This window comes from Cynocephalus volans, chromosome 10 (assembly GCF_027409185.1).
Source record: "Cynocephalus volans isolate mCynVol1 chromosome 10, mCynVol1.pri, whole genome shotgun sequence".
NCBI lineage: Eukaryota > Metazoa > Chordata > Mammalia > Dermoptera > Cynocephalidae > Cynocephalus > Cynocephalus volans.
The window spans coordinates 791,393-862,178 of NC_084469.1; the positions used below are offsets into that span (position 1 = coordinate 791,393).

Consider the following 70,786-nt stretch of genomic DNA (forward strand, 5'->3'; position numbering starts at 1 on the left):
ATCCAAACTCTTGACCCTGGTGTTATAACACCGCACCCTAACCAACTGAGCTAAACTGCTAGCCCTCCAATTGTTGATGTAACAAAGAAAAGCTGAGCTATAGATCACTGAGCATAAATCTTTGTCCTTGTCTGTAATTAACCACTTTAAGTGGAATTACTGGGTCAAAAGGCATTAACTTTTTTTTATAACAGCTTATTTAGATACAGTTTGCATAACATAAAATTCACCTTTCTAAATTGTCTAATTCAAAAACAAAAACAAACAAAAATAAATAAATAGTCTAATTCAACAGTTTTTAGTACATTCACAGAGTTGTGCAACTATCAACATTATATAATTTTACAACATTTTTATTACCCTAAAAGAAACCAATACCCATTAGCAATTACTCCCCATTTCCTCCAGCCCTAGAAAAGGTATTCACTTTTTAAGTAGCTTAATATATGTTGGCAAATTACCTTCCAGAAAGGATGTCCCATTTATGTTCCTATCAGCTATATGCCTATTTTTCCGTATTTACCCCAGAATTAAGTATTATCATTTTTAAAAACTTAATAAGCAGAAATTAGTAACCCATTGCCATTTATATTTGAATTTTTTTATTACTAGTGATTGAAATTTTATATATTCATTGTTTCTGTTTTTTTTTCCTTTTGTAAACTGTCCATATGGTTTGTCAGGGGCTAAAATCTAATTACAAGTCTAAATAAAATATCCCTTGGAATAGAAAACTGGTGTTCACAAAGATAATGAGAAATCCCAGAGGTAACATAATCTTTTGGAGATTAACTATAATGTGGATACTCATTATTAGTACAGGTAAATTAGAGCTTGCTATAATTATAAATAAAGGAATGACCACATTTCTATTTTCAATCAAAGAAGATACTACTTCTAGGTTCCTTTGTTATTACAGAGTAGGCTTGTCTCAGTGGCACTTCAGAACAAAGCATCCCATCCTATAGGGACAAAAAGCCCATTATTGTATAGTACTTGTGACAGTCTGTTTAATGAGCCAGTTACTGGCAAATTAGAAGGAAAAAATTAACCCAACCTGTATAATGTAATGATAGTTGTTGCTTGCACAAAAGCAGAAATGAAACCAGCTAACTGCTAATGGAGAGAAACCACCCAACTTTACAATTAGGACAGATGGAATACTGAAGGCAAAGAGAGGCAAAGTAAGTGAAGGCATCCTTGGAAGTCTTTCTGGCTACGAAAATCAACAAGAAAAACCCTTCAAAGACTATCATTAGAAACACTGCTCAATAAATTTCATTTGAAATTTGATGTGTAGATTTTTTTTCACAGAACAAGTGTCTCTACTTACATAGGTCCTCCCTTTTGTTTCTTGTTCCTCACTATTGTTTTTTGCTCAAATTCTAACCTTTTAAGTCAGAATTGCTGTCTATCCTGAATCATTTCTCAGGTCTTTTTATTTTGGGGGGGTGGGGGAGGGAGGGAACACTTTTTTTGTGTGTGTGAAAAAAAAGATTCCACAATAACCCCCAAAAGTATAATACGGTTGACTCAGACTAGTGACTGTTAAAGCAGATCCCAACAGAGACCTCAAAAGGAAATCAGCTCGTGGACTACTCTTAAATCAATATCCCTAATTCAAAGACCACCCACCTAGAATCTCAGAAGCATAAACACTGGAAAGGAGCTCAGCAGTCATCTAGCCCTCTGTGAACCATGTACTCTTCGTAGAAGGAGGAGTGGAGGAGAGAGCTGGGAGGGAGTTCACACACATTTCCAGGGCTCATTTACCCTCCCCTTATCTCCTATAGTATGAATCAAACCAAAAAGTTACTCGAACTTGCTCTTTTCTGATCCTGTCAGGATATACTCTTGTTGCCTCTCATTTACAGATAGTATTGAGGCTAATGAAAATACAGGCTATTGGAAGGGAAGGCTTGACATTCCTATTATTATCCTAGAGATAATAACAGATCAGTGACCAGAAGAAATCTAAGCTGGAAGATCTCTGATATGGCTACCAGAATTTCTCTGGAACCTGAAAAAAAAAAAAAGTGAAAGCCCTGAAATACTACAGTGACAAGGTACCTACATTTATCTCTCTCTTACGTTTTTTGTTTGTTTGTTTTTTAAGATGTAAGAGGGCACATTCACAGGTACAGAAAAACTGTGACGGAGAATACAGAACACTGAATTCTGATGATTTTTTTGTACCCCTATTCAATCTTCTAATACCTCAAAATGCATAAAACACTTCAGTTAATAATGTGCCATTATTCAAAACAAGTAATGAAAGAAAAATTAAGTATTTCAGATTTGATTTTTCTGACCTGAACTAATGATCTTCCTCCCTTTCCTAAACATTTAAAATATCTGAGAACTAAACAGTCGCTCTTCAACATTCCTAAGTGAAATGTCAACACTCATACTCAATTTATGACAGTACTGGAATGTGAAGCCTAATTTTCACTTTAAACCTCAAACTACCTTCCAAGGAAGCTCATTTCCCCCAAACAATTCTATGAACTCCACTGCCAGAATACTCTATTCTCTGGGGTATTAACACTGTCTGTACCCTTCATAGGTATCAGTCCTCTCCATAAATGGCACATTCAACTGTTCTTTCAGTCTTATGAGTCACACCCTCATTTTCTTATATCTCTCCCCCACCTCCTTGGTGTGATGGGAATGTAAAAAGAGTAACTGTGTTCTGGATACACAGCAGGCAAGCTACCAGGAAATGCCAGAGATAACCAATCACGACAATGCCTTAAGAGACCCAGAGTACAAAAGGGGGTTCTGAGTGAGAGTCTTAAACAGCATATTAATAAGCTTAAGTGAACACTGTTGGAGACCAGCAAATTAAAACTAACTGTAACATTTCAAGATGTGTCCCAGTCACAGCAGCTCCTTATGTGTAGACCACGACCCCACATTCTGCTTCAAACATCTCTCTCAGGCAAGGGGCATGTGAAAGGTCCCTCCTCAAAAATAACAACATACGTGCTAGCAAATCATTTGCATTAATAAATGTTTGGTTTAATATTCATTTAAGCCCTGATAACGTTTTTTTTTCCATCAGCCAGTCATCCTTTGATACAAACTGGCTTAATGAGGACCAACCTTCTTACTAGGGGTACAAATCTGACTGTGGGAAATGAAGTTTTGACTGGATAAACGCTCCTGAGTGAGGTTAAGGGTTTCTGACAGAGAGCAATGAGAGAGAAGTTGAAACCTGGGGGTCACAGAAGAAGCACTATCAAAAATGAGTGAAGAATGTAGTAGGAAAGTTTATCATCAAGTTTGCTAAAGACTTTGGAAGCAACAAAGGCCAGAGACTGCTCTGACACCTTTAACCCAGCTGTCCGTCAAACTTGGAGAGGATTAACTTAATAACTGAACACTATCTTCCGGTCAATGAACTTGGAACATTTGTTCTTCTCCAGCAAAATGAAAATCTTTCAGACAAAGGATAATGTGTGTTTTGATTTTAAAACCAAGAATTTTAATAGAAAAGCTATTTTTGGCAAAGACACATTAAAAAAAAACAAAAAAACCCACATACTTTGTTGTTTCAGGTTTATCCAGAATAGTCTCATTTCATTCAGCTGTAGAAGCCCCCTACAAGTCAATTTCCTTGGAACTTCCCCTGTTATGAATAAATCCAAACTAACTAAGCTTGGTAGATCCTCTGAAGACCTACGTGCACTTTAGATGATGACAACTGACAGGAGCAGCAGTTCCATTTTCACAGAGCATGACACATACAGATACTTAAAGCGTATTTATAGTGCCACTTTTCCAGTTCAGGAGCACACACTATTAGACATCGTCAATATCCTTGCCTATAAACTGTGGCTATGGATGCCTAATTCTTTGGAACAGGGAGGAGTGGCAATGGAGGCTTTGAAAAGGGTGAAATCTCACAATCTATTTCATAACTGTTCTTTAAAAGCTTATAATTTTTCAAGTTGCTGCTTTGGTGGCTCACACTGACACTCAAGACTTCACAAACTTCCTTGACTGATCGAGAGGTTACTTAACATGCTAATTCATGCTAATCGCTCAAGCTTGTTTTCTTATCACACCTATGGATACCTTTTCAACATCTCACGCCTCCACTCCAACAGTAACTACTAAAATCTCCGAAGGGAGTCTTCAAACCACACTTGGGCAGGCAAGAAAAGGAAGGTAATTGCCTTAAAGGGACACAGCTTTCCCTGGCTAAAAAGAGGGGCTCTCGCTCACTGAGAGCGGCTCAAGATGTTACCAGAAGCTCCTGCCCACAGATGTGCGGGACGTGGGTGCGGGCGCAGGTGAAGCAGGGAAGACAGCTGGAAGGCCCTGGGAAGAACTGGGGTGCCAAAGCCTGGAGGCAGGATGGAGGAAGGAGGTGAGGCAAAATTAGGCAGGTACAGGAAGGAGCCACTGCAGCTAAGAAAACAGAGCAGGCGAGAGGTAGAGCCCTAGAGAAACCTGACGAATCCACGCCTCGGACGGTTGCCACGGGTCCAGTTCTCTCACCAGAAAGCCGCGTTCAGCCCCAGGCACCACACGGCGCTCCTGGCTGGCCGCTCCCACACCAGGGCTGCCTGCACCCGACTCAGCAGAGGCTCGTAAGGCCCCAGCACCTCCACCAGGGCCCGCTGCGCCGCTTCAACCTGCTGGGCCCGCTCCCAGGAGCCTGACATGGCTCGGCGGCCCCTGAAAGTCGACCCTAAAGCAGGGCCTGGGGCCGCGGCCACCCTCTCAGCCTCCGCCATCTCCCCCCAGCAGCCACGACATCCGGGGCCGCCGCCAGTCACAATAACACCAACTGCGCAGATGCGTGGTCCGGCGGAGGAGGCCTCCTCTCCCACAGTGCGCTTGCGCACAGGCTCAAGCACGTGTCCACCCAGAGAAGGGGAAGGACGCGGCGCCAAAGAATGTACCCCGCGCCGAGCGAGGAGCCCGGGCTGGAGCCGCGCACGCGCAATCTGTATGACTGAAGCCAAATAAATAAGGAACTGCCATTGCCAGAACCCAGTTCTCATTGGAGAGGAGAAAGCTCGTGGGTGGAGCGGATTATTTGGCGCCTGCGTCTTACAGCGAGCGGGCAGGCTTGTGACGGCGTTGCTGGCGGGAGCAGCTTCAACGCCCGAGCCTGAGGAGCGATGCCGAGGGAAATCATCACCCTACAGTTGGGCCAGTGCGGCAATCAGAGTGAGCGAACCTCCGGCCCCTCCACTTAGCCGGGTTCCTTAGATTCAATGGGCTCTCGCTGTGAGATCCTGGACTCCATCTGTCCTTCCCAGAATTGTAGTTCTCCGAAAGGCGGGACATCCGTGACCCAGTGTCCAGTTGCCCAACCCGAGGGGTCCTTCCTTACCCAGTCGCTGGCATACAGGAGCGAGTCCTGGGGCTTCACTTCTTTTTCCTGGACCCAGGCGCTCCGCCCCCCAGTTCCTAATTGGAACCTGCCGAGGTCCAGATATCTTCTTTCTCCCCCGCCCGCCTCCTCCCCCCAGTTGGGTTCGAGTTCTGGAAACAACTGTGCGCCGAACATGGTATCAGCCCCGAGGGCATCGTGGAGGAATTCGCCACCGAGGGCACTGACCGCAAGGACGTCTTTTTCTACCAGGTGCCCCCAGCGACTTGTCCAGGGCCGGCCGTGGCCCGGGGGTCCCTGAAGGGAAGGGCAGCGGCCTGGTACTGGGAAATCCGCTGGGCAAAAGGGCCAGGCGGCTGGCTTGAGGAGGGAGGGCCGGCAGGAGCCAGTGTTGGGAGGACTGAGGACTGGGCAGGTCCTAGCCGATTGGGCCCCTTCCCGGACTCCCCTTGACAGGCGGACGATGAGCACTACATCCCCCGGGCCGTGTTGCTGGACCTGGAGCCCCGGGTGATCCACTCCATCCTCAACTCCCCCTATGCCAAGCTGTACAACCCAGAGAACATCTACCTGTCCGAGCATGGAGGAGGAGCTGGCAACAACTGGGCCAGTGGATTCTCCCAGGTCATTTGCTATTCCCTGGCAGGGCCCACAAGTCCCTGTGTGGCCGCAGGCCCTGTGACTTCTCAGAGAGATGAAACCAGATCAGGATGTATGAGAGCTGGAAGGAGAGAGACATGGCTGCAGGGAGTTAACTACATAATATTAAGAACCTGCACTAGCTGGTGCTGTGTGCCAGGCTATTCTAAGTGCTTTACATGTGTTAACTTATTTAAACCTCAGAGGTACTACAGGTTCACAGCCTCTTATCTGCCTTTCCAGAATCCAAAAAGCTCTGAAGCCAAAAGAGCAGCAAAACCAAATCTCAATGGAGACAGACTATTTTAGAGTTTCTGTCCATTTTATTGTTATTACTCATACCTTTCATTACAGAAATATTAATGTATTTGATTAATGCACCTCAGATCTCCTCTGGGGTTTTATTTAATATACATATATGTACCATATTATCTTTCTAAAATCTGAAATATTTTGAATTACAAAACATAACTGGCTCCAAGGATTTTAGATAAGGGTCTGTGGACCTCTATTATTACCTTCATTGTACAGAAGCGGAAACAGGCATAGAGAAATCAAGTAACGTGCCCAGAGGCACTCAGCTAAATGGGCTGCAGCTAATGTATGAACCCAGGTAGTCTGGGTATAGAGTGCTTGCTTTTAACCACTGTGCTGTACTGCCTCTCAATGTAGATTAAAAGCAGGGCAGGGGCCGGCCCATGGCTCACTCGGGAGAGAGTGGTGCTGACGACACCAAGGCCAAGGGTTCGGATCCCTGTATAGGGATGGCCGGTTAGCTCACTGGGAGAGTGTGGTGCTGACAACACCAAGTCAAGGGTTAAAATCCCCTTACCGGTCATCTTTTAAAAATAAAAGGCAGGGCACCTATGCTACAAAAAAGTACTTTCAGGTGCTATAAGGAGAATCAAGGGTGGCTATTCTGAGGTCAGGACCCTCATCACATGGTCCTATCCCACTCTGCCACCCCCCATGTCTGTCTGTACAGGGAGAGAAGATCCACGAAGACATTTTTGACATCATAGATCGGGAGGCAGATGGTAGTGACAGTCTAGAGGTAAGTGTCCCAGGAATGCTGGTGGGAGCTGACATAGGGAAGTCTTGGCAACACCCGTTAGAAGCTATCTATTCAGCACAAGACCCACCCATGTACCCTTTGCACTGTACAGAAGCTACTGGGCCTTGCTGGAGACAAGGCAGAGTCTCCTAAGCTGTACATGTAAAAGGACCGCAGGGGAAGGAAGGGCTCAGTAAGATAGGAGTCCAAGAAATTGCGGGGTGAAGGGCCAGCCTGTGGCTCACTTGGTAGAGTGTGGCGCTGATAACACCAAGGCTGCGGGTTCCGATCCCTAATAGGGATGGTTGGTTAGCTCACTTGGGAGAGCATGGTGTTGACAACACCAAGTCAAGGGTTAAGATCCCCTTACCAGTCATCTTTTAAAAAAAAAGAAATTGTGGGGGGGTGAGTCCAGTTTGAAATTCTGCTACTAGATACCTGGACACTGTTGCCCATTCTCCATGCAGGGCTTTGTGCTGTGTCACTCCATCGCTGGGGGGACAGGCTCTGGCCTGGGCTCCTATCTCTTAGAACGGCTGAATGACAGGTAAGTCTGTGTTTGGGGGACTAGGAGGAGACATGTCCTCCAACTTGGTTTCCCAAGTGACTGGGAGGCCCTGCAGATAAACATCCCTATGTGCTGGAGTAGGAAAGAGCCCTTCTAGTCTCTCCTATAGTGAAGAAAGTGAAGTTACAACAACTGAGAACCCAATCACACTCCTAGTGGTGGGAATTGGAGCCTAGGATCTGGGCCAGGTACGAAGGTCCAGGGAGTGTGGCCAGATTAGGAGCTGGAACTCTAGATCCTAAGATGTCTCTCTGCCCTTCTCCCTTGGGGGTTACAGAGTTCCAAAAGTCAAGTTTCCCTTCTCTACTGATCCTGTGACCCACCCAATTTCCCCTTCCAGATTTAGCTGCTTTCCAGACAGGTGTTGGGGAACCTCATGTTCACCAAGCTCCAGTCTGTTGCCCTGATCTTTTTCTCCCAACCCCCACCAGGTACCCCAAGAAGCTGGTGCAGACGTACTCAGTGTTTCCCAACCAGGATGAGATGAGCGACGTGGTGGTACAACCTTACAACTCACTCCTCACGCTCAAGAGGCTGACCCAGAACGCAGACTGTGTGGTGAGTCCTGGATGCTACCTTTCCCCACTCCCAGTGTCCCTGTCGACTTATTCATCTTCATGCATTTAAAAAGCCCATTCTGAGCCCTCCTTTGCCAGAGGCCTGTGCAAGTCCCTTTTAGATGGGACTCTCTGGCCATGAGGCTCAAAGGAAATTAAGCTTCAGAGCCTAAGTTCAGGCGGGTTTCCTATTTTCACTGTTCCCATAAATCTGCCACCCTCTTTTGTCCCCCCAGGTGGTGCTGGACAACACAGCCCTGAACCGGATCGCCACAGACCGCCTGCACATCCAGAACCCGTCCTTCTCCCAGATCAACCAGCTGGTGAGCACCCACTACCCACTCCTGGACTCCTTTGGACTGGACACCCTCCTTGCTGGAGGGCCATCTGGGGAAGGGAGGCTCATCCAGGCCAAAGCCTATGAAGTGACACCCCGGCCCCCAGGTGTCCACCATCATGTCGGCCAGCACGACCACCCTGCGCTACCCTGGATACATGAACAACGACCTCATCGGCCTCATTGCCTCGCTCATTCCCACACCCCGGCTCCACTTCCTCATGACCGGCTACACCCCCCTCACCACGGACCAGTCAGTAAGAGCAACCCTCAGTGGCCCAGGCCAGGCTGGCCCTGGACCTGGCAGGCCCCAACCTAGTCTCTCTCTTCCCCCCACTACCCCAGGAGCTGCCCTCTGCAGCTCCCAGAGGCTCTGCGCTCAGGCACAGATCTACAGCTTTCTTGCTGACATGCTCTCTGTCTTCCCATCTTCCTGTCTTCCCTCTGCCTTTGGCTCCTGCAGGGCTTGGGTTGTATGGAGTTGGGTTTTGCTACTGCACAAGGGCACGAGTTTGCTGAGCGGAGGAGGGCGAAGACCGTAATCCTGTGGCAGAGACTCAGTACAGACCTGAATCTAAAGACATTCCCCACAGAGACCCTCCTACCCCGAGTCTGACGGGAACATGTGTTGACCGCTGTTCTCTGTCCATGAATCAATGGACTGTGCCCTGAGTGCTGGCCTGGTCCCTGTGACCCACTGTCCCATCAGGTGGCTAGCGTAAGGAAGACCACGGTCCTAGATGTCATGAGGCGGCTGCTACAGCCCAAGAACGTGATGGTGTCCGCAGGCCGGGACCGCCAGACCAACCACTGCTACATTGCCATCCTCAACATCATCCAGGGAGAGGTGGACCCCACCCAGGTGGGTGAGGCCCCTCAATTCTACCCCCTGAACCTGCAGGGCTAGAGGAGAGGCTACCATCACCATTCCTGTGCCCACCCCAGGTCCACAAGAGCCTGCAGAGGATCCGGGAACGGAAGTTGGCCAATTTCATCCCCTGGGGCCCAGCCAGCATCCAGGTGGCCCTGTCCAGGAAGTCTCCCTACCTGCCCTCAGCCCACCGTGTTAGCGGTCTGATGATGGCCAACCACACCAGCATCTCCTCGGTGAGTCTCGTATTTTGCACCTCTTTTCCCCTAATTGGTTTCCTGATTGTGACTCACCTCTCTCCATCCCAGTTGCCCCTGCTTCCAGCTTTTTTGCTGTAGTACAGCCCAGCCTTGATTTCCTGGCTCTCTGGGCCACATTGTTTCTCAAAATTCTTTGTCACCCTTGCTTTCTGTTTACCCCAAGCTCTTTGAAAGGACCTGTCGTCAGTACGACAAGCTGAGGAAGCGGGAGGCATTCCTGGAGCAGTTCCGCAAGGAGGACATGTTCAAGGACAACTTTAATGAGATGGACACGTCCAGGGAGATTGTGCAGCAACTCATTGATGAGTACCATGCAGCCACACGGCCAGACTACATCTCCTGGGGCACCCAGGAGCAGTGGGTCCCCCAGGACAAGGACCCTCATCTGCCTTATTGGTTGGGCCAGGCCCCATCTGACTGACCACCCCCTCACAGCACAGATCAGGGACCTCACACGTCTCTTTCTCATACACACACGTACACACATTCTCTGTTGGCCTGGGGACATGTTTACTTCTCCTCTTATGAGACTATCTTTAATAAAGCAGTGGACATAAATGAAGTCACTGGTCTCTTTGAAGGCTTTAGAAACCGGGCAAGGGGATGCCTGTTCTTTTACCATCACTCTGATGGAGTCCCTCCCCATTTCTAGCATCTTCAACTCTGAGCAAACGGTCTCCCCCAGATTTTCCTTCTGCCTAATTTTGGAGAACACAGGTGGGGTTTGACCTACCTGAAATTCCTTTCCAGGGTGAATAGGCCCACAGATATTACCTTGTTCTCTGTCTGGCCCCCTTTGGATCCCAGTTGCCTCTCACAAGTCACTATATTAGGTGAACATTCCACCCGTTTCATGTTCCCACATCAGAGAGTCCTGTTGATTACAAAACCTGTGGGCCTGAGGCCACCACCCCTACCACTAGGCCCTGGGCAAGCAATGGAATCAGACCAGCTACCTTTAAGCTTCTTGCAAACAGGGTGGTGCTGGAAAGACAGTCCAGGAGATCCACTAGTTTCAGGCAGCTGGAGTCTAGGAACATCAAGTCAAGAGGACAAATTTATTCTTTTATTTTATTGTTTCCATTTAATGTATGTTTGTTTGTTTGTTTATTTATTTATGATTCTTTGAAAAGAATAACAAAGTTTGCAAACCTTTATCTAGACTGACCAAGAAAAAAAGAGAGAAGACAGAAATTACTGAGATCAGAAATAAAAGCAAGGGGCTGGCCCGTGGCTCACTCGGGAGAGTGCGGTGCTGATAACACCAAGGCCATGGGTTCGGATCCGATATGTAGGGATGGCCGGTTCGCTCACGGGCTGAGCGTGGTGCTGACAACACCAAGTCAAGGGTTAAGATCCCCTTACCGGTCATCTTAAAAAAAAAAAAAAAAAGTAAATGCTATGTAAATAGTTGTTATACTGTATTGATTAGGGGATAAAGACAAGAAAAAAGTCTGTATACTTTCGGTACAGACAAAAGTTTTTTTCAAATATTTTTGATCTGTGGTTGGTTGCCTCTCCAGATGTGGAACCCACAAATATGGAGGGCCGACTATATAGAAAGAGATAAAGATCGAGATATATAGAGAGATGGAAAGAAGACTGAAAACAAGTATAATAAAATATTAATAGGAGTTACATTTGGCCAGTGGTATTATATGTATGTTTTTCTATATTTTCCAAATGGTCTGTGATGGATATATTTTACTTTGATAACCAGAAAAAATAAATTTTAAGCGTAAATGAGTAGAAGTGTAAACAGGAAGAGCAACCAGAGGTAAAGAGCCCACACATGGATAATGCCAATAAAATAGATATGAAAAACAGATGCCAATAACAGAACAGAAGAAGAAACCTATGGTGTTATTCCACCAAGATCAAGGGTTCGGATCCCCGTGCCAGCCAGCCACCAAAAAAACAGAAGAAGAAGCAACCTAATTGCTTGGGGGTGGATACATCTTATTTCTCACGGATTCTTACCCTCTATCTGAAAACTATGGGAGACATGCGAGTTTAGGATTATTTCAAAATCAAGTGGATATATTTGATTCAAGTTTAGAATTCCATAAGAATAGCAAGCAAGGAAAGAAGCTCACTATTTTTCATATTATGGACAAGAAAAAAGTTAACATCCTAAATTAACTTTTTATAATATATTGCATTAGTATACAATTAACATACAATATATATACAGCCCTGCACTGCTTAACGAAAGATCAATTCTGAGAGATGTGTCATTAGGCAATTTTGTCACTGTATGGACATCATGGAGTGTATTTACACAAACCTAGAAGGTATAGCCTAATTCACACCTAGGCTATGTGGAATAACCTACTGCTCCCAGGCTACACACCTATGCAGCATGTTACTGTATCAAATACTGTAGGCAATTGTAACACAATGGTAAGTATTTGTGTATCTAAACATACCTAAACATGAACAAGGTAATGCTTTGTACTACTGTGAAGGTTCCGATGTCACTAGGCGATAGGAATGTTTCAGCTCCATGATAATCTATGGCACTATCATTGAGTATGTGGTCTATTGTGGGCCAAAACGTCATTGTGAGGCACATGACTGTATTTATAATGTTTATAATATTTACAATTAATATACAATATCTCTATATTAATATACAATATAAACGGATATGAAAAATTTTAACAAAACTATTAAAGTGATGGATAGTTAAATACTTAAAAAGCTAGAGAGGGATTGCTGAAAGTATATAATTTTTGCATGTCATCATGTTTTATTCTTGTGGTTTTTCAAATTAAATAAAATGTCTCAAAGTTGTTCAATTTTAAGTGCTATATGTATACAAAACAATATTGAAAATACAAATCCATATTGAAAATATTGCTGAGCATTGCCTGTACATCAAGCACTGTTCTAAGCACTCTGCATATACCAGTAGAGCTCATTTAATTTCCACAACCACCGTACGGACAGGCGCTGCTATATCCCAGTTTTTACAAACAGGAAACTGACACTGAGAGGAAAGTGAGACTCAGGGTCACACAGAGAGTCAGTGGTCGAGGTAGGTTTCTCAGCTTTCCTAGAAAGAGAAAACTTAGGAGGAGTCACGATAACTGCCAAATATTGATGGGCTGTCAATTGCAAGAGGTGGGGGGACGAATTCTGTGACACTCTAGGTACAGATATCGAACCCTGGACCTTGGTATTATCAGCACCACGCTCTAACCAACTGAGCTAACCTGCCGGTCTATCAATTTGCAAACTGTTTCAAGATGTTCTTGATTCATAAAGCCCGTCCTTGGGATCCCAACCCAATGCTAACAACTCCCGATGGTTGTTAGCAGAAATGAAGATACTTCTTAACAGACAGGCAGTCAGAAGATTGAAAACCCAAGTTTAATTCTTCCCTACTTGTTCTCCATACACACAAAAGATTGCATAGGATTTAGGAACAAAAGCTGGTCAACCAGCCAGGTTCTATTGTCACCTGTCTACCTAGCTCAGGCGGCAGGCTCATCATGACCAAGCCAGGCAACCACTCCTCCCTGACAGTGACACAGGTCCCTCCCCTTGCTAACTCCCACCTACGGGTCTAGCCCAGACCTTATACACCTTCCCCTATGGCCATCCAGGCCAGCCAGGTGACTTTGTCAACTTGAAACAGTGGATGAAAAGGACTTCCACTAGGTCTGCTAGGCCACACCTTCTCTGTTGCCTGCTTTTCCTTTCTTGACTGTCTGTCTGTCTGTCTGTCTGTCTGTCTGTCTCTCTCTCTCTCACACACACACACACACACACGCACGTGCGCGCGCATGCACCAGCTGTCAGCAGAAGAGCCAGCATCAGCATTTTGAGGCTTCTCTGGAGAAGATTTTCTGGAGCACATCTTTAGGGAAGACTCTGCTGAGCTCAGTGACAATTGCCACCCAGCCACTGACCAGATTACATTTCCTGGGTCACTTTGACCTTCTCAAAGGCCATAGTGACCAATGAGCTGACACCCTACTCTAACCCTCTCTACCTCAACAAAACAAAAACAGGCTTGTGCCAAAATCAAAGCTAAGTAGGGCCGGCCCATGGCTCACTTGAGAGAGTGTGGTACTGATAACCCCAAGGCCACAGGTTCGGATCCCTATGTGGGGATGGCTGGTTAGCTCAATTGGGAGAGTGTGGTGCTGACAATACCAAGTCAAGGGTTAAGATCCCCTTACTGGTCATCTTTAAGAAAACAAACAAACAAACAAACAAAAAACAACAAATAAACCAAAATCAAGGCTAAGTGCTCATCACATGCACCAGGCTTCTCCAACCTATGTCAAAAATGAGTGTGTATTTCTCACAAAGACTCACCATGAACACAATCAAGGACATATGGACTCTGGATATAGGGAAAGATCTCCCTGCCTTTCCACAGAAGAGGGATTTCTTCCACTCTAGCCTTTCCCAACCATGGGAGAGCCAACCAAGGTGGCTTCCTCTCACCACAAATATGAACCAACCATTCCTACAGGTAGAGCATTAGCAAGAAAAACAAAACTCTAGGGTACCAAAAAACTAAAACTCTTCCAGACCTGCTGCTTTTTTTTTTTTGGCAGCTGGCCAGTACGGGGATCTGAACCTGTGACGTTATAAGGCTGCACTCTAACCAACTGAGCTAACTAGCTAGCCCCAAAACTCTTAAGAAAGACCTCAGAGCCAATTTTTGATGCTGTGGACTGTCATCTGAGTTTCTAATTCTGTGAGTAACCTGTCACCAATGTTTTATTCCAACATTCAGCGCAATTTTGGCCTCTGATTATGTTTTCAAGCAATGCAATGTAATTAAAAGTTATCATAACCTACCTCTCAGAATGTTGTTACTAACTAGATCTGTGATCTTGGGCAGGTCATTTCCAGTCCCTGAGCCTCAGTTTCCTCATTCATTCACTCAACAAATATTTATTGAGAAGCTAGTAAGTTCCAGGTACTGTGCTAAGTGCTGCAGACAACAGAGATATGCAAGATATGATCCAGTTGAAGAATTTCTCACTGTATTGTTTATGTGTTAATGTAAATAACTCATCAGGTCACTGTGTGATTAGGGCTCTAATGAAAGTCAGACAAGGTACTGGGAGGAGAGCACCTGTGTCTGGGACATTAGGGTCTGAAAAATAAAGGACTCGACTTCTAGACAAGTCTGTTACTCTAAGATTGTAACGCATTCCAGAAGGACACAGAGGCCATTTGACATTCTGCTTCAGAGAAATGTACATAACGCAGGTCCTCCACAGGTGCAGTTAAGAAGGAGTTCACCATTGGCGGCTCACCATTTGTCACCAACACCACTCTTTCAAATTGAATAGAAGCCAGATTCTCATTATCAGACTTTATATTATCCAATTCTAACATTTGATAATATCAAGGCTCTTCCAATTCGAAGGGCAGAAACACATTACAGCATATTCTTATGCCATACATATAGTTAACCAACTGATGTAGCAGACACATCACTTAGGAAGGAAAAAGACCAAACCCAGACACACCTAAAATGAATCCATCGTAAGATTTTCTTTCAAATAAAACCAGAAATAAAACCTTATTGATTGTATTGCCAGGAACTCAATAGTCACCCTAAGATGCTATTAAACCACAGTCTGCTCATTGTGGCTTACAATTAACTCAAGCACCAGCTAACACTATCTAAGTCTTTAAGTACTGAAAGAAACAGGGTCATGAATTCCTAAAAGGTCAATATCAATCTTTGCAAGTTGTTATTTTATTTTTCTGCTTATCTGTATTTTCTATATTTACTACAATAAATATATTTTGATGCTGTAATGTTTAAAACCTGGTAGGGGTTATTATTTTACAAAGAATAAACTGTGTCCTCCTCTATTAAAATATTTATTAGTTTTTTCTTATCTTCCCAAGGTAGTGTGAGGAATCTGATACTGCCACATCCAGACTGGTTGGGAAGTCAATACCATGCATAACTCACTGCTTAGATTTCTATCTTATCTTGAAGTATAAGTCCAGGTAGAATACTAGGTTTCGCCATTCCATTTTCAATTCTTCATCATATATATCTGTATATACGTTTAGTCATCATCAAAAATTTTAGTGTTAAAAAGACATCTCAGGACTAGCTGGTCAGCTCACTTGGGAGAGCCTAGTGCTGATAACACCAAGGTCAAGGGTTCAGATCCCTGTACTGGCCAGCTGCCAATAAAAAAAAAGACCTCTCAATGGTTGCACAATCGAAATGTATTTAATGCCACTTAACTGTACACTTTAAAATGGTTAAAATGATAACTTTTGTGTTATGTACATATACAAATTTTTAAAAATAGTTTTTTAAAATTTTCAACCAAGAAATGCAATGTACTTATTATGTATGTGGACCTTGAATCTCATAACCTTGCTAAACCCACTTATTAGTTCTGTAGCTATTTTTCTTTTTTCCTTCTTTTTTTTTTTTTTTTTGGTATATTCTTTGGGATTTTCCATGTACAATCATGTCTCCTGTAAATTAAACAGTTTTATTTCTTCCTTTCAAAAAATTTTTTAAAAAAGATATCTCCACATTAACAAAGCAAAGGTTACCAGAGTATAAATCTTTTCTCTGTACTATCAAATGCTTCTACATAGGCTATGGAGGAGGGACCATGTCACACAGATAGGATTATTTAGATTATCTAGATTAGGGAAGACAGGATTAAAGTCACTTTGATTCCAACACGTGAGAACAGTTTGAGAACAACTTTGCTTCAACATGTGATTAACAGAAAAACACCCTGAGCCATGTGCCATTCCTGAGCCATGGAGGAACTATGGCAGAGGGACGTCAGGAAGTGCACACAGGTTTGTTTCCAGGGTTCCTTGGTTTATTTAATATGAGCACAGGGTGATTCAGCTAGGGAGGATTGCTCCAACCTGTTTGGTCTTGGTCCATCCGGAAAACTCACTAGCTGACTTGCTTCTATCACTCATTTACAAATGGACTTGAAGCAAGCAAGGGAAGAAATTCTGACAGTTCTCACTACGGAATCCTCAGAAAAGTCATAGGCCCATCCAGACAGCTTCCACAAAGAGATTGTCTGAGACCTGCTGAGTCCTTAGGGCAATAGCCAAAGTTTTAGGCTGAACAGGTAAGGAGACAGAGGGGCAGGCAGGCTATGGTTAACAAAACAAGACATCCAGAACAAAGAGAAACCATTAAAAAGTGCCAAAAGGACTTAAAATGTCCTAGATGTGCTAAAAAGCCTGGATCATCCCATTTTGTTTCTTACTTCTTCTTTTTCTTTTTTTTTTTTTTTTAACAGCTGGCCAGTACAGGAATCTGAACTCTTGATGGATTTTCCCATTTTCAATTAAACTGCTAAATAACTATTCTAGAACTTTAGGGTGTTAATGCTTAAGCCTCAAAAAGAAGAAAAGGGAGTTTCAAGATGGCGGCGGGTGCGGCGGCTGGCGCGGAGTAGCTGAGGTGTTAAAGGCGGCCACTGGGCTTCAGCCAGCCGGGAAACTTGTGGACCTTCCTCTCACCATCTCTTAAGGGAGGACTGCTGCTGCTGGCCGGTCGTGGGGGCTCAACGCCACTTTGCCCCCGGCAGGAGAGGCTGCCTCATTTACAGGCAACAGCTTTGAAGTGTGGAGCAGGAAAAGAACTGATTCTTAGCTGCAAAAGCGAGTCTTGAAACAGGGAACACGGCGCCAGGGCTGCTGTGGATGCAGCCAGGATCCCGGAGGCTGGGGCCGCACTGAAGGCGGCCAGCTGCCCTATTCAGGATTCGAGGTTTCAGACCAGCATTAAAGAAGATTCCTGGGAGCGCCCGAGCCGCGCCGCGACTGAACAGCCCGAGGCGGCAGCGCCGAGAACACGGAAGACGACAAACCAGAGACAGAGAGCAAACACCCTACCTGGCACAGCACTGTGAGTGATCCCTGGCACAGCTCTGTTCGAGGGGTGGATGCCCACGCGGCTCCCGCCTGCACCACCAGGCCACTCACCGTCCCGGTGCTAACTCCATTTTCCCAGGTGCGGGCAGCTCCGCCCGGCTCGGCCATCACTGAGCCCATTTGCTTGACCTGGCGCTGGGCTTCCCGGAGCCTGCGGGCCAGCCTCCTCTCCCAGTCCCTCCGCGGTTCTCTGGCGGGGCTGGGGGCGTGGGGCATCCCGACCAGTGTCGGGAGTGCAAGGAAGTACGGGCGGGCCGACTGTCACTCCACCACACCCTGGACTCCGGCCCCGGTAAACTTCCTGTTACTGGGAGGCAGATACCATCTCTGCGACCACCAGTTTGGAAAAATGCCTAACGAATTTCTGGTTGGGAATAGTGTGGTAGGAGAGTTCCCAGGTCCACTTGAACCTGCCGGAGAGCAGGCTGCAGGCGGGCACTAGACTCGGTTTATACCGGGGGGATACAAAGGTGAACAAGACCTGAGAAAGATCTACACAGTGCTACAAAGGCACCCAGAGAGACCGGTCGTCTGTGCCTAGCAGAAACCTGGTGGACTTCCTGGGCAAGGTGGTGCTGAGCAGGGTCTTGAAGGCCCAGCTGATAGACGAGGGGTGCAGAAGACACACCCCAGCCCAGGACAGTGTGCATAGAGGGGGGAGACGTGCGGCCAGGGAGGCGGAGACTCGACAGAAACCACACACCCGGTGGGGTCGCCACTGCACGATCTAACAGCCTGGGCCAGAGCACACGGAACGGGGAGAAGTCCTGCACAGGAAGTGAAAGCTCAACAGAGATCACACACCCTGTGGTACGTGATCCACCAGCCCAGCAGAGTCCAAGCTGACCAGAAAGGTGGATACCCGGAGAAGCCCAAGACCCGAGGCAACCACACACACAAGACACTAGAGGCCAACTGAGCAGTCACGGCGGGAGCCATACCAAATTGGCAACCACAGCAACATCCTAGTTAGTCATTAGTCTCAAACCGGTGGACTGTGAAACCCCCTGCCACAATGAATAAACACCAAAAAAAAGACACCAGAAATACAAAAAATCAAGAAAGTACACCACCAAAAGTTAATAAATCTCATACTCTAGATCCTATAGAACAAGAAGCCCTTGAAATAACTGACAAGGAATTTCGAGTGATAATTCTAAGGAAACTGAATGAGATACAAGAAAACTCAGCTAGACATCATGATGAAATGAGGAAACGTATACAGGATCTGAAAGAGGAAATATACAAGGAAATCAATGTCCTGAAAGAAAATGTAGCAGAACTTGCTGAACTGAAGAAGTTATTCAGCGAAATAAAAAACACAACGGAGAGTTTAACCAGCAGGCTTGTCGAAGTTGAAGAGAGAACCTCTGAACTTGAAGATGGGCTGTTTGAAATAACACAAGCAGACAAAAAGAAAGAAAAAAGAATCAAGGACATGGAAGAAAATCTGAGAGAGATATCAGACAACCTCAAGCGCTCAAATATCCGAGTCATGGGTATTCCAGAAGGGGAGGAAAATGGAGATTCCATTGAAAACATATTCAACAAAATAGTGGCAGAAAACTTCCCAGGTATAGGAAAAATCACAGATCTTCAGATCCAGGAAGCTCAACGATCTCCAAACCTATTCAACCCAAAAAGGCCTTCTCCAAGACATGTCATAGTCAAATTGGCACAACTCAGAGACAAAGAGAGAATCTTAAAAGCTGCAAGAGAGAGCGTCAAATCACCTATAAGGGAGCCCCAATCAGGTTAACATCAGACTTTTCATCACAAACCCTAAAAGCTAGAAAGGAATGGGATGATATTTTCAAAATACTAAAAGACAAAGATTGCCAGCCAAGAATACTCCACCCTGCAAGGCTATCCTTCGGAAATGAGGGGCAAATAGTATATTTCTCAGACAAACAAAAACTGCGGGAGTTCACTACCACACGACCACCCTTACAAGAAATCCTCAAGGGAGTACTGGGTTTGGTTCCTGAAAAATAACTACCACTGCCATAAAAACCCAAGAAAAATCTAAACCCGCTAGTACAATAAAAATGGCATTCATGAAGAGAAAACAAGCTAACAAAAACACTATCTACAACCTAAGGAACCAACAAACACAGAAACCAAACAGTAAATCAGAAAGCAAGGAACAAAAGACACCTAAGACAACCAAACAACCAATAAAATGCTAGGAATAAATCAACACCTTTCAATAACAACTCTTAATGTTAAAGGCTTAAATTCCCCAATTAAAAGACCCAGACTGGCTGACTGGATCAAAAAGCAGGACCCAACTATATGCTGCCTACAAGAGACCCACCTCACCCATAAAGATTCACACAGACTAAGAGTGAAAGGATGGAAAAAGATTTACCATGCAAACAGAAAAGAAAAACGAGCTGGAGTAGCTATTCTTATATCTGACAAAATAGACTTTAAACTAAAAACCATAAAAAGAGACAATGAGGGACACTACTTAATGATAAAAGGACTGATCCATCAAGAAGACATAACAATCATAAATATGTACGCACCCAATGTTGGAGCAGCCAGATTTATAAAACAAACTCTATTAGACCTAAAGAAGGAAATAGACACTAATACCATAATATCAGGGGACCACTCCACTGTCAATATTAGACAGATCATCTAGGCAAAGAATCAGTAGAGAAACACAAGATCTAAACAAGACTCTAGACCAATTGGAATTGGCAGATATCTACAGAACATTCCACCCAACAACCTCAGAATATTCATTCTTCTCATTAGCACATGGATCATTCTCCAGGATAGATCACATATTAGGTCACAAATCAAGTCTCAATAAATTCAAAAAAATTGGATTTATCCTATGTATCTTCTCAGACCACAATGGATTAAAACTAGAAATTAATAACAAACAAAGCTCTGGAAACTATACAATCACATGGAAATTAAACAGCATTCTACTTAATGACATATGGGTCCAAGAAGAAATCAAGCAGGAAATCAAAAAGTTTATTGAAACTAATGAAAACAATGATACATCATACCAAAACCTGTGGGATACTGCAAAAGCAGTATTGAGGGGAAAATTTATTGCATTAAATGCTCACTTCAGAAGAATAGAAAGATGGCAAGTGAACAACCTAACACTTCACCTTAAAGAACTAGAAAAACAAGAACAATCCAAACCTAAAGTTAGCAGACGGAAAGAAATCATTAAGATCAGAGCAGAACTGAATGAAATTGAAAACCAAAAAACAATTCAAAAGATCAACGAATCAAAAAGTTGGTTTTTTGAAAAGATAAATAAAATAGACAAACCATTAGCATGGCTAACAAAAAAAAGAAGAGAGAAGACTCAAATAACAAAAATTAGAAATGAAAAAGGCGATATTACAACTGATTCATCTGAAATACAAGGAATCATTCGAGACTACTATAAACAACTATACGCCAACAAATTTGAAAATCTGGAGGAAATGGATAAATTTCTGGACACACACAAGCTCCCAAAACTGAACCGTGAAGACGTAGAAAATTTGAACAGACCAATAACAATAAAGGAGATTGAAGCTGTTATCAGAAGGCTCCCAACAAAGAAAAGCCCAGGACCAGATGGATTCACAGCAGAATTTTACCAAACATTCAAAGAGGAATTGACACCGATTCTTTACAAACTATTCCAAAAGATTGAAACGGACGCAAATCTCCCAAACTCATTCTATGAAGCACACATCATCCTGATACCAAAACCAGGTAAAGATATAACCAAAAAAGAAAACTACAGGCCGATATCCTTGATGAATATAGATGCAAAAATCCTCACTAAAATACTAGCAAACAGAATACAGCAACACATACGAAAAATTATTCATCACGATCAAGTGGGATTCATCCCAGGGATGCAAGGTTGGTTCAACATACGCAAATCAATAAATGTGATACACCATATTAATAAACTCAAACACAAGGACCATATGATCATCTCTATAGATGCTGAAAAAGCATTTGATAAAGTTCAGCACTCATTCATGACAAAGACCCTCTATAAGTTAGGTATAGAGGGAAAGTATCTCAACATAATTAAAGCCATATATGCCAAACCCACTGCCAATATCATCCTGAATGGGGAAAAGCTGAAAGCTTTTCCTTTAAGAACAGGAACTAGACAAGGATGCCCACTCTCACCACTCCTATTCAACATAGTGTTGGAAGTACTAGCCAGAGCAATCAGAGAAGAGAAGGAAATAAAGGGCATCCGGATTGGAAAAGATGAAGTCAAACTGTCCCTGTTTGCAGATGACATGATCCTATATATCGAACAGCCTAAAACCTCTACAAAAAAACTGTTGGAATTGATAAATGATTTCAGCACAGTAGCAGGATACAAAATCAACACACAAAAATCAGTACCATTTCTTTTCTCCAATAGTGAACATGCAGAAGGAGAAATCAAGAAAGCCTGCCCATTTACAATAGCCACCAAAAAAATAAAATACTTAGGAATTGAGTTAACCAAGGATGTGAAAAATCTCTATAATGAGAACTACAAACCACTGCTGAGAGAAATTGGAGAGGATACAAGAAGATGGAAAGATATTCCATGCTCTTGGATTGGAAGAATCAACATAGTGAAAATGTCCATACTACCCAAAGTGATATACAAATTCAACACAATCCCCATCAAAATTCCAAAGACATTTTTCTCAGAAATGGGAAAAACTATTCAGACATTTATATGGAACAATAAAAGACCACGAATAGCCAAAGCAATGCTCAGCAAAAAAAAAAAAAAAGCTGGAGGCATAACACTACCTGACTTTAAGCTATACTACAAAGCTATAATAACCAAAACAGTATGGTACTGGCATAAAAACAGACACACTGACCAATGGAATAGAATAGAGAATCCAGAAATCAACCCACACACTTACTGCCATCTGATCTTTGACAAAGGCACCAAGCCTATTCACTGGGGAAGGGACTGCCTCTTCAGCAAGTGGTGCTGGGATAACTGGATATCGATATGCAGGAGAATGAAACTAGATCCATACCTCTCACCGTATACTAAAATCAACTCAAAATGGATTAAGGATTTAAATATACACCCTGAGACAATAAAACTTCTTAAAGAAAACATAGGAGAAACACTTCAGGAAATAGGACTGGGCACAGACTTCATGAATATGACCCCAAAAGCACGGGCAACCAAAGGAAAAATAAACAAATGGGATTATATCAAACCAAAAAGCTTCTGCACAGCAAAAGAAACAATTAAAAGAGTTAAAAGACAACCAACAGAGTGGGAGAAAATATTTGCAAAATATACATCTGACAAAGGATTAATATCCAGAATATATAAGGAACTCAAACAACTGTACAAGAAGAAAACAAGCAACCCAATTAAAAAATGGGCAAAAGAGCTAAGTAGGCATTTCTCTAAGGAAGATATCCAAATGGCCAACAGACATATGAAAAAATGCTCAACATCACTCAGCATCCGGGAAATGCAAATCAAAACCACATTGAGATACCATCTAACCCCAGTTAGGATGGCTAAAATCCAAAAGACTATGAACGATAAATGCTGGCGAGGCTGCGGAGAAAAAGGAACTCTCATACATTGTTGGTGGGACTGCAAAATGGTGCAGCCTCTATGGAAAATGGTATGGAGGTTCCTTAAACAATTACAAATAGATCTACCATACGACCCAGCCATCCCACTGTTGGGAATATACCCAGAGGAATGGAAATCATCAAGTCGAAGGTATACCTGTTCCCCAATGTTCATCGCAGCACTCTTTACAATAGCCAAGAGTTGGAACCAGCCCAAATGCCCATCATCAGATGAGTGGATACGGAAAATGTGGTACATCTACACAATGGAATACTACTCAGCTATAAAAACGAATGAAATACTGCCATTTGCAACAACATGGATGGACCTCGAGAGAATTATATTAAGTGAAACAAGTCAGGCACAGAAAGAGAAATACCACATGTTCTCACTTATTGGAGGGAGCTAAACATTAATATATAAATTCACACACACACATACACACACACACACAAATCGGGGGGGGGAGGGAAGAAGATATAACAACCACAATTATTTGAAGTTGATACAACAAGCAAACAGAAAGGACATTGTTGGGGGGGAGGGGGGGAGGGAGAAGGGAGGGAGGTTTTGGTGATGGGGAGCATTAATCAGCTACAATGTATATCAACAAAATAAAATTAAAAAAAAAAAAAGAAAAAGAAAACACAGAATGATAGCTGTATGACACTGGGCTAGGGAAAGGTTTAACAAGGTACAAAACGTGCAAAACATAAAGGAAAAGACGGTAAACTTTACATTAAAATTAAAATCTTCTCTATGACAAAAGACATCATATACAGAGTGTAAAGACAAGCCATAGACTGAGAGGAAATTTGCAACCCATATAACAAAGAATAAATCTGTAGAGTATCTTCAAATGTCTAAGAGAACCCAATAGAAAAATGGGCAATGGGATCTGGCTGGTTAGCTAACTCGGGAGAGCATGGTGCTGATAACACTAAAGTCAAAGGTTCGGATCCCTATACACAACAACAACAACAAAATATATATACATATATATATATATATATATATATATATAAATAAATATATGGGCAAATAGTTTTTACAAGCAATTCACAGAGAAAGAATCCCAAAAAAGGTCAGTAACAAAAGAAAAGTCAATCAATTTCAGTTGTGATCATAACTGGAAATTTCAACTGCAAAGCCCCATTCAGCATCCACAGAAATGTTAAAAATGAACATCTGGGGGGCCAGCCTGTGGCTCACTTGGGAGAGTGTGGTGCTGATAACACCAAGCCAAGGGTTAAGATCTCCTTACTGGTCATCTTTTTAAAAACAAAAAGCAAAACCCCAGAAAGTAACAAGTGTTGGTGGAGATGAAATCAGAACAACAAATTCAGAATAAAGAGTGTGTGTGTGTGTGTGTGTGTGTGTGTGTGTGTGTGTGTGACTAGTTGGTACAGGGATCGAAGCCTGGAACGTAGTGTTATCAGCACCACACTCTAACCAACTGAGTTAACCAGCTAGCCCAAGTTTAGAGTTCTTAATTGGCTTTTACTGTATTTGTTATTCTAGAACTGGGCAACACCTCGTTCTATAAAGTAGAATGAGTGTTCCAATGAGCTGAGCACAGGAGGTTGAATTTATAGACAGAAAAGGGATGGAAGAAGTAGAAACAGAAGACAAAAGACAGATTGGTTGTTTCAAAGTTACTTTTCTTGAAAAGGCTAAAGCAGAGGGAATTTCCTTACCTTGATGGCTAAAACTGGTATATTTAGAGATCTGGCTACTAACTCTCCTGATTCCTGAGAAAGTCAGATAAACAATTTGGTTTTGGCTTGGTGATATGGAACATTAGCAGGAGTGACTCCATTTTAGTTTGGTCTGTTGGGCCTAGTGCAGGAGCTCAGTCCAAACCTATAAATTTTATGGAACAGAACCCTTGTCCATTGCTGGTGGGAATGTAAAATGGTGCAGCTGCTGTGTTAAACAGTATGGAGATTCCTCAGAAAATTAGAGGGCTGGCCAGTTAGCTCAGTTGGTTAGAGCATGGTGTTATAATACCAAGGTCAAGGGTTCAGATCACCAAACCTGTCAGCTGGAAAAAAAAAAACCAAACAACCCGGGCTGGCCAGTTAGCTCACTTGGTTAGAGTGTGGTGCTAATAATCCCAACCTCAAGGGTTTAAGGATTTGCATCCCCACACCAGCCTGCCAGGGAAAAAAACCAAACCAAAACAAAACAGAATTACCATGTCTACTACTTCTGGGTATCTATCCAAAAGAATTGAAAGCAGGGACTCAAACAGATAATTGCACACCCATGTTCAAAGCAGCATCATCCACAATAGCCAGAAGGTGGAAGCAACCCGTGTCCATTAAGGGATGAATTGATAAACAAAATGGAGGAATCCTGAAGACAGTATGCTAAGTGAAAGAAGCCAGACACAAAAGGACAAATACTTTATGATGATGCTGCCTATGTAAGGGATCTAGAGCAGTCAGATTCATAGAGACAGAAAATAGAATGCTCATTGCCAGGGGCTGGGGGAGGAGGGAATGGGAAGTCACTGTTTAATGGGCACAGAGTTTCACTTTGGAAAGGTGAAACAGTTCTGGAGATGGATGGTGGAGATGGTACAGAACAATGCCACCGCATGTAAAATCATGCAACTGTATACTTACAACAAATGGTTAAAGCCGTAAATTTTATGTATACTCATATTGTAACGCAATAAACAAAAATAGAAATTTAAAAGAATAAAGTTGGCTTAAATCCAGGCCCTCAACCTAGCAGAGCCGCTCAGGTGACCCCGTTCACCTGGTCCAGCTCATCGACCTCGCCCCCGCCCCTCCCTCCCCAGCCCCGCCCCGCCCCTCCCCCCTCCCCAGCCCCGCCCCTCCCCGCCCCCACAGGTTGCGACCCTGCGGCCACCGCCGTCTCACCACGCAGGCACGGAGCGGTGGCCAGGATGGGGCGTGGCCTCATTCTGCGCCTGTGCTGAATTCCAGCCGCCACTGCTGTGGGATAAAATGATTCCCAGGTTGGGCTCCCTGGCCTGTTGGCCTAGTGGAGGCCGACACAGCACACGTGCAAACCGAGCACGCGCGTCAAAAGACGGAGAGAGCGCGCGCTCCCCACGTCCTGCGCGCCCGGCTGCCAGGCCTCCGTCTCAGTCGTGACTCCCGCAGGGCCGGGGCTGGCGTGCCCACGTCTGAAGAGCAATGCCCCGGGAGATCATCACGCTGCAGCTGGGCCAGTGCGGCAACCAGAGTGAGCAAGCGAGCCCTGAGCCCCTCCGGTCTCTGGGTCTGCCTCTTCCCGGTCCTACCCAAGAGCTCGGCATCCACTAGTCCCTCTTTCCCTTCCATGAGTCTCCTGCCCTACTGCGTATGATGACCCAGACCGAGAGCTGTGCCTCAGCCCTGGGCTGTGATGGCTCAGAGACCCAGGTGTCTTGGGTCCACCCTTGAGTGTGACAGCCTCTGAGCCTACAGCTGGGCTCCTCAGGCCTTAGGACTCAAGTAGACTCAGGTGTCTCCCCCTCTCTCCCAGTTGGGTTCGAGTTCTGGAAACAACTGTGCGCCGAACATGGTATCAGCCCCGAGGGCATCGTGGAGGAATTCGCCACCGAGGGCACTGACCGCAAGGACGTCTTTTACTACCAGGTGCCCCCAGCGACTTGTCCAGGGCCGGCCGTGGCCCGGGGTCCCTGAAGGGAAGGGCAGCGGCCTGGTATTGGGAAATCCGCTGGGCAAAAGGGCCAGGCGGCTCGCTTGAGGAGGGAGGGCCGGCAGGAGCCAGTGTTGGGAGGACTGAGGACTGGGCAGGTCCTAGCCGATTGGGCCCCTTCCCGGACTCCCCTTGACAGGCGGACGATGAGCACTACATCCCCCGGGCGGTGTTGCTGGACCTGGAGCCCCGGGTGATCCACTCCATCCTCAACTCCCCCTATGCCAAGCTGTACAACCCAGAGAACATCTACCTGTCCGAGCATGGAGGAGGAGCTGGCAACAACTGGGCCAGTGGATTCTCTCAGGTGTCCAGGGAACCATTCCAGAGACCCTTGGGTACTCCTGCCCCAGGCTCAAGCAATCTGTGAATTTGACCAGATCAGATTGAAAATAAATGAGTCAAAGAGATACCCTGACCAGAGGGACAGCCAGGGAGAGGTTTATGCAAGTTTCGAGCAAATCATTTGCAAAGTAGTATTTTGGAGTTGAGGGCTACATCTGAGGCTCTGCTTCAGGGTGGCAACCATGTCCCAGGGTAGAGCTCTTGGCGCTGAGAAGAGACACTCTACAGAACCTTTGACCTGACCCTCCCTTCCCATGTCACTATACAGGGTGAGAAAATCCATGAAGACATCTTTGACATTATAGACCGAGAAGCAGATGGAAGTGACAGTCTAGAGGTGAGGTTCTCCCTATAGGGGTGGGAGAGACTGAAGAGTGCTGGGGAAAAAGCAGGAGGTGGCCTGAACAGGTGATGTGATGGGGAACTGGTTGCCAAGGAAACCAACCCTGTGCTGTAAGAGTTGGAATTCACAGCTCCACCCCCACCTCTGAGGAGGTGGAGGGGTTAAATTGACCTCCAATGGCCAATGACTTAATCAATCATGCCTAAGTAATGTAGCCTCCATAAAACCCCAAAGGGGCTGAGTTCAGGGGGCTTCCAGGAAAGTGAACATCTACATGCCAGGAGGGTGGCCACCCCACCTCCATGGGGATGGAAGCTCCTGCACTGGGACCCATACAGACCTCACAGTATGTATTTCTTCACCTGGTGTTTATTTATATGCTTTAAAATGTCCTTTATAATTCACCAATAAACATCAGTGTTTTCCTGAGTTCTGTGAGTCATTCTAGCAATTTTTTTTTTTTTAAAGATGACCGGTAAGGGGATCTTAACCCTTGGCTTGGTGTTGTCAGCACCACACTCAGCCAGTGAGCCAACCGGCCCTCCCTATATAGGATCCGAACACGTGGCCTTGGGGCTATCAGCACTGCACTCTCCCGAGTGAGCCACGGGCCGGCCCTTCATTCTAGCAAATTAATTGGACCCTAGGAGGGTGTAATGGGAACTCCATAGCTTTTTGGTTCTGGAGAATATCTCTTTTCAGCACAAGGAACTCTACCCTGGGACACTGTTGCCACTCTAGAGCAGAACCCCATAGCTTTTTGTTTTATAGCCATTTGTCAGAGGCACATGCCACTTGCAGTTGCCATCGGAAGTGGAGGGCAGTCTTTTGGGACTGAGCCTTCAACCTGTGGGATCTGACGCTATCTTCAGGTACAGATGCTTTTTGACTTACAGTGGGGTTTCATCCTGGAAAAACCCATTATAATTTAAAAATATCCCAAGTCAAAACACATTGGGTTGTGTCCCAATAAACCCACCATGAAATTGAAAACTTGTGAGTCAAACCATCGTGCGTTGGGGACACTCTAGAGATAGTGCCAGAATTGAACTGAATCAGAGGACATCCAGCTGGTGTCTGTTGCAGAATTGGTTGCTTGCTTGTTGTGTGGAGAAAACCCCCCCCACACATCTAGTGTCAGAAGCGAGTTGTGAGAGTACTGTTAGAGAAACTGAGTTAGTTTCTTCCTGTATACACACAGGGCTTTGTGCTGTGTCACTCCATTGCTGGGGGAACAGGTTCTGGCCTGGGCTCCTACCTCCTGGAGAGACTGAATGACAGGTAAGCCTGTGTTTGGGAAGATGGCATTAACCCTGGTTCCCTGGGTAATGTCTTTCCTTTTAGTCACTTTTTCCTCTTGAGCTGGAAAGTCTGCCACTACCCCCTTTTGGGTCTTACGGACAGACCTACCCAAGGAACATCTTGGAAGAAATAACTTGGGGAACAGGGGATTTACTTAGGGAAGGGAAGGGATCTACAGATTTTCATGCTTGAGGCTTATCTTTTTTGGTTCTGAAGACTCAGTTCTGTCCTCACCACTTTTGCATAAGAGATTGGTGGCACTTGGAAAAGATTGGTCCCTGTTTTCCCTAGAAAATGGGCAGATGCGCATTGATGTACCTCGATGTACAGAGATGGGCGGTGATGGGGGCCCTTCCAATTCGCTGTGTGCCCTCCCCTTTTCCCCCTTTCTCACCCTCAGGTACCCCAAGAAGCTGGTGCACACGTACTCGGTGTTTCCCTACCAGGAAGACACGAGCGACGTGATGGTCCAGCCCTACAACTCACTCCTCATGCTCAAGAGGCTGACCCAGAACGCAGACTGTGTGGTGAGCAAAGGAAGAAGGAGGTGGGGGCTTTGGTCTGCCTCCCCTAGCCAGTGAGTCACATACACCCTGCCCTTCCCAAGCACCTGTCCACACAGAACAGAGGACCACAAAGTCATACCCTTCAATCCCTGTACAGCCAACTGCAAATTTAACACGGCCAAGGAAGGATAAGGGCTCTAGAGTTTCTTGCGCCCCAGCCCTGCTCCTTCCCCATCCCAACAGCAGCAAGTGGTGCGACTGCTGCTTTCCCCTGAGTACTCAAAAGAGCTGTCTAGGGAGGCAATCCAGACTGCCTGCAATCTACCCTTCCCCGAGCACGATCACTAACACAAATAGAAATTGGTGAAGGGAAAGGATATTAAGCTCTCCTAAGAAAGTTGGTTTTCCAAAGATGATGGCAATAAAAATACTGTTTCTCCAAGATGTGGACTATTTTGGTAGCCTATTATAACCCTCACCTTTCATTCTCATAAACTATACTTCAACTCAATTCAATGAACTTTTATTGAATGCCTTTATATGCCCAGGCCTTGTGGTAAGCAGCCCAGTTACAGAAAAGAATAAGACATGAACCTAACTCTCAAGTGTATTTCTGTGTGCGTGTGTGTGGGAGGGGTGTTTACAATTTAACATGACAAGGTAATAATGACAAAGAGGAGGACATCTAAACTGGGATTTGAAAGATAAACAGTAAGAAAACAGGGCCAAAGGGTGTGGGGAAGAGAGAGGACATTCAGATAGGGAGAAGAGCAAGCTAGCAAGTTATATTTAAGGGATTTTAAGCAGTTTGATAGAAATGAAATATAAAGAACAGAGGAAGGGGATCAGTATGGAAAGAGAAGCAGGAGTCAGATCATAAAGGGCTTTTTATGATAAAGGGTATTGGGATTTTATCCTGCAGATGAAGGTAAGCCAGTGAAGAGTTTTAATCAGGGTGTACTTTCTGGGTCATGATAGCTAAAATTGTGAGCATCTTCCTGAACAAGATTAATCCTGGTTCATAAATCAATTTTAGGCCCAGATGTATCCTTTTCTTGAACAAGCTGCTGCAAGAACTTCAGAGGAAGAAGAGTTTTTCTGTGTGGTATAAAATAACATTTCTTGAGAAAATAGTTTCTTCCAAAGAGATAAAAACTTAATGGAAAGATCACCTCAAAAAACCAGAGTTGCTTCTTCCAAGGTAACTAGACAATTACTTAGGGGTCTGACTATCAAATACCAAAAAATATTGATAAGTCCTCCTTTCCTGCCAGCCCTCAATACAAAATTCCTAAAGAGATAATATCAATCTCAGATTGATGTGTGTTAGATATGAGATCACATCAGATGTGCCATTTTATATAAGTAACTCGGAAGTCCACCAGTAAAAAAAACCTCTGCAACTATATGCAATGATAAAACAATCAAAGATAAAGTACTTTTGAGATTAATATAGGTAAGGGATAGGAGAAAATAAGGGAGGATTCCTCTGGGTTAGTTTAGTCCTGTAATGTCTATTCAAGGAAGCCAAAAAATTCATAAGCAGATGTAACAGTGTAGAAGTTTGATAAGACGACACATAAAACCTTGCCCAGCCACTATAATCAACCTGAGAACTTTCCAATTTAGTAAAACAACCACAAATACAGTCAATTTGGGGACTGCCATAGCCCATTACTTCTTCTATCCATTGTTGGCTCACAGTCTATTTTTTCTTAATGATATTTATTTTTTATTTCAAAGGCAAGCATGTTTATTGGAGAAAGTTTAGAAAATATAATAGCTAAAGAAGAAAGTAAAATAAAACTAGTACATTACTATCTGTCAAATAGCTTTGACAAAATAAAATTTTGTGAACCTGAATCTGACCAAGCCTTGATCCAACTACCAATTTACAGGAATACAGAGAACACGGGGACATGCTAAGCCACAGGGATGCAGTCAGCAAAATCCAGTCTGTAGGACACTTTACATGACAAAAGGGTTTCTTCAACAAAACACAGCAGAATCCCAATACATGGACTTTACTTGAATCCTAACCCAAACTTTTTTATAAAAACAAAGTATCATTTATAATATTTATAAGAGTGCACGTTTGAACACTGAGTAGAATCATTAATTTTTTCAAGTAATAATGGTAGTGTTTTTTTTAAGTCTATTTTTCAGAAACACATGCAGAAATACCTACAGATTAAATGATATGACACACAGGATTTGCCTCAAAACAAGAGGTAGAAAAGAACTGGGATACAGAAGACACAAAATCAGACATGGATAGATAAAATTTGAAGCTGACTGCATGGTGGGACAAAATATTATTCTGTCTACTTATGTATATGTTTTAAATTTTCTGTAATAAAGTTTAAAAAATGATTCATCATCCATACACATGCTGTAAAATGTGAACAGAGATTATTTCCTTCATTTAAAAAAATATTCACATAGGGCCAGCCCGTGGCTCACTTGGGAGAGTGTGGCTGATAACACCAAGGCCACAGGTTCGGATCCCTATATGGGGATGGCTGGTTAGCTCACTTGGGAGAGCGTGGTACTGACACCACCAAATCAAGGGTTAAGATCCGCTTACCGGTCATCTTTAAAAAAAATAAATAATTCACATATAAAAACACTGTGGAAGTATATGGCATACCTGGTTTAAAAACCTTTTTTCACTTGGTAATACATAGACATGTTTTCCCATACAACCAGAAAAGCATTAAAAGGTTTAAAATAACTGCAGTATACATATATACCACTAGTCTTTTAAACCTTTCCCTAATTAAACTGTTTCCTTCTTTTTTTCTTGGTTGCTGGTCAGTACAGGGATCCAAACTCTTGACCCTGGTGTTATAACACCGCACCCTAACCAACTGAGCTAAACTGCTAGCCCTCCAATTGTTGATGTAACAAAGAAAAGCTGAGCTATAGATCACTGAGCATAAATCTTTGTCCTTGTCTGTAATTAACCACTTTAAGTGGAATTACTGGGTCAAAAGGCATTAACTTTTTTTTATAACAGCTTATTTAGATACAGTTTGCATAACATAAAATTCACCTTTCTAAATTGTCTAATTCAAAAACAAAAACAAACAAAAATAAATAAATAGTCTAATTCAACAGTTTTTAGTACATTCACAGAGTTGTGCAACTATCAACATTATATAATTTTACAACATTTTTATTACCCTAAAAGAAACCAATACCCATTAGCAATTACTCCCCATTTCCTCCAGCCCTAGAAAAGGTATTCACTTTTTAAGTAGCTTAATATATGTTGGCAAATTACCTTCCAGAAAGGATGTCCCATTTATGTTCCTATCAGCTATATGCCTATTTTTCCGTATTTACCCCAGAATTAAGTATTATCATTTTTAAAAACTTAATAAGCAGAAATTAGTAACCCATTGCCATTTATATTTGAATTTTTTTATTACTAGTGATTGAAATTTTATATATTCATTGTTTCTGTTTTTTTTTCCTTTTGTAAACTGTCCATATGGTTTGTCAGGGGCTAAAATCTAATTACAAGTCTAAATAAAATATCCCTTGGAATAGAAAACTGGTGTTCACAAAGATAATGAGAAATCCCAGAGGTAACATAATCTTTTGGAGATTAACTATAATGTGGATACTCATTATTAGTACAGGTAAATTAGAGCTTGCTATAATTATAAATAAAGGAATGACCACATTTCTATTTTCAATCAAAGAAGATACTACTTCTAGGTTCCTTTGTTATTACAGAGTAGGCTTGTCTCAGTGGCACTTCAGAACAAAGCATCCCATCCTATAGGGACAAAAAGCCCATTATTGTATAGTACTTGTGACAGTCTGTTTAATGAGCCAGTTACTGGCAAATTAGAAGGAAAAAATTAACCCAACCTGTATAATGTAATGATAGTTGTTGCTTGCACAAAAGCAGAAATGAAACCAGCTAACTGCTAATGGAGAGAAACCACCCAACTTTACAATTAGGACAGATGGAATACTGAAGGCAAAGAGAGGCAAAGTAAGTGAAGGCATCCTTGGAAGTCTTTCTGGCTACGAAAATCAACAAGAAAAACCCTTCAAAGACTATCATTAGAAACACTGCTCAATAAATTTCATTTGAAATTTGATGTGTAGATTTTTTTTCACAGAACAAGTGTCTCTACTTACATAGGTCCTCCCTTTTGTTTCTTGTTCCTCACTATTGTTTTTTGCTCAAATTCTAACCTTTTAAGTCAGAATTGCTGTCTATCCTGAATCATTTCTCAGGTCTTTTTATTTTGGGGGGGTGGGGGAGGGAGGGAACACTTTTTTTGTGTGTGTGAAAAAAAAGATTCCACAATAACCCCCAAAAGTATAATACGGTTGACTCAGACTAGTGACTGTTAAAGCAGATCCCAACAGAGACCTCAAAAGGAAATCAGCTCGTGGACTACTCTTAAATCAATATCCCTAATTCAAAGACCACCCACCTAGAATCTCAGAAGCATAAACACTGGAAAGGAGCTCAGCAGTCATCTAGCCCTCTGTGAACCATGTACTCTTCGTAGAAGGAGGAGTGGAGGAGAGAGCTGGGAGGGAGTTCACACACATTTCCAGGGCTCATTTACCCTCCCCTTATCTCCTATAGTATGAATCAAACCAAAAAGTTACTCGAACTTGCTCTTTTCTGATCCTGTCAGGATATACTCTTGTTGCCTCTCATTTACAGATAGTATTGAGGCTAATGAAAATACAGGCTATTGGAAGGGAAGGCTTGACATTCCTATTATTATCCTAGAGATAATAACAGATCAGTGACCAGAAGAAATCTAAGCTGGAAGATCTCTGATATGGCTACCAGAATTTCTCTGGAACCTGAAAAAAAAAAAAAGTGAAAGCCCTGAAATACTACAGTGACAAGGTACCTACATTTATCTCTCTCTTACGTTTTTTGTTTGTTTGTTTTTTAAGATGTAAGAGGGCACATTCACAGGTACAGAAAAACTGTGACGGAGAATACAGAACACTGAATTCTGATGATTTTTTTGTACCCCTATTCAATCTTCTAATACCTCAAAATGCATAAAACACTTCAGTTAATAATGTGCCATTATTCAAAACAAGTAATGAAAGAAAAATTAAGTATTTCAGATTTGATTTTTCTGACCTGAACTAATGATCTTCCTCCCTTTCCTAAACATTTAAAATATCTGAGAACTAAACAGTCACTCTTCAACATTCCTAAGTGAAATGTCAACACTCATACTCAATTTATGACAGTACTGGAATGTGAAGCCTAATTTTCACTTTAAACCTCAAACTACCTTCCAAGGAAGCTCATTTCCCCCAAACAATTCTATGAACTCCACTGCCAGAATACTCTATTCTCTGGGGTATTAACACTGTCTGTACCCTTCATAGGTATCAGTCCTCTCCATAAATGGCACATTCAACTGTTCTTTCAGTCTTATGAGTCACACCCTCATTTTCTTATATCTCTCCCCCACCTCCTTGGTGTGATGGGAATGTAAAAAGAGTAACTGTGTTCTGGATACACAGCAGGCAAGCTACCAGGAAATGCCAGAGATAACCAATCACGACAATGCCTTAAGAGACCCAGAGTACAAAAGGGGGTTCTGAGTGAGAGTCTTAAACAGCATATTAATAAGCTTAAGTGAACACTGTTGGAGACCAGCAAATTAAAACTAACTGTAACATTTCAAGATGTGTCCCAGTCACAGCAGCTCCTTATGTGTAGACCACGACCCCACATTCTGCTTCAAACATCTCTCTCAGGCAAGGGGCATGTGAAAGGTCCCTCCTCAAAAATAACAACATACGTGCTAGCAAATCATTTGCATTAATAAATGTTTGGTTTAATATTCATTTAAGCCCTGATAACGTTTTTTTTTCCATCAGCCAGTCATCCTTTGATACAAACTGGCTTAATGAGGACCAACCTTCTTACTAGGGGTACAAATCTGACTGTGGGAAATGAAGTTTTGACTGGATAAACGCTCCTGAGTGAGGTTAAGGGTTTCTGACAGAGAGCAATGAGAGAGAAGTTGAAACCTGGGGGTCACAGAAGAAGCACTATCAAAAATGAGTGAAGAATGTAGTAGGAAAGTTTATCATCAAGTTTGCTAAAGACTTTGGAAGCAACAAAGGCCAGAGACTGCTCTGACACCTTTAACCCAGCTGTCCGTCAAACTTGGAGAGGATTAACTTAATAACTGAACACTATCTTCCGGTCAATGAACTTGGAACATTTGTTCTTCTCCAGCAAAATGAAAATCTTTCAGACAAAGGATAATGTGTGTTTTGATTTTAAAACCAAGAATTTTAATAGAAAAGCTATTTTTGGCAAAGACACATTAAAAAAAAACAAAAAAACCCACATACTTTGTTGTTTCAGGTTTATCCAGAATAGTCTCATTTCATTCAGCTGTAGAAGCCCCCTACAAGTCAATTTCCTTGGAACTTCCCCTGTTATGAATAAATCCAAACTAACTAAGCTTGGTAGATCCTCTGAAGACCTACGTGCACTTTAGATGATGACAACTGACAGGAGCAGCAGTTCCATTTTCACAGAGCATGACACATACAGATACTTAAAGCGTATTTATAGTGCCACTTTTCCAGTTCAGGAGCACACACTATTAGACATCGTCAATATCCTTGCCTATAAACTGTGGCTATGGATGCCTAATTCTTTGGAACAGGGAGGAGTGGCAATGGAGGCTTTGAAAAGGGTGAAATCTCACAATCTATTTCATAACTGTTCTTTAAAAGCTTATAATTTTTCAAGTTGCTGCTTTGGTGGCTCACACTGACACTCAAGACTTCACAAACTTCCTTGACTGATCGAGAGGTTACTTAACATGCTAATTCATGCTAATCGCTCAAGCTTGTTTTCTTATCACACCTATGGATACCTTTTCAACATCTCACGCCTCCACTCCAACAGTAACTACTAAAATCTCCGAAGGGAGTCTTCAAACCACACTTGGGCAGGCAAGAAAAGGAAGGTAATTGCCTTAAAGGGACACAGCTTTCCCTGGCTAAAAAGAGGGGCTCTCGCTCACTGAGAGCGGCTCAAGATGTTACCAGAAGCTCCTGCCCACAGATGTGCGGGACGTGGGTGCGGGCGCAGGTGAAGCAGGGAAGACAGCTGGAAGGCCCTGGGAAGAACTGGGGTGCCAAAGCCTGGAGGCAGGATGGAGGAAGGAGGTGAGGCAAAATTAGGCAGGTACAGGAAGGAGCCACTGCAGCTAAGAAAACAGAGCAGGCGAGAGGTAGAGCCCTAGAGAAACCTGACGAATCCACGCCTCGGACGGTTGCCACGGGTCCAGTTCTCTCACCAGAAAGCCGCGTTCAGCCCCAGGCACCACACGGCGCTCCTGGCTGGCCGCTCCCACACCAGGGCTGCCTGCACCCGACTCAGCAGAGGCTCGTAAGGCCCCAGCACCTCCACCAGGGCCCGCTGCGCCGCTTCAACCTGCTGGGCCCGCTCCCAGGAGCCTGACATGGCTCGGCGGCCCCTGAAAGTCGACCCTAAAGCAGGGCCTGGGGCCGCGGCCACCCTCTCAGCCTCCGCCATCTCCCCCCAGCAGCCACGACATCCGGGGCCGCCGCCAGTCACAATAACACCAACTGCGCAGATGCGTGGTCCGGCGGAGGAGGCCTCCTCTCCCACAGTGCGCTTGCGCACAGGCTCAAGCACGTGTCCACCCAGAGAAGGGGAAGGACGCGGCGCCAAAGAATGTACCCCGCGCCGAGCGAGGAGCCCGGGCTGGAGCCGCGCACGCGCAATCTGTATGACTGAAGCCAAATAAATAAGGAACTGCCATTGCCAGAACCCAGTTCTCATTGGAGAGGAGAAAGCTCGTGGGTGGAGCGGATTATTTGGCGCCTGCGTCTTACAGCGAGCGGGCAGGCTTGTGACGGCGTTGCTGGCGGGAGCAGCTTCAACGCCCGAGCCTGAGGAGCGATGCCGAGGGAAATCATCACCCTACAGTTGGGCCAGTGCGGCAATCAGAGTGAGCGAACCTCCGGCCCCTCCACTTAGCCGGGTTCCTTAGATTCAATGGGCTCTCGCTGTGAGATCCTGGACTCCATCTGTCCTTCCCAGAATTGTAGTTCTCCGAAAGGCGGGACATCCGTGACCCAGTGTCCAGTTGCCCAACCCGAGGGGTCCTTCCTTACCCAGTCGCTGGCATACAGGAGCGAGTCCTGGGGCTTCACTTCTTTTTCCTGGACCCAGGCGCTCCGCCCCCCAGTTCCTAATTGGAACCTGCCGAGGTCCAGATATCTTCTTTCTCCCCCGCCCGCCTCCTCCCCCCAGTTGGGTTCGAGTTCTGGAAACAACTGTGCGCCGAACATGGTATCAGCCCCGAGGGCATCGTGGAGGAATTCGCCACCGAGGGCACTGACCGCAAGGACGTCTTTTTCTACCAGGTGCCCCCAGCGACTTGTCCAGGGCCGGCCGTGGCCCGGGGGTCCCTGAAGGGAAGGGCAGCGGCCTGGTACTGGGAAATCCGCTGGGCAAAAGGGCCAGGCGGCTGGCTTGAGGAGGGAGGGCCGGCAGGAGCCAGTGTTGGGAGGACTGAGGACTGGGCAGGTCCTAGCCGATTGGGCCCCTTCCCGGACTCCCCTTGACAGGCGGACGATGAGCACTACATCCCCCGGGCCGTGTTGCTGGACCTGGAGCCCCGGGTGATCCACTCCATCCTCAACTCCCCCTATGCCAAGCTGTACAACCCAGAGAACATCTACCTGTCCGAGCATGGAGGAGGAGCTGGCAACAACTGGGCCAGTGGATTCTCCCAGGTCATTTGCTATTCCCTGGCAGGGCCCACAAGTCCCTGTGTGGCCGCAGGCCCTGTGACTTCTCAGAGAGATGAAACCAGATCAGGATGTATGAGAGCTGGAAGGAGAGAGACATGGCTGCAGGGAGTTAACTACATAATATTAAGAACCTGCACTAGCTGGTGCTGTGTGCCAGGCTATTCTAAGTGCTTTACATGTGTTAACTTATTTAAACCTCAGAGGTACTACAGGTTCACAGCCTCTTATCTGCCTTTCCAGAATCCAAAAAGCTCTGAAGCCAAAAGAGCAGCAAAACCAAATCTCAATGGAGACAGACTATTTTAGAGTTTCTGTCCATTTTATTGTTATTACTCATACCTTTCATTACAGAAATATTAATGTATTTGATTAATGCACCTCAGATCTCCTCTGGGGTTTTATTTAATATACATATATGTACCATATTATCTTTCTAAAATCTGAAATATTTTGAATTACAAAACATAACTGGCTCCAAGGATTTTAGATAAGGGTCTGTGGACCTCTATTATTACCTTCATTGTACAGAAGCGGAAACAGGCATAGAGAAATCAAGTAACGTGCCCAGAGGCACTCAGCTAAATGGGCTGCAGCTAATGTATGAACCCAGGTAGTCTGGGTATAGAGTGCTTGCTTTTAACCACTGTGCTGTACTGCCTCTCAATGTAGATTAAAAGCAGGGCAGGGGCCGGCCCATGGCTCACTCGGGAGAGAGTGGTGCTGACGACACCAAGGCCAAGGGTTCGGATCCCTGTATAGGGATGGCCGGTTAGCTCACTGGGAGAGTGTGGTGCTGACAACACCAAGTCAAGGGTTAAAATCCCCTTACCGGTCATCTTTTAAAAATAAAAGGCAGGGCACCTATGCTACAAAAAAGTACTTTCAGGTGCTATAAGGAGAATCAAGGGTGGCTATTCTGAGGTCAGGACCCTCATCACATGGTCCTATCCCACTCTGCCACCCCCCATGTCTGTCTGTACAGGGAGAGAAGATCCACGAAGACATTTTTGACATCATAGATCGGGAGGCAGATGGTAGTGACAGTCTAGAGGTAAGTGTCCCAGGAATGCTGGTGGGAGCTGACATAGGGAAGTCTTGGCAACACCCGTTAGAAGCTATCTATTCAGCACAAGACCCACCCATGTACCCTTTGCACTGTACAGAAGCTACTGGGCCTTGCTGGAGACAAGGCAGAGTCTCCTAAGCTGTACATGTAAAAGGACCGCAGGGGAAGGAAGGGCTCAGTAAGATAGGAGTCCAAGAAATTGCGGGGTGAAGGGCCAGCCTGTGGCTCACTTGGTAGAGTGTGGCGCTGATAACACCAAGGCTGCGGGTTCCGATCCCTAATAGGGATGGTTGGTTAGCTCACTTGGGAGAGCATGGTGTTGACAACACCAAGTCAAGGGTTAAGATCCCCTTACCAGTCATCTTTTAAAAAAAAAGAAATTGTGGGGGGGTGAGTCCAGTTTGAAATTCTGCTACTAGATACCTGGACACTGTTGCCCATTCTCCATGCAGGGCTTTGTGCTGTGTCACTCCATCGCTGGGGGGACAGGCTCTGGCCTGGGCTCCTATCTCTTAGAACGGCTGAATGACAGGTAAGTCTGTGTTTGGGGGACTAGGAGGAGACATGTCCTCCAACTTGGTTTCCCAAGTGACTGGGAGGCCCTGCAGATAAACATCCCTATGTGCTGGAGTAGGAAAGAGCCCTTCTAGTCTCTCCTATAGTGAAGAAAGTGAAGTTACAACAACTGAGAACCCAATCACACTCCTAGTGGTGGGAATTGGAGCCTAGGATCTGGGCCAGGTACGAAGGTCCAGGGAGTGTGGCCAGATTAGGAGCTGGAACTCTAGATCCTAAGATGTCTCTCTGCCCTTCTCCCTTGGGGGTTACAGAGTTCCAAAAGTCAAGTTTCCCTTCTCTACTGATCCTGTGACCCACCCAATTTCCCCTTCCAGATTTAGCTGCTTTCCAGACAGGTGTTGGGGAACCTCATGTTCACCAAGCTCCAGTCTGTTGCCCTGATCTTTTTCTCCCAACCCCCACCAGGTACCCCAAGAAGCTGGTGCAGACGTACTCAGTGTTTCCCAACCAGGATGAGATGAGCGACGTGGTGGTACAACCTTACAACTCACTCCTCACGCTCAAGAGGCTGACCCAGAACGCAGACTGTGTGGTGAGTCCTGGATGCTACCTTTCCCCACTCCCAGTGTCCCTGTCGACTTATTCATCTTCATGCATTTAAAAAGCCCATTCTGAGCCCTCCTTTGCCAGAGGCCTGTGCAAGTCCCTTTTAGATGGGACTCTCTGGCCATGAGGCTCAAAGGAAATTAAGCTTCAGAGCCTAAGTTCAGGCGGGTTTCCTATTTTCACTGTTCCCATAAATCTGCCACCCTCTTTTGTCCCCCCAGGTGGTGCTGGACAACACAGCCCTGAACCGGATCGCCACAGACCGCCTGCACATCCAGAACCCGTCCTTCTCCCAGATCAACCAGCTGGTGAGCACCCACTACCCACTCCTGGACTCCTTTGGACTGGACACCCTCCTTGCTGGAGGGCCATCTGGGGAAGGGAGGCTCATCCAGGCCAAAGCCTATGAAGTGACACCCCGGCCCCCAGGTGTCCACCATCATGTCGGCCAGCACGACCACCCTGCGCTACCCTGGATACATGAACAACGACCTCATCGGCCTCATTGCCTCGCTCATTCCCACACCCCGGCTCCACTTCCTCATGACCGGCTACACCCCCCTCACCACGGACCAGTCAGTAAGAGCAACCCTCAGTGGCCCAGGCCAGGCTGGCCCTGGACCTGGCAGGCCCCAACCTAGTCTCTCTCTTCCCCCCACTACCCCAGGAGCTGCCCTCTGCAGCTCCCAGAGGCTCTGCGCTCAGGCACAGATCTACAGCTTTCTTGCTGACATGCTCTCTGTCTTCCCATCTTCCTGTCTTCCCTCTGCCTTTGGCTCCTGCAGGGCTTGGGTTGTATGGAGTTGGGTTTTGCTACTGCACAAGGGCACGAGTTTGCTGAGCGGAGGAGGGCGAAGACCGTAATCCTGTGGCAGAGACTCAGTACAGACCTGAATCTAAAGACATTCCCCACAGAGACCCTCCTACCCCGAGTCTGACGGGAACATGTGTTGACCGCTGTTCTCTGTCCATGAATCAATGGACTGTGCCCTGAGTGCTGGCCTGGTCCCTGTGACCCACTGTCCCATCAGGTGGCTAGCGTAAGGAAGACCACGGTCCTAGATGTCATGAGGCGGCTGCTACAGCCCAAGAACGTGATGGTGTCCGCAGGCCGGGACCGCCAGACCAACCACTGCTACATTGCCATCCTCAACATCATCCAGGGAGAGGTGGACCCCACCCAGGTGGGTGAGGCCCCTCAATTCTACCCCCTGAACCTGCAGGGCTAGAGGAGAGGCTACCATCACCATTCCTGTGCCCACCCCAGGTCCACAAGAGCCTGCAGAGGATCCGGGAACGGAAGTTGGCCAATTTCATCCCCTGGGGCCCAGCCAGCATCCAGGTGGCCCTGTCCAGGAAGTCTCCCTACCTGCCCTCAGCCCACCGTGTTAGCGGTCTGATGATGGCCAACCACACCAGCATCTCCTCGGTGAGTCTCGTATTTTGCACCTCTTTTCCCCTAATTGGTTTCCTGATTGTGACTCACCTCTCTCCATCCCAGTTGCCCCTGCTTCCAGCTTTTTTGCTGTAGTACAGCCCAGCCTTGATTTCCTGGCTCTCTGGGCCACATTGTTTCTCAAAATTCTTTGTCACCCTTGCTTTCTGTTTACCCCAAGCTCTTTGAAAGGACCTGTCGTCAGTACGACAAGCTGAGGAAGCGGGAGGCATTCCTGGAGCAGTTCCGCAAGGAGGACATGTTCAAGGACAACTTTAATGAGATGGACACGTCCAGGGAGATTGTGCAGCAACTCATTGATGAGTACCATGCAGCCACACGGCCAGACTACATCTCCTGGGGCACCCAGGAGCAGTGGGTCCCCCAGGACAAGGACCCTCATCTGCCTTATTGGTTGGGCCAGGCCCCATCTGACTGACCACCCCCTCAGAGCACAGATCAGGGACCTCACACGTCTCTTTCTCATACACACACGTACACACATTCTCTGTTGGCCTGGGGACATGTTTACTTCTCCTCTTATGAGACTATCTTTAATAAAGCAGTGGACATAAATGAAGTCACTGGTCTCTTTGAAGGCTTTAGAAACCGGGCAAGGGGATGCCTGTTCTTTTACCATCACTCTGATGGAGTCCCTCCCCATTTCTAGCATCTTCAACTCTGAGCAAACGGTCTCCCCCAGATTTTCCTTCTGCCTAATTTTGGAGAACACAGGTGGGGTTTGACCTACCTGAAATTCCTTTCCAGGGTGAATAGGCCCACAGATATTACCTTGTTCTCTGTCTGGCCCCCTTTGGATCCCAGTTGCCTCTCACAAGTCACTATATTAGGTGAACATTCCACCCGTTTCATGTTCCCACATCAGAGAGTCCTGTTGATTACAAAACCTGTGGGCCTGAGGCCACCACCCCTACCACTAGGCCCTGGGCAAGCAATGGAATCAGACCAGCTACCTTTAAGCTTCTTGCAAACAGGGTGGTGCTGGAAAGACAGTCCAGGAGATCCACTAGTTTCAGGCAGCTGGAGTCTAGGAACATCAAGTCAAGAGGACAAATTTATTCTTTTATTTTATTGTTTCCATTTAATGTATGTTTGTTTGTTTGTTTATTTATTTATGATTCTTTGAAAAGAATAACAAAGTTTGCAAACCTTTATCTAGACTGACCAAGAAAAAAAGAGAGAAGACAGAAATTACTGAGATCAGAAATAAAAGCAAGGGGCTGGCCCGTGGCTCACTCGGGAGAGTGCGGTGCTGATAACACCAAGGCCATGGGTTCGGATCCGATATGTAGGGATGGCCGGTTCGCTCACGGGCTGAGCGTGGTGCTGACAACACCAAGTCAAGGGTTAAGATCCCCTTACCGGTCATCTTAAAAAAAAAAAAAAAAAGTAAATGCTATGTAAATAGTTGTTATACTGTATTGATTAGGGGATAAAGACAAGAAAAAAGTCTGTATACTTTCGGTACAGACAAAAGTTTTTTTCAAATATTTTTGATCTGTGGTTGGTTGCCTCTCCAGATGTGGAACCCACAAATATGGAGGGCCGACTATATAGAAAGAGATAAAGATCGAGATATATAGAGAGATGGAAAGAAGACTGAAAACAAGTATAATAAAATATTAATAGGAGTTACATTTGGCCAGTGGTATTATATGTATGTTTTTCTATATTTTCCAAATGGTCTGTGATGGATATATTTTACTTTGATAACCAGAAAAAATAAATTTTAAGCGTAAATGAGTAGAAGTGTAAACAGGAAGAGCAACCAGAGGTAAAGAGCCCACACATGGATAATGCCAATAAAATAGATATGAAAAACAGATGCCAATAACAGAACAGAAGAAGAAACCTATGGTGTTATTCCACCAAGATCAAGGGTTCGGATCCCCGTGCCAGCCAGCCACCAAAAAAACAGAAGAAGAAGCAACCTAATTGCTTGGGGGTGGATACATCTTATTTCTCACGGATTCTTACCCTCTATCTGAAAACTATGGGAGACATGCGAGTTTAGGATTATTTCAAAATCAAGTGGATATATTTGATTCAAGTTTAGAATTCCATAAGAATAGCAAGCAAGGAAAGAAGCTCACTATTTTTCATATTATGGACAAGAAAAAAGTTAACATCCTAAATTAACTTTTTATAATATATTGCATTAGTATACAATTAACATACAATATATATACAGCCCTGCACTGCTTAACGAAAGATCAATTCTGAGAGATGTGTCATTAGGCAATTTTGTCACTGTATGGACATCATGGAGTGTATTTACACAAACCTAGAAGGTATAGCCTAATTCACACCTAGGCTATGTGGAATAACCTACTGCTCCCAGGCTACACACCTATGCAGCATGTTACTGTATCAAATACTGTAGGCAATTGTAACACAATGGTAAGTATTTGTGTATCTAAACATACCTAAACATGAACAAGGTAATGCTTTGTACTACTGTGAAGGTTCCGATGTCACTAGGCGATAGGAATGTTTCAGCTCCATGATAATCTATGGCACTATCATTGAGTATGTGGTCTATTGTGGGCCAAAACGTCATTGTGAGGCACATGACTGCATTTATAATGTTTATAATATTTACAATTAATATACAATATCTCTATATTAATATACAATATAAACGGATATGAAAAATTTTAACAAAACTATTAAAGTGATGGATAGTTAAATACTTAAAAAGCTAGAGAGGGATTGCTGAAAGTATATAATTTTTGCATGTCATCATGTTTTATTCTTGTGGTTTTTCAAATTAAATAAAATGTCTCAAGTTGTTCAATTTTAAGTGCTATATGTATACAAAACAATATTGAAAATACAAATCCATATTGAAAATATTGCTGAGCATTGCCTGTACATCAAGCACTGTTCTAAGCACTCTGCATATACCAGTAGAGCTCATTTAATTTCCACAACCACCGTACGGACAGGCGCTGCTATATCCCAGTTTTTACAAAGAGGAAACTGACACTGAGAGGAAAGTGAGACTCAGGGTCACACAGAGAGTCAGTGGTCGAGGTAGGTTTCTCAGCTTTCCTAGAAAGAGAAAACTTAGGAGGAGTCACGATAACTGCCAAATATTGATGGGCTGTCAATTGCAAGAGGTGGGGGGACGTATTCTGTGACACTCTAGGTACAGATATCGAACCCTGGACCTTGGTATTATCAGCACCACGCTCTAACCAACTGAGCTAACCTGCCGGTCTATCAATTTGCAAACTGTTTCAAGATGTTCTTGATTCATAAAGCCCGTCCTTGGGATCCCAACCCAATGCTAACAACTCCCGATGGTTGTTAGCAGAAATGAAGATACTTCTTAACAGACAGGCAGTCAGAAGATTGAAAACCCAAGTTTAATTCTTCCCTACTTGTTCTCCATACACACAAAAGATTGCATAGGATTTAGGAACAAAAGCTGGTCAACCAGCCAGGTTCTATTGTCACCTGTCTACCTAGCTCAGGCGGCAGGCTCATCATGACCAAGCCAGGCAACCACTCCTCCCTGACAGTGACACAGGTCCCTCCCCTTGCTAACTCCCACCTACGGGTCTAGCCCAGACCTTATACACCTTCCCCTATGGCCATCCAGGCCAGCCAGGTGACTTTGTCAACTTGAAACAGTGGATGAAAAGGACTTCCACTAGGTCTGCTAGGCCACACCTTCTCTGTTGCCTGCTTTTCCTTTCTTGACTGTCTGTCTGTCTGTCTGTCTGTCTGTCTGTCTCTCTCTCTCTCACACACACACACACACACACGCACGTGCGCGCGCATGCACCAGCTGTCAGCAGAAGAGCCAGCATCAGCATTTTGAGGCTTCTCTGGAGAAGATTTTCTGGAGCACATCTTTAGGGAAGACTCTGCTGAGCTCAGTGACAATTGCCACCCAGCCACTGACCAGATTACATTTCCTGGGTCACTTTGACCTTCTCAAAGGCCATAGTGACCAATGAGCTGACACCCTACTCTAACCCTCTCTACCTCAACAAAACAAAAACAGGCTTGTGCCAAAATCAAAGCTAAGTAGGGCCGGCCCATGGCTCACTTGAGAGAGTGTGGTACTGATAACCCCAGGGCCACAGGTTCGGATCCCTATGTGGGGATGGCTGGTTAGCTCAATTGGGAGAGTGTGGTGCTGACAATACCAAGTCAAGGGTTAAGATCCCCTTACTGGTCATCTTTAAGAAAACAAACAAACAAACAAACAAAAAACAACAAATAAACCAAAATCAAGGCTAAGTGCTCATCACATGCACCAGGCTTCTCCAACCTAGGTCAAAAATGAGTGTGTATTTCTCACAAAGACTCACCATGAACACAATCAAGGACATATGGACTCTGGATATAGGGAAAGATCTCCCTGCCTTTCCACAGAAGAGGGATTTCTTCCACTCTAGCCTTTCCCAACCATGGGAGAGCCAACCAAGGTGGCTTCCTCTCACCACAAATATGAACCAACCATTCCTACAGGTAGAGCATTAGCAAGAAAAACAAAACTCTAGGGTACCAAAAAACTAAAACTCTTCCAGACCTGCTGCTTTTTTTTTTTTTTTTTTTTTTTGGCAGCTGGCCAGTACGGGGATCTGAACCTGTGACGTTATAAGGCTGCACTCTAACCAACTGAGCTAACTAGCTAGCCCCAAAACTCTTAAGAAAGACCTCAGAGCCAATTTTTGATGCTGTGGACTGTCATCTGAGTTTCTAATTCTGTGAGTAACCTGTCACCAATGTTTTATTCCAACATTCAGCGCAATTTTGGCCTCTGATTATGTTTTCAAGCAATGCAATGTAATTAAAAGTTATCATAACCTACCTCTCAGAATGTTGTTACTAACTAGATCTGTGATCTTGGGCAGGTCATTTCCAGTCCCTGAGCCTCAGTTTCCTCATTCATTCACTCAACAAATATTTATTGAGAAGCTAGTAAGTTCCAGGTACTGTGCTAAGTGCTGCAGACAACAGAGATATGCAAGATATGATCCAGTTGAAGAATTTCTCACTGTATTGTTTATGTGTTAATGTAAATAACTCATCAGGTCACTGTGTGATTAGGGCTCTAATGAAAGTCAGACAAGGTACTGGGAGGAGAGCACCTGTGTCTGGGACATTAGGGTCTGAAAAATAAAGGACTCGACTTCTAGACAAGTCTGTTACTCTAAGATTGTAACGCATTCCAGAAGGACACAGAGGCCATTTGACATTCTGCTTCAGAGAAATGTACATAACGCAGGTCCTCCACAGGTGCAGTTAAGAAGGAGTTCACCATTGGCGGCTCACCATTTGTCACCAACACCACTCTTTCAAATTGAATAGAAGCCAGATTCTCATTATCAGACTTTATATTATCCAATTCTAACATTTGATAATATCAAGGCTCTTCCAATTCGAAGGGCAGAAACACATTACAGCATATTCTTATGCCATACACATAGTTAACCAACTGATGTAGCAGACACATCACTTAGGAAGGAAAAAGACCAAACCCAGACACACCTAAAATGAATCCATCGTAAGATTTTCTTTCAAATAAAACCAGAAATAAAACCTTATTGATTGTATTGCCAGGAACTCAATAGTCACCCTAAGATGCTATTAAACCACAGTCTGCTCATTGTGGCTTACAATTAACTCAAGCACCAGCTAACACTATCTAAGTCTTTAAGTACTGAAAGAAACAGGGTTATGAATTCCTAAAAGGTCAATATCAATCTTTGCAAGTTGTTATTTTATTTTTCTGCTTATCTGTATTTTCTATATTTACTACAATAAATATATTTTGATGCTGTAATGTTTAAAACCTGGTAGGGGTTATTATTTTACAAAGAATAAACTGTGTCCTCCTCTATTAAAATATTTATTAGTTTTTTCTTATCTTCCCAAGGTAGTGTGAGGAATCTGATACTGCCACATCCAGACTGGTTGGGAAGTCAATACCATGCATAACTCACTGCTTAGATTTCTATTTTATCTTGAAGTATAAGTCCAGGTAGAATACTAGGTTTCGCCATTCCATTTTCAATTCTTCATCATATATATCTGTATATACGTTTAGTCATCATCAAAAATTTTAGTGTTAAAAAGACATCTCAGGACTAGCTGGTCAGCTCACTTGGGAGAGCCTAGTGCTGATAACACCAAGGTCAAGGGTTCAGATCCCTGTACTGGCCAGCTGCCAATAAAAAAAAAGACCTCTCAATGGTTGCACAATCGAAATGTATTTAATGCCACTTAACTGTACACTTTAAAATGGTTAAAATGATAACTTTTGTGTTATGTACATATACAAGTTTTTTAAAATAGTTTTTCAAAATTTTCAACCAAGAAATGCAATGTACTTATTATGTATGTGGACCTTGAATCTCATAACCTTGCTAAACCCACTTATTAGTTCTGTAGCTATTTTTCTTTTTTCCTTCTTTTTTTTTTTTTTTTTTTGGTATATTCTTTGGGATTTTCCATGTACAATCATGTCTCCTGTAAATTAAACAGTTTTATTTCTTCCTTTCAAAAAATTTTTTTAAAAAGATATCTCCACATTAACAAAGCAAAGGTTACCAGAGTATAAATCTTTTCTCTGTACTATCAAATGCTTCTAGATAGGCTATGGAGGTGGGACCATGTCACACAGATAGGATTATTTAGATTATCTAGATTAGGGAAGACAGGATTAAAGTCACTTTGATTCCAACACGTGAGAACAGTTTGAGAACAACTTTGCTTCAACATGTGATTAACAGAAAAACACCCTGAGCCATGTGCCATTCCTGAGCCATGGAGGAACTATGGCAGAGGGACGTCAGGAAGTGCACCCAGGTTTGTTTCCAGGGTTCCTTGGTTTATTTAATATGAGCACAGGGTGATTCAGCTAGGGAGGATTGCTCCAACCTGTTTGGTCTTGGTCCATCCGGAAAACTCACTAGCTGACTTGCTTCTATCACTCATTTACAAATGGACTTGAAGCAAGCAAGGGAAGAAATTCTGACAGTTCTCACTACGGTATCCTCAGAAAAGTCATAGGCCCATCCAGACAGCTTCCACAAAGAGATTGTCTGAGACCTGCTGAGCCCTTGGGGCAATAGCCAAAGTTTTAGGCTGAACAGGTAAGGAGACAGAGGGGCAGGCAGGCTATGGTTAACAAAACAAGACATCCAGAACAAAGAGAAACCATTAAAAACTGCCAAAAGGACTTAAAATGTCCTAGATGCGCTAAAAAGCCTGGATCATCCCATTTTGTTTCTTACTTCTTCTTTTTCTTTTCTTTTTTTTTTTTAACAGCTGGCCAGTACAGGAATCTGAACTCTTGATGGATTTTCCCATTTTCAATTAAACTGCTAAATAACTATTCTAGAACTTTGGGGTGTTAATGCTTAAGCCTCAAAAAGAAGAAAAGAACTTTGGGTTGTTGATTTTTTTTTCTCCCCCTATATAAAGATGGCCGGTAAGGGGATCTAAACCCTTGACTTGGTGTTGTCAGCACCACGCTCTCCCAAGTGAGCCACGGGCCAGCCCTTGGGTTGTTGATTTAACAAACCAAAATGAGAGAGAACATGAAACTAAAACCATGTCAAGTTAATTTTTAATAACCATCTCCTAGTTTTCATTAGCCAAAGAAGCTAGGCTGGCACAGCTGGAGAGATGTATTTATAGAATAATAAACATCAGTAGAGTCAAAATGGATTAAAAATTTCAACATACATATAAAAACAATGGAAACTTTACAAATAAAGGAATAATAGTTTAATTCCAGATTTTTAAAAAGATCAATTTATTAAATATAATAACATTAAAACAGTATATAGAGGGCTGCCCAGTTAACTCAATTGGTTAAAGCTCAGCCTTGCAACACCAAGGTCACAGGTTCAGATCCCTGTACAGGCCAACTGCCATAAAAAATAAATAACAGTATGTAGGAAATATAATATCTTGCCATATTAGAAAAATCTTTTAAATTTCATCAGAAAAAACTATCTGTGAATGCATAGAAGCACAAATGACTGGGACAGCAGGATCTTCGATAAAAACTCTGACAAAAGTACCAACACAAATAGATCATGAGTTAAACAGAAATCATGTTTACTCTAAGAAGGAGAAAAAACATACAATGTTCACAATAAAAGGAAAACACAGACCATGCACAATAATACTATTATTTGTAGATGATGCAAATAAATTTTTGAAAAAGCAAAGAGCCTCGGTTTCCTCATTCATGAAAGGAAAGGTGAAATAGGTTAGTGTGCCTACAACAGGCTATAGGTGTGTTGGGTTGGACCCTGCAGCTCTGTGGCTGGAGCCTCCAGGCAGCCCCTCTGCAGCAACCTGCCTCTTTCCTTCTCTTTCCTTGGGGTATTGTACATCTTCATTTTCTATGTGAACACTATGGGGGAAAGTCTGGGAAGGCCTAATTAATAAGTGATCTCCATGTCCTGTCCAGCTCTAGCATGCTGCCACCTTACCACAATAAATCAACATCATAATGCACAGTGGTAACAAGGCCACTAGACAGAATCTCTATACAGAGGGACATAACAGATAATGGAAATGACAAAAACATCCTATCCTTCTAAAAGCTACTTTTGTGTAAGGTATATTTAAAGAATATCAAGATTTAAAAAAGTTAAACAAGGGCCGGCCTGTGGCTCACTTGGGAGAGCGTGGTGCTGACAACACCAAGTCAAGTGTTAAGATCCCCTTTAAAAAAAAAAAAAAGTTAAACAAATACGTTTTAAGGAAGGCATGCCTAGCAAAACGTGTTTCTGAGGCAGTCTGTAATGAAGGCTAAGATCATACTTTCTATGGCTGAAACTGTAGCTGTTGACAACTGTGAAAAGGACATGGCAATTAAGAATAATGTGAATATGAACTAAAGACAGTCACCGAATCCTGAAGATGCCATCATGAAATATATAAATTCCAATAAATAGTATAAACAAGTGGACACAAAAAAATGTAAAATCAAAAATTTTAAATGTGCCCCTATTCTTTCTCCAATGGATATAAAGATAGCAAAACACGATCATTTATTTTAAAAATACAGAGTGATTTCTTTCACAGAGGCTCTGGTGGCATGCACAGATTTACCTTAGCGTTCAAGTGATTCCCAAAAGAGTCTTCTCAAATGTATACTGGAGATAAGTTTTTCACTTAAAATCATCTGTGAGGCCTGGCTGGTTAGCTCAGTTGGTTAGAGAACAGCCTTGGATCCCCGTGCTAGCCAGCTTCCAGGGGGAAAAAAAAAACCAACCATAAAGTCAATTATGAGGTACATAGATTTATATATTTACACTATTCTCGCCACTTTTTAATAAGTTTACTTTTTAATTTATTTTATTTTTTTGCAGCTGACTGGTTCGGGCATCCAGACCCTTGACCTTGGTGTTAGAACACCACGCTCTAACCAACTGAGCTAACCCTTTGAAAAGTATTTAAATGTCCATAATTAAAAGTTTGAAAGTTCAATTGTGAATTTTATCTTTTTAAATTTTAAAATGTTTAGATGTTGTTATATAGAGTGACATGCATAGCTGAATCCTGAATGTGTAATTTCAGCCTGGTCAGTTATGTATCTTTTCTGTGCTCTTACTTCAATGAGAGAAATAAAAAGACTCAATTCAGCATAATGTACAGCAGGGCTCCTTAAACTTGAATGTGCATACAAATAACCCAGGGATCTCCTAAAAATGCAGATTCTGATTCAGAAGATCTGTGGTGGGACCTGAGATGTTATATTTTTAACAAGCCCCCATGTATTGCTACGATTGGTCTGGAACCATATCATGAAGAACATGGCTATAGAACCGTGGTTCTCAAACTTCAGCTGCATGAGAATCACTTGGAGGGCTTGTTAAACTAGCCTGTCAGGCCCCATCCTTAAGGTTCCTGATTTAGAAGGTCTGGGGTAGAGTGTGAAATTCTGCATTTCTAACAAGCTCCCAGGTGATGCTGATGTTGCCTGTCTGGGAACCACACTGGGAATCACTGCTGTCAAGGAAAGCGTGTTAGATTGTGAAAGCAAAAACCTGGGTTTAGCCTTAGCTCTTACTAACTGGCTCTATGACTTTATCAAGTAGGAATGCATTCAGCTGCAATCATAAGAACAACCAATTAACAAGTAGTGGTTTGTTTTTCTCACTCATTAAGTCCAGAGATGAGCGGTCCACGGCTGGGGCAGTTCTTAGGAAGTCAGCAAGGACACGTGATCTTGCTGTCTTTCTGTTCCACCATCACTAATGTGTGGCTTTTGAGCTTATGGGCACAAGACGGCTGTGTAACCAAGTTCCAAGCAGAAAGAAAGAAGCAGAGCAAACGGGGAAAGGGCATGCAGCTGCACTTGCCCTTTCGAAAAAGTTTACCGAAGAGTCCCACTCCATGACTTCTGCTTACATCTCATTGGCTAGAACTGTGGCAACCATAGGCAACTAGGGGAAACAGGTTGGATTCCCCCACCAGCATGGTCTGCCATAGAGACCTCAGACACCGACACAAGATCTTAATATAACATCAAGACTGCAGAAGCTCCCAAAAGTTAAGTACACATTTCAGCTCTCTGGACCCCACTTTCATCATCTGTAAAATGCAGGAAATGCACTAAATGTAGGCATTTAGGGCAGGACAGTTCATCATTGTATGTGGCTGTCCTGTATACAGCAGAGCATTTAGCATCTTTTTTTTTTTTAAGTTTTTTTAAACCTCCAGCAATTTGTCAGTATCAAATGCCCCTATCGCCAACCACCATCATTGTGATAAAACCAAAAAGGCTTCTGCTGGTTTGCAAATTTCTCCTGGTTGAGGTGGAGCATGGGAAGGGACTATCTTCCTGGGTTGGAAACCACTATACTAGATCATCTCTAGTCCAAAATTGTATGATCCTCTCTAGCCTCTTCACTAAAGGCTGGTGGGTGTTTGAAGACCTGGCTACACAGCAGGAGCATGCGTTCCCCACTTTCCACCCCATGGTGGGCAGACATTCTTTATCTCCTTATTGCTACTTTTATTATTTTTTTTAATCTCCAGCTATTCATCAGTTACTTATTGTTACTTTTAAACCATGACTATTCTACCTTGAAAAAAATCCCCCTTCTTTGAGGCACATGCTACCCAACCTCACCCCTTTCTTCTATTCCGATGATCTGTGTATTTCTGAATCGCTCCTCCACATTCTCCAGAGACTTTCCTCTCCACACCAAGCCTCACCTTCATTCCAGCTGGCTTTTATATGCATATGGATGGTCCTGGTTAGCCTGGCTGTTCCTTGACTTCCTCACCTCCAACACCCTTTACTTCTTCTGTACCTTACACCCACACTCTGGCCAGACTGCAGCCCTTGCCATCCCACGATCTATTCTTTAACCTTAAACTTGGCTCATTCTTGTGTCATTACTTCCTGAACCTCCATTTTCTCATTCCCTTTGCTGCACTGTTCTTCCTAATGTTAATTTCACTTGCCTACGCTATCAGCGCTTTCCTGGCTTCGCCTTCTTCTCTAAGGATGGATCAGCCCGGACATCCTGACCCATCCCTCCTTTATTTCCCTGATCTTCACTTCATCCTGCTGGTAAAAACCCGGCCCTGGTTGTAGCTGACTTTCTGCCTTCTTACTCCTACACTTGGGCAGCCCAGCAGTGCAGTCCCAAGCAGTTGCCATGACTACCAGGTGGCCTCTAACCTCCCCAACCCCTCTCCAGCCCCTGGGCTGTCCTTGTCAGCCCTCTCTTCTGTTTCTTACCTTTATCTACCTCTCCTCTCATTGTCACTCTAGACAGATAATGTCACTCCTACCTGACAGTGAAAATAGAAGCCATCAGGCAGAAGCCCCCTCAACTTCCTGCCCCCCTCCCCTCACCCCACTGAAACATTTATTTTTATCTACACTCATCCTTTCCTCCCTTTTATTGTGGGAAAGTTTTCCTTCCTGTAGTTAATCCCTCCACCTGAGCCCTGCATCCCAACAGCTCCAGCCTCCTCAGGGACCTTGGCTTTCAAAATCCCCTATCTGTCCCTTCAGTATCTCAACATGGAAGCGTCTCCTGTGTTCTAAAAAGCTAAGTTCCCCAGACACTACATTCCTACCTCTGCTGTATAAGTCTCCCTTTCTCTCCTTTACTTTAGAGCAAGGATTCTTAACTTTTTCAAACCATGGATGCCTTTGTCAGTCTGGTGGATAAAGTTTTTTGAATGAATAAAATAATATATATAGAATTACCATGGAAACCAATTATATACAATTGTGAAAATATTTTAAAATTATATGACAAGTTTTTGACATAATAATACATGTGCTTTTTAATTTTTGTGTGTCCTTTATTCATGAATTAAATAACAAGGTCTCAAAATGAGTCTAACAACCCCTGTATTTTCCAAGTAGTGATGACTATAAACAATATTTTGTAACATCTGCATGAACTGTAATATGATATAAAAATAACTGTGATTTTTACAGGTGCCAAAGTCAGAGGTATTGCCAATACTACTGAAATATGATGCCTGCAGTCATAATGGATGGAAAGGCTAAACTTTAGTAAGAGGGGAGTGAAAATAAAGATTTTTTTAAAATAATTATTTTTCCTCATCTAAGTTCAAGGATCCCCTAAATTCTAGCCGTCTTTCTCTTGGAGTGGATCTGTGGACCCCAGATTAAAACACTGGTTTAAAGTCTATACTCCAAAAAATATAAACAAAAATGAAATTAAAATAAAAAGGCCAGCCCGTGGCTCACTTGGGAGAGCGTGGTGCTGACAACACCAAGTCAAGGGTTAAGATTCCCTTACCAGTCATCTTTTAAAAAGAAAAAGAAAAAAAATCAATCAATAATAATAATAATAATAAAAACAGGGGCTGGCCAGTTAGCTCAGTTGGTTAAAGTACCGCTTTGTAAAACCAAGGTCAAGGGTTTGGGTCCCTGTACCAGCCAGCTGCCAAAATATATTAAATTAAATTAAATTATTTTTAAAAAGTCTGTACTTCCTGACTACATCCGTATCTTCCACTAATTTCTCACTTTTATGATTCCTCAAATATTTGTTAGTGTCAACTGTGTATATGGGTAAGGAACCTTTTGCAACCTGGTTTTTCCTCCATGGCCCAGGGCCACTATTCTCACCAAAGACACCAATGGTCCCCAGATTTGAAGTAGTACCTTTTTCCATCTCCATATTACTCATCTCCCTGCAGCCTCAGATGCCAAAGCATATTCTCCTTGGAATTTTCTCTTTCTTAGGCTCTGGCTGTATCCTTCCCTATGGCTATGACTTCAGCTGGGAGTTAAAAAAAAAAACAAAACAGGTCAAATAGCTTAAACCAAAGGTTAAAATACATCTCACATCTTAAGAGATATGGAGCAACTCCAAGCCTGATTAATCTGAAGGCTCAGAAGTGTCACCAGGCACCCAGGGACCTTTTTTTTTTTTTTTTTCCCCTTTTTTACTTTTAAAAGATGACCAGTAAGGGGATCTTAACCCTTGACTTGGTGTTGTCAGCACCATATCATGGGATTTCTTGGCTTCCATAACCAGGTGACCTAATTGCTATAAATCTCCTCTTTTTTTGTTTTTTTGGGTTTTTTTTTTTTTGTTATTTTGTTTTTTCGTGACTGGCACTCAGCCAGTGAGCACACCGGCCATTCCTATATAGGATAGGAACCCGCGGCAGGAGCGTCACTGCACTCCCAGCGCCGCACTCTCCCGAGTGTGCCACGGGCTCGGCCCTATAAATCTCCTCATATATACATATATATGTATATACATGTATATATATATGTATATACGTGTATATATATATGTATATATGTATATGTATCTGCATATATCTATATCCTATTGGTTCCGTTTTTCTGGAGAACCCCAATACAAGCATTTCCAGCGCCATATCCAAACATGACAACATGTAGCTGAAGAAGAGTGTCTCTTCCCATATAGTCTCTTTATTTTTAACCAGCGACACCTTCCCCAGAAGCCCCCAGAAGTCTTTCCTCACATCTCATTGGCCTGAATTGCATCATATGTCCCTTCCTAAATCAGTCCCTGGCAAGGAAATTGTTGATAAGCACTATTGGCTTGTATTAATCAGGATTTACTGTTGAACCACTTGGAGGGAGGGTGGAACGCAGAACAAAATCAGGGCTCTGCCCAAAATGAAGAGGGCAGGCGATCAGATCTTACTGGTACACACTAGTTTTTCTTCTACTTTATTGCTTGCTCCTTTGTTTTTCTTTGCCGTACAACTTTTGTTCCTACTTCTTAAGTGTTGTATCATATCAGGTTTTATTCCAGGTTTTTTCCAATCTAGAACAATCCCACACCATGCATTCTCCCTGGGAGACCCTATTCATGCTGTTAAATAAAATTTATAGGAGGCCACTGTTTTGGACTAGCCTCCTGCACTAGGCACCAGCAGACCAGACCAAACCAGAATGGAGTCACTGATGCTGGGTGCCACATAAGCAAAGTGAATTCTAAAACAGGCCAGTTTAAAAAGACAAACAAACAAACAAAACAAAAATCTGGATATTCACAGCAACCAATCGAAAGGGGCCCAATTTACCGGACCCGGCATGATACAGAAGTCCCCTCCCTTTTAACCCTGTAAGGAAAGTAACTTTGAAACAACCAATTGCTTTTTGTTCTCTGCTTCTGCTTTCCTTGGCCCTTTTCTGCCTATAAAACCAACCTCCCCTGCTCAGCTTATCAGAACACTCATTCTATTTTATAGAATGATGTATTGCCCAATTCTAGAATCGCAAATAAAAGCCAATTCAGATTTTTTAACCTAAATTTATTGTTATTTTTCTTTTTTTCTTTCTTTTTCTTTTTTTTGGCACCTGGGTGGTAAGGGAATGTACTTTTGTATTTTAGCAATGCATGTGGGGACTGGCTGGTTAGCTCAATTGGTTAGAGCACGGCCTTGTAACACTAAGGTCTAAGGGTTCAGTTCCCTGTACTAGTCAGCCGCCAAAACAATGCCTGTGATTTTTACCACCACCCAGGTACAGCAGGCTCTCCACCTAGACCTTACTTCTCCTCCAGATAGGGGTAGCTCTAGGACCCCTCGCTCCGTCTGGATATCCCTTGGGCCTCTCCAACTCCACCTGTGCCAATGTGCTCTTCCTGAATTCCTTCTGTCTCGGTAAATGGCCCTTCCTTCATTCAATGCCCCAAGACTGAAATGTGTCAGCTCAGACTCTTCCCTCTCCCTCACCCCCATGATGTGTTCCATCATCTTGAACATTGCAGAGTCTCTCCACTCAGTATCTCTAGAATCTGTACCCTCTTCTCTGTCCTTGGGAAGGGCCCTCCTCATGTCATGCCTGGATTCATGTAAGGACCTGGTTGGTAACCTTACCTCTTGTCTTGTCCTCTTGCTCCATTCCAGCATGCCTGTCTCACTGATGCCAGATCTTTCCAAAATGCAAATCTGATTCTGTCCCAGCCCTGCTCAGGATCCTTCTGTGGCTTCTTATTCCAAAGGGCATATCCGGGTCTGGTCCCTGCCACCTTCTTCAGTTCACTACGTGAAACTTTCCATGTTCACTCTAAACTCAACATGCTATCTCCAACATCTGGCCTGTGCACATGCTGCTTCTTACACACCATTACCTCTCCCAACACACACACACACACACACATAAACACACACATTTTCTCTTCCATATGCACTCAAAAGTATTTTAGTTTTGGTTTTGTCATAAGCCATGAAAGCATGCATAATGCTCTGTAACTTGTTTTTGCCACTTGTCATGTGTTGGCCACCTTTCTATGCCAATGACAGTGCTACCTTATTTTTCTCACAAGTGGCTCCTTTGTATTCCTTCATAGGGATTTACGTCATTTATTTAACCATACCTCTATTGATGGACACATGGACATCTAGGTTGTTTTTCACCATTATAAACACTGCTGCAGCAAACACTTCTGTACATATATCTTTGCACACCTCTCCTAGCATTTGTGTAGGATAGATTCCTCAAAGTGGAATTGCTGGGTCAAAGGTTTTGTCTATTTTACATATCAAGAGAACTGCCAGTTTATCCTCAAGAAGGTATCCGTTTACACTACCACTAACAGTGCATAAAAATAGTATATACTGATAACACCAAGGTCGAGGGTTCAGATCTCCATACTGGCCAGCCACCCCAAAAATTATATAAAAAGCAACCATTTCTCAACATCCTCATCAATACTAGATATTATCAATCGTTTAAATCTGTGCTCATCCAGTTTTTTGCCTTAATTTGTATTTTTCTGATTACTAGTGAGACTAAGCATCTTTTTCATATTTTTTTATGTATCATCAACTGTTTATTCCCCCTACTCATTTTTTTCTGAGTGTTTTCTTTTTACTGATTTGTACCTCCTTCCATTTTCTCCACCTGACCAATTCCTACCAGACCTTCCAGACTTGCGCCAGGTGCTACCTCCTCCAAAAAGTCTTCCCAAATTCTCTGGCCGCTCCCTGAACAACTCCCCCCACCGACCCCCACCACCAAAAGCTAAGCCCCCTATTCTGCACTCAGCGCTAACCTTTCCGCATGACCACGAGGCCTGCACAGGACCATGAGGTTTTGGTTAGCTGTCTCTACTACCCCAGCTCAAAGCAGTGTGCAGTGTATAACATAGGCGCATAATGAAAGAATGAAAGAATGAGAAAATGATCCACAAACAGGATTACTTTGAGCTTTATTTCCTTTTTCCTATTCCCTGAGAAAACAATACGGAATGAAACAGCCTGTTTTGCTCTATTTCATAACCAAAATGTGAATTTAGCACAACTCCCTTCACATAAAGAGCTTCAGTACTATGACTTCATTGTTTTAATTTTTCCTTCCCTTTATTTTGAAGTTAAATTCCTTGGGGTCTTAGGATCCCAGTCTCATGACTAGAAGCAGCTCTAATTAGCTGCCTTTTTTTTTTTTTTTAAAGATGACCGGTAAGGGAATCTTAACCCTTGACTTGGTGTTGTCAGCACCACGCTCTCCGAAATGAGCCATGGCTGGACCCAAACTAGCTGCTTTTGCATGACATGCATCGAGGCATAGCCTCACTTCCCTATCTCACACCTCTGCCTGCTCACCTCCACAAGATACCTGTGCTCCTGACATAGTGCACCAAGCATTCAGGAAAGGCCAGAAATGAAGGTGCATCCAGAAATATGTTTTATTCAACCTGGGATGTCTAATAAAGGCTCTGGACATTTAACAAACTTGTTAGTTTACAAATGCTGCATTTATTATGAGAGGCAGAGGAAGGCCTCAGACAAAAGAACACACATCCCTCTACATTATCATAACCTGGATCAGGGATCTTGGAGCCAAGCAAATTAAAGTCAACATTCAACAATCAAGCTATGGGTAAATGACCTTAAGACCTTGTATCTGAAATCCACAAACCTGGGCCTTCTGTTCAACCAAAATGATAGTTAGATCTGAAACCGAATCTGTGGGATAAGCACTTGGTTTTCTTTGTTTTGTTTTGTTTTTTGGCAGCTGGATGGTACAGGGATCAAACCCTGGCCCTTGGCATTATCAGCACCAAGTTCCAACCAATTGAGCTAACTGGCTAGCCTCTTTAAAAATAATAATAATAATAATTTAAAGCAACAACTCATTTTGCTTTTACCCTGAATAAAATATTTCATCTGCAGCAGCAGCCAAGGAATACTTCAGTTCCGATTGCATCTAGTGATGATAGTAACACTGGCTAACATGTGTCGAGTGCTTACTATGAGGCAGGCACTGTGCTAAGTGCTCATGCATCACCTCATTTAACTAATGTCAGTTGGTCCATTCTCAGCAGACATGGAAAGCACAGCGTGCTAATACCTGGGAGGATTTACAGTCAGCTCTGCAAATGTACATAAGCATCTCAGTCTCCAACCCATTTCTACAAGACTAGGAGGGCAGAGAGGAGCCTGCAGCTGGTCAGAGATGGCTTCTTTAGAGGAAACTTACAGCGCAACTTCTCCAACTCTGATAAATTCACATGTCCTAACCTGCTTGCCTATAAACTGGGATTTGAAGAAAGTTTTCCCACTTCTGGGACACCAGAAGTTGGAGCAAAGCACTGTTATTAATCACAAGAAAAGATGAAACTTAACCTGTTTCCCAAGTGCTCATAAACTGCTTAAAGCTTATTTTAAAGGAAGTAAACAGAGCGGCGAGTAAAACATGGCGGGGAGGCAAGTTTACTCTGATCCCTGAAGCCTTCTCTTCACCTGGGCAGACTCTGAGAAGGTTCTGGCAAAGCCTCTGAACACAGCCAGCTCTTGAGAAACGGTTGTGCTGGGAGAAGGGAGGCTCAAGCCTAACGAAGGAGCTGCCCCCACCCTTAAACCTCAAGAGGTGCAGCCAGACCCTCCCTGAAAGGGCGAGCCTGCGGGGTCCTCTTGGGGGACGCTCGAGCTTGTCCTGGCCAGAGGCGGGGGAAGTGAATCGGGAGGTCCGGTGGGGTGAGGGGAGAGGGGCTGCGGGGGCCGCGGTGGGGGCGGGTGTGGGGCGAGCCAGAGCCTTCCAAGGAAGCCCGGAGGACTGGGCTGCGGGAGCTGGATGGTGGCCGAGTTCTCTTAAAAAATAAATAAATAAAAATAAGGCGCGGGGTGGGGGGGAGAGAGAAAATGAAAGAGAGAAGAAAACCAAAAATCTCGTCTGAGCTTGACTCTTGGCGGTGGTGCTTTTGCCAGCGCCTCTGCAGCGGTTTCCAGGGAAAGCCTGCCAGACAGGGACAGAGGGACAGACCAGTGGAGCGGAAGAGAGGCCAGAGCCGGCTTGCAATGTTCCAGGGGGTGGGGAAGGCTGCACCGACTCTTAAATAATTGGTTCGGAGACAATTGGCCATCCTATGGAAAAGATAAAATAGATCCCTATCTCTCAGCAGGCCTCCAAATAAATTCCAGATGAACTAAAGACCTACGGGGTCTTTAAGCAAAATTAATATGGAGCTTTTGGAAGAAAACACAGAATGATAGCTGTATGACACTGGGATAGGGAAAGGTTTAACAAGGAATAAAACGTGCAAAACATAAAGGAAAAGATGGTAAACTCTACATTACAATTAAAATCTTCTCTATGACAAAAGACATCATATACAGAGTGTAAAGACAAGCCATAGACTGAGAGGAAATTTGCAACCCATATAACAAAGAATAAATCTGTAGAGTATCTTCAAATGTCTAAGAGAACCCAATAGAAAAATGGGCAATGGGATCTGGCTGGTTAGCTAACTCGGGAGAGCATGGTGCTGATAACACTAAAGTCAAAGGTTCGGATCCCTATACACAACAACAACAACAAAATATATATACATATATATATATATATATAAATAAATATATGGGCAAATAGTTTTTACAAGCAATTCACAGAGAAAGAATCCCAAAAAAGGTCAGTAACAAAAGAAAAGTCAATCAATTTCAGTTGTGATCATAACTGGAAATTTCAACTGCAAAGCCCCATTCAGCATCCACAGAAATGTTAAAAATGAACATCTGGGGGGCCAGCCTGTGGCTCACTTGGGAGAGTGTGGTGCTGATAACACCAAGCCAAGGGTTAAGATCTCCTTACTGGTCATCTTTTTAAAAACAAAAAGCAAAACCCCAGAAAGTAACAAGTGTTGGTGGAGATGAAATCAGAACAACAAATTCAGATTAAAGATTGTGTGTGTGTGTGTGTGTGTGTGTGTGTGTGTGTGTGTGTGTGTGTGTGTGTGTGTGTGTGTGTGACTAGTTGGTACAGGGATCGAAGCCTGGAACTTAGTGTTATCAGCACCACACTCTAACCAACTGAGTTAACCAGCTAGCCCAAGTTTAGAGTTCTTAATTGGCTTTTACTGTATTTGTTATTCTAGAACTGGGCAACACCTCGTTCTATAAAGTAGAATGAGTGTTCCAATGAGCTGAGCACAGGAGGTTGAATTTATAGACAGAAAAGGGATGGAAGAAGTAGAAACAGAAGACAAAAGACAGATTGGTTGTTTCAAAGTTACTTTTCTTGAAAAGGCTAAAGCAGAGGGAATTTCCTTACCTTGATGGCTAAAACTGGTATATTTAGAGATCTGGCAACTAACTCTCCTGATTCCTGAGAAAGTCAGATAAACAATTTGGTTTTGGCTTGGTGATATGGAACATTAGCAGGAGTGACTCCATTTTAGTTTGGTCTGTTGGGCCTAGTGCAGGAGCTCAGTCCAAACCTATAAATTTTATGGAACAGAACCCTTGTCCATTGCTGGTGGGAATGTAAAATGGTGCAGCTGCTGTGTTAAACAGTATGGAGATTCCTCAGAAAATTAGAGGGCTGGCCAGTTAGCTCAGTTGGTTAGAGCATGGTGTGATAATACCAAGGTCAAGGGTTCAGATCACCAAACCTGTCAGCTGGAAAAAAAAAAAAAAAAAACAATCCGGGCTGGCCAGTTAGCTCACTTGGTTAGAGTGTGGTGCTAATAATCCCAACCTCAAGGGTTTAAGGATTTGCATCCCCACACCAGCCTGCCAGGGAAAAAAACCAAACCAAAACAAAACAGAATTACCATGTCTACTACTTCTGGGTATCTATCCAAAAGAATTGAAAGCAGGGACTCAAACAGATAATTGCACACCCATGTTCAAAGCAGCATCATCCACAATAGCCAGAAGGTGGAAGCAACCCGTGTCCATTAAGGGATGAATTGATAAACAAAATGGAGGAATCCTGAAGACAGTATGCTAAGTGAAAGAAGCCAGACACAAAAGGACAAATACTTTATGATGATGCTGCCTATGTAAGGGATCTAGAGCAGTCAGATTCATAGAGACAGAAAATAGAATGCTCATTGCCAGGGACTGGGGGAGGAGGGAATGGGAAGTCACTGTTTAATGGGCACAGAGTTTCACTTTGGAAAGGTGAAACAGTTCTGGAGATGGATGGTGGAGATGGTACAGAACAATGCCACCGCATGTAAAATCATGCAACTGTATACTTACAACAAATGGTTAAAGCCGTAAATTTTATGTATACTCATATTGTAACGCAATAAACAAAAATAGAAATTTAAAAGAATAAAGTTGGCTTAAATCCAGGCCCTCAACCTAGCAGAGCCGCTCAGGTGACCCCGTTCACCTGGTCCAGCTCATCGACCTCGTCCCCGCCCCTCCCTCCCCAGCCCCGCCCCTCCCCCCTCGCCAGCCCCGCCCCTCCCCGCCCCCACAGGTTGCGACCCTGCGGCCCCCGCCGTCTCACCACGCAGGCGCGGAGCCGTGGCCAGGATGGGGCGTGGCCTCATTCTGCGCCTGTGCTGAATTCCAGCCGCCACTGCTGTGGGATAAAATGATTCCCAGGTTGGGCTCCCTGGCCTGTTGGCCTAGTGGAGGCCAACACAGCACACGCGCCAACCGAGCACGCGCGTCAAAAGACGGAGAGAGCGCGCGCTCCCCACGTCCTGCGCGCCCGGCTGCCAGGCCTCCGTCTCAGTCGTGACTCCCGCAGGGCCGGGGCTGGCGTGCCCACGTCTGAAGAGCAATGCCCCGGGAGATCATCACGCTGCAGCTGGGCCAGTGCGGCAACCAGAGTGAGCAAGCGAGCCCTGAGCCCCTCCGGTCTCTGGGTCTGCCTCTTCCCGGTCCTACCCAAGAGCTCGGCATCCACTAGTCCCTCTTTCCCTTCCATGAGTCTCCTGCCCTACTGCGTATGATGACCCAGACCGAGAGCTGTGCCTCAGCCCTGGGCTGTGATGGCTCAGAGACCCAGGTGTCTTGGGTCCACCCTTGAGTGTGACAGCCTCTGAGCCTACAGCTGGGCTCCTCAGGCCTTAGGACTCAAGTAGACTCAGGTGTCTCCCCCTCTCTCCCAGTTGGGTTCGAGTTCTGGAAACAACTGTGCGCCGAACATGGTATCAGCCCCGAGGGCATCGTGGAGGAATTCGCCACCGAGGGCACTGACCGCAAGGACGTCTTTTTCTACCAGGTGCCCCCAGCGACTTGTCCAGGGCCGGCCGTGGCCCGGGGTCCCTGAAGGGAAGGGCAGCGGCCTGGTACTGGGAAATCCGCTGGGCAAAAGGGCCAGGCGGCTGGCTTGAGGAGGGAGGGCCGGCAGGAGCCAGTGTTGGGAGGACTGGGGACTGGGCAGGTCCTAGCCGATTGGGCCCCTTCCCGGACTCCCCTTCACAGGCGGACGATGAGCACTACATCCCCCGGGCGGTGTTGCTGGACCTGGAGCCCCGGGTGATCCACACCATCCTCAACTCCCCCTATGCCAAGCTGTACAACCCAGAGAACATCTACCTGTCCGAGCATGGAGGAGGAGCTGGCAACAACTGGGCCAGTGGATTCTCTCAGGTGTCCAGGGAACCATTCCAGAGACCCTTGGGTACTCCTGCCCCAGGCTCAAGCAATCTGTGAATTTGACCAGATCAGATTGAAAATAAATGAGACAAAGAGATACCCTGACCAGAGGGACAGCCAGGGAGAGGTTTATGCAAGTTTCGAGCAAATCATTTGCAAAGTAGTATTTTGGAGTTGAGGGCTACATCTGAGGCTCTGCTTCAGGGTGGCAACAATGTCCCAGGGTAGAGCTCTTGGCGCTGAGAAGAGACACTCTACAGAACCTTTGACCTGACCCTCCCTTCCCATGTCACTAAACAGGGTGAGAAAATCCATGAAGACATCTTTGACATTATAGACCGAGAAGCAGATGGAAGTGACAGTCTAGAGGTGAGGTTCTCCCTATAGGGGTGGGGGAGACTGAAGAGTGCTGGGGAAAAAGCAGGAGGTGGCCTGAACAGGTGATGTGATGGGGAACTGGTTGCCAAGGAAACCAACCCTGTGCTGTAAGAGTTGGAATTCACAGCTCCACCCCCACCTCTGAGGAGGTGGAGGGGTTAAATTGACCTCCAATGGCCAATGACTTAATCAATCATGCCTAAGTAATGTAGCCTCCATAAAACCCCAAAGGGGCTGAGTTCAGGGGGCTTCCAGGAAAGTGAACATCTACATGCCAGGAGGGTGGCCACCCCACCTCCATGGGGATGGAAGCTCCTGCACTGGGACCCATACAGACCTCACAGTATGTATTTCTTCACCTGGTGTTTATTTATATGCTTTAAAATGTCCTTTATAATTCACCAATAAACATCAGTGTTTTCCTGAGTTCTGTGAGTCATTCTAGCAATTTTTTTTTTTTTTTTAAGATGACCGGTAAGGGGATCTTAACCCTTGGCTTGGTGTTGTCAGCACCACACTCAGCCAGTGAGCCAACCGGCCCTCCCTATATAGGATCCGAACACGTGGCCTTGGGGCTATCAGCACCGCACTCTCCCGAGTGAGCCACGGGCCGGCCCTTCATTCTAGCAAATTAATTGGACCCTAGGAGGGTGTAATGGGAACTCCATAGCTTTTTGGTTCTGGAGAATATCTCTTTTCAGCACAAGGAACTCTACCCTGGAACACTGTTGCCACTCTAGAGCAGAACCCCGTAGCTTTTTGTTTTATAGCCATTTGTCAGAGGCACATGCCACTTGCAGTTGCCATCAGAAGTGGAGGGCAGTCTTTTGGGACTGAGCCTTCAACCTGTGGGATCTGACGCTATCTTCAGGTACAGATGCTTTTTGACTTACAATGGGGTTTCATCCTGGAAAAACCCATTATAATTTAAAAATATCCCAAGTCAAAACACATTGGGTTGTGTCCCAATAAACCCACCATGAAATTGAAAACTTGTGAGTCAAACCATCGTGCGTTGGGGACACTCTAGAGATAGTGCCAGAATTGAACTGAATCAGAGGACATCCAGCTGGTGTCTGTTGCAGAATTGGTTGCTTGCTTGTTGTGTGGAGAAACCCCCCCACACACATCTAGTGTCAGTAGCGAGTTGTGAGAGTACTGTTAGAGAAACTGAGTTAGTTTCTTCCTGTATACACACAGGGCTTTGTGCTGTGTCACTCCATTGCTGGGGGGACAGGTTCTGGCCTGGGCTCCTACCTCCTGGAGAGACTGAATGACAGGTAAGCCTGTGTTTGGGAAGATGGCATTAACCCTGGTTCCCTGGGTAATGTCTTTCCTTTTAGTCACTTTTTCCTCTTGAGCTGGAAAGTCTGCCACTACCCCCTTTTGGGTCTTACGGACAGACCTACCCAAGGAACATCTTGGAAGAAATAACTTGGGGAACAGGGGATTTACTTAGGGAAGGGAAGGGATCTACAGATTTTCATGCTTGAGGCTTATCTTTTTTGGCTCTGAAGACTCAGTTCTGTCCTCACCACTTTTGCATAAGAGATTGGTGGCACTTGGAAAAGATTGGTCCCTGTTTTCCCTAGAAAATGGGCAGATGCGCATTGATGTACATCGATGTACAGAGATGGGCGGTGATGGGGGCCCTTCCAATTCGCTGTGTGCCCTCCCCTATTCCCCCTTTCTCACCCTCAGGTACCCCAAGAAGCTGGTGCAGACGTACTCGGTGTTTCCCTACCAGGACGACACGAGCGATGTGGTGGTCCAGCCCTACAACTCACTCCTCGTGCTCAAGAGGCTGACCCAGAACGCAGACTGTGTGGTGAGCAAAGGAAGAAGGAGTTGGGGGCTTTGGTCTGCCTCCCCTAGCCAGTGAGTCACATACACCCTGCCCTTCCCAAGCACCTGTCCACACAGAGAACAGAGGACCACAAAGTCATACCCTTCAATCCCTGTACAGCCAACTGCCGGGGGAAAAAAGAAGTCATACCTTATGGGCCGAATTATGAAGTAAGGTCCCCACCTCCAAGTTGCTTACAGTCCTTTTAGGCAGCAAGACTCCTAACAAAGTGAATATACCCCCACCACTACCATGTACTCCCACTTTGCCTAATTAATGCCTACTCACAGTTGAACTCTCAGTTCAAGGACCACTTTCTTAGAAAACTTTCTCTGACTGCCCAGTCAAGGTCACATTCCTTTGTGCATATTTCAGGTTGTTAACTATACTTTTCTGTTGTTTTATATGAGGGTAGTTTGGAAAAATTGAATTAAAAATTAATGTACTGTACAGGCCAGCTGCCAAAAAAAAATTGATATAAATCTTTCCATGAACTTTTTGACATCATATTTAACATCAATCTCTCCACCAGACTGTAGGCCTGATGAGGGGAAAGACCATGGCTGTTTCCTCTCCATGGTCTCTCTAGATCCCGGCACAGTGTGTGGCACAAGGGGGCATTCACATATTTGATTACTAACCTGCATAGTCCAAAAGTGTCTCATGATGCCCCAAAGACAGTATATTTTAAATGAACAAACCTGCTCCCTGATTTTAGAATTTAGCAGGGACTAAGCTAATATCTTATTTCTATGCCCCCTTTGTCCCCCAAAATGTGCTGTGACCCTCTTTTGTCCCCCCAGGTGGTGCTGGACAACACAGCCCTGAACCGGATCGCCACAGACCGCCTGCACATCCAGAACCCGTCCTTCTCCCAGATCAACCAGCTGGTGAGCACCCACTACCCACTCCTGGACTCCTTTGGACTGGACACCCTCCTTGCTGGAGGGCCATCTGGGGAAGGGAGGCTCATCCAGGCCAAAGCCTATGAAGTGACACCCCGGCCCCCAGGTGTCCACCATCATGTCGGCCAGCACGACCACCCTGCGCTACCCTGGATACATGAACAACGACCTCATCGGCCTCATTGCCTCGCTCATTCCCACACCCCGGCTCCACTTCCTCATGACCGGCTACACCCCCCTCACCACGGACCAGTCAGTAAGAGCAACCCTCAGTGGCCCAGGCCAGGCTGGACCTGGACCTGGCAGGCCCCAACCTAGTCTCTCTCTTCCCCCCACTACCCCAGGAGCTGCCCTCTGCAGCTCCCAGAGGCTCTGCGCTCAGGCACAGATCTACAGCTTTCTTGCTGACATGCTCTCTGTCTTCCCATCTTCCTGTCTTCCCTCTGCCTTTGGCTCCTGCAGGGCTTGGGTTGTATGGAGTTGGGTTTTGCTACTGCACAAGGGCACGAGTTTGCTGAGCGGAGGAGGGCGAAGACCGTAATCCTGTGGCAGAGACTCAGTACAGACCTGAATCTAAAGACATTCCCCACAGAGACCCTCCTACCCCGAGTCTGACGGGAACATGTGTTGACCGCTGTTCTCTGTCCATGAATCAATGGACTGTGCCCTGAGTGCTGGCCTGGTCCCTGTGACCCACTGTCCCATCAGGTGGCTAGCGTAAGGAAGACCACGGTCCTAGATGTCATGAGGCGGCTGCTACAGCCCAAGAACATGATGGTGTCCGCAGGCCGGGACCGCCAGACCAACCACTGCTACATTGCCATCCTCAACATCATCCAGGGAGAGGTGGACCCCACCCAGGTGGGTGAGGCCCCTCAGTTCTACCCCCTGAACCTGCAGGGCTAGAGGAGAGGCTACCATCACCATTCCTGTGCCCACCCCAGGTCCACAAGAGCCTGCAGAGGATCCGGGAACGGAAGTTGGCCAATTTCATCCCCTGGGGCCCAGCCAGCATCCAGGTGGCCCTGTCCAGGAAGTCTCCCTACCTGCCCTCAGCCCACCGTGTTAGCGGTCTGATGATGGCCAACCACACCAGCATCTCCTCGGTGAGTCTCGTAGTTTGCACCTTTTTTCCCCTAATTGGTTTCCTGATTGTGACTCACCTCTCTCCATCCCAGTTGCCCCTGCTTCCAGCTTTTTTGCTGTAGTACAGCCCAGCCTTGATTTCCTGGCTCTCTGGGCCACATTGTTTCTCAAAATTCTTTGTCACCCTTGCTTTCTGTTTACCCCAAGCTCTTTGAAAGGACCTGTCGTCAGTACGACAAGCTGAGGAAGCGGGAGGCATTCCTGGAGCAGTTCCGCAAGGAGGACATGTTCAAGGACAACTTTAATGAGATGGACACATCCAGGGAGATTGTGCAGCAACTCATTGATGAGTACCATGCAGCCACACGGCCAGACTACATCTCCTGGGGCACCCAGGAGCAGTGAGTCCCCCAGGACAAGGACCCTCATCTGCCTTATTGGTTGGGCCAGGCCCCATCTGACTGACCACCCCCTCAGAGCACAGATCAGGGACCTCACACGTCTCTTTCTCATACACACACGTACACACATTCTCTGTTGGCCTGGGGACATGTTTACTTCTCCTCTTATGAGACTATCTTTAATAAAGCAGTGGACATAAATGAAGTCACTGGTCTCTTTGAAGGCTTTAGAAACCGGGCAAGGGGATGCCTGTTCTTTTACCATCACTCTGATGGAGTCCCTCCCCATTTCTAGCATCTTCAACTCTGAGCAAACGGTCTCCCCCAGATTTTCCTTCTGCCTAATTTTGGAGAACACAGGTGGGGTTTGACCTACCTGAAATTCCTTTCCAGGGTGAATAGGCCCACAGATATTACCTTGTTCTCTGTCTGGCCCCCTTTGGATCCCAGTTGCCTCTCACAAGTCACTATATTAGGTGAACATTCCACCCGTTTCATGTTCCCACATCAGAGAGTCCTGTTGATTACAAAACCTGTGGGCCTGAGGCCACCACCCCTACCACTAGGCCCTGGGCAAGCAATGGAATCAGACCAGCTACCTTTAAGCTTCTTGCAAACAGGGTGGTGCTGGAAAGACAGTCCAGGAGATCCACTAGTTTCAGGCAGCTGGAGTCTAGGAACATCAAGTCAAGAGGACAAATTTATTCTTTTATTTTATTGTTTCCATATAATGTATGTTTGTTTGTTTGTTTGTTTATTTATGATTTTTTGAAAAGAATAACAAAGTTTGCAAACCTTTATCTAGACTGACCAAGAAAAAAAGAGAGAAGACAGAAATTACTGAGATCAGAAATAAAAGCAAGGGGCTGGCCCGTGGCTCACTCGGGAGAGTGCGGTGCTGATAACACCAAGGCCATGGGTTCGGATCCTATATGTAGGGATGGCCGGTTCGCTCACGGCCTGAGCGTGGTGCTGACAACAGCAAGTCAAGGGTTAAGATCCCCTTACCGGTCATCTTAAAAAAAAAAAAAGAAAGAAAGAAAGAAAAGCAGAGGCGTGGTAGAGCAGTTGCTTCTATTATGCTGGAGTGGGCTTTGAGGAGAGAAATGTCCTCCTCTTTTTCTGGTCTTTGCTGGTGACTCTCCTTGTGTCACTGCAGTTGAGTGTCTGGTGGGCTGCCTGCATGGTGGCTCTGGCTACTGTTGTGTTGAGCCACTTTTGCAGCAGCCGTGGCTGTGGTGGGCCGTCCATGTGGAAGTGGTGTTTTTGGCATGCTCCTTGCCTGCTTCCAGGCGGGGAATGCTGCCCTCTGTTCCTGCCTAGTGTCCCGGGTGTGCTCTGTTTCTTCAAGAGGCCAAATTGAAAACCTGGACTGCAAGCAGGGTCAAAAGTTTTTCCACAGCTAAGGCACCATATTTCTGTTCTCAGATGGTCTCCAGTTATTTAAAGGACAGCGACTTCCACTTCTGGTCAAAGACTGTAGGGAAGTACTTGATTTAGGAGCCTAAATCTTCAGGATTGAAAGGGCAAAGCAGCTTCTTCTTAGTCTGTGGTGGATTGTCCGGGCCCCATTAGGGTCTTATATACCCTAAAGGTGAGGATTATAGTGATGGCTAATATGCATGCATACACTGTGATAAGTACATTCTTTTGTTTAATCCTCATGACAACCTTACGAAGTGGTAGACATTATTATTAATCTCATTTTATAAATGAGGAAACTGAGGCCAACAGACTTAGATTCAAACCCTGGTTTGACTGACTGGTATCTGTGTTCCTAACCATTGCACTGTCCTGCCTTTTGTGATAGTTTATAGGCTGGTGTAGAATCATCCTATTTCTGAGGACTTTTGGAGTCCCTGGATGAGCTCATGATTGTCAGAGGTTGTGGCATGTTGAATACCTGTGTAGAGAGGGTAGATTGTATCCTTGGAGTGGGGGTAAGGGGTGTCAGCCTCAACTGGCCTAAATATACTTACAAAGTGTCCCCATCACCCAAGTCAGGGTAATTGGCAACTTCTGCCAGCCTCAACTGGCCTAAATATACTTACAAAGTGTCCCCATCACCC

At 44.6% G+C, this 70,786-nt stretch overlaps 5 protein-coding genes across 5 annotated transcripts; 3 read left to right on the top strand and 2 right to left on the bottom strand.

Moving 5' to 3' along the window:
* Window positions 1–1,724: 1,724 nt before the first annotated feature.
* LOC134387025 (reticulophagy regulator 3-like) lies at window positions 1,725–4,814 on the bottom strand. Its single transcript, XM_063109224.1, has 2 exons — window positions 4,507–4,814; window positions 1,725–1,787 (listed from the first exon to the last, which is right to left on the bottom strand). The coding sequence occupies exons 1-2, from the start codon at window positions 4,743–4,745 to the stop codon at window positions 1,781–1,783; spliced, it is 246 nt and encodes an 81-aa protein (XP_062965294.1). The 5' UTR covers window positions 4,746–4,814; the 3' UTR covers window positions 1,725–1,780.
* Window positions 4,815–5,135: 321 nt separating this feature from the next.
* Window positions 5,136–10,057, top strand: LOC134389593 (tubulin gamma-1 chain-like). The gene is made up of 11 exons (XM_063113157.1): window positions 5,136–5,184; window positions 5,490–5,602; window positions 5,807–5,974; window positions 6,975–7,043; window positions 7,511–7,590; window positions 8,043–8,169; window positions 8,405–8,491; window positions 8,613–8,762; window positions 9,215–9,367; window positions 9,451–9,612; window positions 9,800–10,057. Exons 1-11 carry the CDS (start codon window positions 5,136–5,138, stop codon window positions 10,055–10,057), a joined length of 1,416 nt encoding a protein of 471 aa, XP_062969227.1.
* Window positions 10,058–33,875: 23,818 nt separating this feature from the next.
* Window positions 33,876–36,965, bottom strand: LOC134387036 (reticulophagy regulator 3-like). Its single transcript, XM_063109252.1, has 2 exons — window positions 36,658–36,965; window positions 33,876–33,938 (listed from the first exon to the last, which is right to left on the bottom strand). Exons 1-2 carry the CDS (start codon window positions 36,894–36,896, stop codon window positions 33,932–33,934), a joined length of 246 nt encoding a protein of 81 aa, XP_062965322.1. The 5' UTR covers window positions 36,897–36,965; the 3' UTR covers window positions 33,876–33,931.
* A 321-nt stretch (window positions 36,966–37,286) lies between these two features.
* Window positions 37,287–42,208, top strand: LOC134389597 (tubulin gamma-1 chain-like). Its single transcript, XM_063113162.1, has 11 exons — window positions 37,287–37,335; window positions 37,641–37,753; window positions 37,958–38,125; window positions 39,126–39,194; window positions 39,662–39,741; window positions 40,194–40,320; window positions 40,556–40,642; window positions 40,764–40,913; window positions 41,366–41,518; window positions 41,602–41,763; window positions 41,951–42,208. The coding sequence occupies exons 1-11, from the start codon at window positions 37,287–37,289 to the stop codon at window positions 42,206–42,208; spliced, it is 1,416 nt and encodes a 471-aa protein (XP_062969232.1).
* A 21,019-nt stretch (window positions 42,209–63,227) lies between these two features.
* On the top strand, window positions 63,228–68,922 carry LOC134388452 (tubulin gamma-1 chain-like). Its single transcript, XM_063111506.1, has 11 exons — window positions 63,228–63,329; window positions 63,612–63,724; window positions 63,928–64,095; window positions 64,402–64,470; window positions 65,680–65,759; window positions 66,181–66,307; window positions 67,129–67,215; window positions 67,337–67,486; window positions 67,939–68,091; window positions 68,175–68,336; window positions 68,524–68,922. The coding sequence occupies exons 1-11, from the start codon at window positions 63,281–63,283 to the stop codon at window positions 68,719–68,721; spliced, it is 1,356 nt and encodes a 451-aa protein (XP_062967576.1). The 5' UTR covers window positions 63,228–63,280; the 3' UTR covers window positions 68,722–68,922.
* The last annotated feature ends 1,864 nt before the right edge of the window (window positions 68,923–70,786 follow it).

Coding starts and splice junctions, on each gene's coding strand:
- LOC134389593 (XM_063113157.1), top strand. CDS start 5,136: ATGCCGAGGGAAATCATCACCCTACAGTTGGGCCAGTGCGGCAATCAG. Junction 5,975..6,974: donor GGGCCAGTGGATTCTCCCAG/GTCATTTGCTAT, acceptor CTGTCTGTACAG/GGAGAGAAGATCCACGAAGA. Junction 8,492..8,612: donor TCTCCCAGATCAACCAGCTG/GTGAGCACCCAC, acceptor CCCGGCCCCCAG/GTGTCCACCATCATGTCGGC.
- LOC134388452 (XM_063111506.1), top strand. CDS start 63,281: ATGCCCCGGGAGATCATCACGCTGCAGCTGGGCCAGTGCGGCAACCAG. Junction 64,096..64,401: donor GGGCCAGTGGATTCTCTCAG/GTGTCCAGGGAA, acceptor GTCACTAAACAG/GGTGAGAAAATCCATGAAGA. Junction 68,092..68,174: donor GAGAGGTGGACCCCACCCAG/GTGGGTGAGGCC, acceptor TGCCCACCCCAG/GTCCACAAGAGCCTGCAGAG.
- LOC134389597 (XM_063113162.1), top strand. CDS start 37,287: ATGCCGAGGGAAATCATCACCCTACAGTTGGGCCAGTGCGGCAATCAG. Junction 39,195..39,661: donor ATGGTAGTGACAGTCTAGAG/GTAAGTGTCCCA, acceptor TTCTCCATGCAG/GGCTTTGTGCTGTGTCACTC. Junction 40,914..41,365: donor CCCTCACCACGGACCAGTCA/GTAAGAGCAACC, acceptor CTGTCCCATCAG/GTGGCTAGCGTAAGGAAGAC.
- LOC134387036 (XM_063109252.1), bottom strand. CDS start 36,896: ATGGCGGAGGCTGAGAGGGTGGCCGCGGCCCCAGGCCCTGCTTTAGGG.
- LOC134387025 (XM_063109224.1), bottom strand. CDS start 4,745: ATGGCGGAGGCTGAGAGGGTGGCCGCGGCCCCAGGCCCTGCTTTAGGG.